Source organism: Phallusia mammillata, chromosome 3 (assembly GCF_965637545.1).
Source record: "Phallusia mammillata chromosome 3, kaPhaMamm4.hap1.1, whole genome shotgun sequence".
Classification (NCBI taxonomy): Eukaryota; Metazoa; Chordata; class Ascidiacea; order Phlebobranchia; family Ascidiidae; genus Phallusia; species Phallusia mammillata.
In genome coordinates, this window is record NC_137254.1 from 2,791,234 (window position 1) to 2,851,859 (window position 60,626).

The following is a 60,626-nucleotide window of genomic DNA, read 5'->3' on the forward strand; positions in this document are numbered from 1 at the left end:
ATGTTTTCGCATACACTGTGCCAAATTTTATACTGACTAGTTCCACCAGTGTGTTATTGTTTGTCGTTACGTAATTGGTTGATCCAGAGTTTTAAAAGAGCCCGAAAGTTTAATTGACAGTCCTGTACATTAAAGCCCCAGGAAAAGACCAAGACAAAAAACACAATGGACAATTGGTCTTGAACATACCATTCTTAGGCTGTTTGACATCGTTTTTTTTTGTGAAACCTGAGCCCAAACCCTGCCCGATTTACATCTCCGGGTTAAACTTTTGAACGTTTTAAGAAATTTACTTACGTGGTGTAAAATACAAGTCAAAGCAGTTCTTCCTGCAGAAGCAGGTCGACTGTTGACAAACAAATACCAACGTTAATAAGTAAACTAATAATGTAGTGTGTAGTTTATCGTGTTATTTGTTAAGCATGCAACTTTGCACAACTATAGAAGGTTTCCCAGCGAGATTCGTGCAGTCAAACATTGCACTTCATACTTATTTTACCAGTTAACACGCCTTTATCGAGTTACCAAACGAGCTTTTTACAGCCAACCATTTGATTCAAGCACTACTTCAACCACATAAGTTCGGTTTCCTAACAAGCTTCGTGAATCTGCAAACGCTTAGCACTTAACACGATCGTACCGGGTCTAATTCTGAGTGACTTGGCACGACAAAAGAAGCAATAAACAACATCAAACAAGCTTTTGTCATTGCAGATGATTTCTTCATACTGATGCGTTTCAATCAGTCAAAGTTTTGGGCCTACACGGGTTTTTGTTGCTAGACACTGCAAAAAACAATATTAAATATAACGGATGAAGGTCACTTTGGTTCCGTAAATTCTCGGTGCTAACTCTGACTTTCGGGGTTTAAAAATCACTAAAGTCCACGACCTACCGAAACACTACCGAAAGAAAGACCGAAAACTTCCGGTTAGTCACGAACCCATGACGGCTGGAGCATTTTATTAATCTTGCGATCAGTCGTTAAAAATGGCGATTCGTGCCCAGCGCATTGCTAAGTATTTTTTGCGCGCACCTGCCGAGTTCGGCCGTGCGAATTCAACTGGGTATCTCTATGGACGTCGAATTATGACGAAATTGGGTAACTCCTTAACAATTCTATTTTCGGTGGAAAGGATTTTCACCGAACGGTAGTGCACCGTTGCTGTACAGTTGCTAGGGTGTCAACTTCGGATAAAACGAAGTCCAGGTTAAACGGTCAAGTGCGATATCTTATGAACCCATGGTTGAGCACCGCTGCAACTCGGCATCCGAGCTCGTGGCCCGGCCCCCGTTCTGGATAAAATAAAATTGCCACCAGGGCGCGCCATTTTGTTGGATTTTGCTTGCGGAAAAGGCTCGAAAAGTCCCTGTCGCTATGGCAACGGCCTGAAACCCTTGATTTCCGCTCCCCCGAAATTCCGGCCGCTAGGTGGCGCATCAGCAAATGGTTTTCCGGTGCCGATTCGGCCTTAGAAACTTGTTTTTCGCGTTTTTCAATTTTCCGCGAGTGGTCGCACGCGCGCCAGCCCGCCTTTGCGACGCCCCCCGGTAGACGTAGAGGATTAGAAAAAAAAACATTAGGCGAAACCGAATCGGGGAGGATTCGGGCGATATGTGGGATCAGCCCTGAACCGTCTGTGCAGACCAGCGATTGATCATTCCAAAAAATACTGACACAGAGTGTGAAGTCAAGTTATTTTTTTAAATGAAACCTGAGCCCGAAAAACGCGGTCCGACTTACAACTTTGGGTTGATCTATGTAATTAATTTTGAACGTTTTTACAACTGAAGCAAGGTTAGTATTACTCTGGGCGCCCTGTGTATTGTAGCGTGTCGTGCTGTACGTGGGTTTTGCCTAGAATTGTTGCAAGCCAAGTGCAATTGTTTTTACATGTTTTATTCGTTTTGCATAAATAGGACTGTTAGTGAAACCAACTTGTGGTCTCTATTTAGCTCTTTGGTTGTAAACCGTTATTACAGGGTTGGAGCGCTTTCCAAGATGGAGAGGCAGTTTTGTTATTGTACAGAATTATATATAAATGATCGAATGGAGCTTAACATCGCCGCACCTAAACTAATTTTAAACAAATTCCAAAAGCTGTCAAAACACTTTCGTAACATAACAACAAATGTAGAGGCTTATTCTATTACATCTTAAATGTGTGTTTTGCTTGTTGCTCCTAGTTCATCACAATTCCTTCTTGATCAAGATGATTGCAGCGCCCTTGAGTTTTGCAGACTAGGCAGTTGTCACGGACTGCAATAAAAAACTACGTTATTTTCATCAAAATTACACTTTAAAATGTTGTGCTTTGTGGTTATGAAATTTACTTGGTAGGAATAGATAGTCAAAGCAGTCCTTCCTGCAGAAGCATCTCGGCTGTTGACAAAATAAATATCAACTTTAATTAGTAAACTAATAATGCAATGTGTAATTGATAGTGTCATTTGTTGAATGTACGACAGACCTAAAGAAGGTTTCCTAGCGAGCTTCGTGCAGTCAAACATAGCGCTTGTTGCATAATTTACCACTTAACATGCTTTAGGCGGGGGTTTATTAACAAGCTTCGTGCACTTAACCATAGCCGTTCTTGCATACACTACTTTGACCACATAAGGCGTAAACCCTTCGTACATCTGCAACGGATTAGCACAACAAAATCGTACCGATCGAGGACAAACCCGAGTGACTTGGCAAGATCAACGAAGCAATAAACAACATCAAACAGGCTTTGGTCAGTGCAGATGACTTCTTCACACTGATGCGTTTTCTTTGCAAGTTCTTGGTTGATCAATTATCTGTCGGTTTCTAAACGATATGAACATTTTAATATGAGAGGCTTTATCATAAGGGACATCTCTAGTCAAAACTGCAAACATGCGTAAAACAACAATTGTTGGGCAAAGCTGAAACCTAAGCATTTATGACTTCCACCAGTCGTTAATGATTTCCTGATGGCTGCGCATTGTCACGTTTAAGGTTTAGCCTGTTTGATAATATTAAATCCACTACTAGCAATGATTTGTAGCGTAAATGGTCAAGAAAAATATGGCCGACAAACAATGACTTTAGACTTGTGATCTCTTTAACTTGTCACCTTTGCCAACAAACTTGTAAATCGTTGGCACAGAACCAACACATATTGTGGTAAATACTTGTGTGAGTAAAGGCGGTAGATAGTTAAGTTCCACAATTTATCCAAATAGTAGCAATTTCAGCTTGGATAATCATAGTTGTAACTAGGTACAAGCTTTTCGGGTCTTAATTTGAACAAAACTAGCCTGGCATCACACTCGGTTTACATACGTGTCGTAATTTCTCGGACATTCGGGGTTTGAAAATAAAAACCTTGACTAGGGACCAGGTTGAGTTTGGATGATACTTTCAGGTCCTCTTACAACTGCACATATACATACCAAATCACCAAGCTTAGTTAGGCAAGACGTTTTGGAATTCGTCATTATTGACAGAAATAAAGTCAGTGCTACATAGAAATATTAAACCGAGTACTCTTTCGTGTTGATGTTTTGCACGGTTTTAATACACCCGTTTGTTTACGTCTAGAATTAATTAGAAAGTACAATTAGGTTCCACAACACGAAAGTAGATAATTAAGGAATTGGTTTTATTTATTTTATTATTTTTTCGTTAGAGGGTTGGTGACTTCAACTTAGTACAACTTATTGTGTTCCACTGCGTTTAAGTTTGAATAAAACAGACTTGGATAGAAATTATACGCAAAATTTAAAGCAAGCAGTTTTTTTGCTGGCAAGCGCTAAACAATGTAAAAGTTTACGCTCAAAACCAAATGATTTCCTTGAAACTTACGGGACATTCAGGTTTCAATCAAAGATTCAAAAACTGCAAACAGGCAAAAAATGAAACCAAAATTGAAACCTAAGCATTTTCGACTTTCAGCGGTTCTCGGAGATCTTATAGTAGTTTAAAGAGTACTGTTTTAAAAATTATCACTAGGAAAGACTTGTAACATGTACGATTGAAACATGATAAAAATAGATCCTATAAGTTTTCACGTTAACTACCACAATAGCTTTACATGTATTCACTATAATTTAATGTCATTGCTTGTAAAAATGCAAATTGTTGGCACAAAGTACGACACTGGTATTTAAAATACGAGTGCCCCTCGCACGGCAGTAAAACAGTAGCTAGCTAGGTTTGTATTGTAATCTATATAATCCATAGACGTTAGTCAGATTGACTTCAGTTTGGATTTATGATGTTTGTTTTCATTTTACTATTTTTATGTTTGATTAATTATTATCGGTTTTTCTAAATAGTCTAGTTTTCAATTGGTCTGCCAGTTTGTATTATATTGTATGAAATTCGATACTGGACAAAAACGGTAAAAATCAGTAGAAAACACTGTACAGGACTAGAAAGTTAGTTGTTTCTGTTTTTTATTTTTTAATCCAGTGTAATTATTTCTGATCATACGATTTTCTGTCGTTTTGTCTTTGTAATTTTTGTGTTGTGTTCTGCATATTTTTGATTTATTTTTGTTTGTCTATACGTCTGCGTTGGAACCTGTGGTACTCAGTAAATGATTGTTTTTGTTTCTTTCCATATCTATCCTGAGTCTGTTTATATTTGTATTTTACGAGTTGTTTTATGCATATGCGGTTTATCGGCGTACGAAAACAAGGCGCCCATTAGTGAAACCAGCTTGTGGTCTTTCTTTGGCTTATGGGTGAGCCGTTATAGCAGGGTTCGGGTCGTTTATGAATTAGGGAGGCAGTTTTGGTTTAAGAAAGAATAAGGCAACAGTGGTCTTTTGGAATTTAACGTCGCCACTTAAAAGATATTTTAGCCGAATTCCCAAAGCTGCCGAAATAATTCCGTAACTTAACCACTCTGACATTTAGCATACATTCATTTCTACCAAATGTAAACAGTCACCTGTTTTATTACACCAAAAATACATGTTGTATATGTTGGTCCTATTTGGTGTTTGTTTCCTCTTCATCTTTAGTCGGGCAACGTCCTTGATGTTTACAGCTTATGCAGTTGCTAAACACTGCAAAAAATCAACAATTTTGAATTTAACAGATGATCAAAACCAAAATATTTAAAAAATTAGAAAAATTGATTTGTGGGTAAAAAGTTTGCTTACGGAGTGAAAATCCAAAATCAGCGCAGTTCTCTGTGCAGAAGCATCTTGTCTGTAAACACAATATAAACACCAACTTAATCACTAAACTAATAATCCAGTGCGTTTTTTGTCGTGTTGTTTGTTAAATGTACGACTTTGCACACCTAAATAAAGGGTCCTAACGAGCTTCGTGCAATCATACATATCGCTTGTTACGTATTTTACAACTCAACACGCTTAAAGTGGTTTTCCTAACAAGCGTCGAGCGGTTAACCATAGACGTTATTACATACACTACTTTGACTAAATAAGGTCGGTTTTCAGACAAGCTTCGTGCATCTGTACAGGGTTTACACTTAACACAATTGTACCGGGTGTAAAGCTGAGTTCCTTGGCAAGACAAACGAAGCAATAAACAACATCAAACAAGCTTTGGACAATATGGATGACTTCTTCATACTGATGCGTTTTTCTTTGTAGGTTCTTAATTGATCAATTCGCTGTCGGTTTCTAAACGATATGAACATTTTTCACAGAAGAGGCTTTATCATAAGGGACATCTCTAGTCAAAACTGCAAACATGCGCAAAACAACAATTGTTAGCAAAACTAAAACCTAGGCATTTTTGACTTCCACCAGTCGTTGCTGATCTCCTGATGGCTTCGCATTCTTCTTGCTCATAAACAACTGATTTCCTTGAAACTTACGGGACATTCAGGTTTTAGTCAAATATTTAAAAACTGCAAACACGCGAAAAAAATCATATCAAAAATGAAACCCAAGCATTTTTGACTTTCAGCAATCCTTGGTGATCACTTCCTGCTTCAGGTACAGTTTGTTAAAAAGCACTGCTTTAAAAATTATCACTATCAAATACTTGTAACGTATACGATTGAAACATGGTAAAATAGATCACGCAAGTTTTTCACCTAATAGCGATTTACATGTATTCAGTTTAATTTAATGTCATTGCTTGCAAACAAAAACTGCAAACACGCGAAAAACAATAACAATTGGTTTCAAAAATGAAACCTAAGCATTTCTTACTTCTTCCAGTCGTTAGTGATAGCTTTTCAGCTGCATGTTCTCACATGTACGTTTTAGTCTATTTGATAATAAATTCACTACTATAGCAACGAATTATAACTTTTACGGTTAAAAAATGGCAAAAAAGGTCTGCAAATTATCATCCTAACCACCTTAATGACTTTTACAATGTGGTAACTTAAATTGTTATCCTTGCTTACAAAGTTGAAAAATGTTGTCACAGAGTACAGCAGTGAAATTTACCACATAGTAAGTACTCCCTTGTGGATATAGGAATAAGCATTAACGTCAACAGCACGAAGTTCATTAGGAAATCTGCTTAGGGCTTAAAAAGTCGTGCACGCTAAACTTTACAACCCTTAGCTGTTTAGTGAAAACCAATAATGTTCCACAACCATATTGTATGTATAGCTATGTATACTATACAAAGGCCCTATTGTTCTGTAATTTCAAATTGTATAGTAATATTACGGGTTGTACTAAATACCGCATGTTACTGCACCGTTCTCTTCATTGTAGCACTCTACCATACAGAAACAATTGCATTGCATCCAGCGTAAAAGCTGTCTGCATTGACTTGACAGTAATAACACCAAGTAAGGTTTGATCGTTAAATGTAATTTCGTCATGTTAATGCGTTTTTATTAATAGTTGTTTAAACCGGATTGCATTTAGTCCGGTACAACTGTCAGTTTGAACATTTTCCCGCATGTGCAAGACAAGCCATTTCCCAAGAAGATGCGATAGCATGTCCACTGTAAACAGAATATAAACACCAACTTTAATCAGTAAACTAAAAATCTAGTATTTTGTCGTGTATTTTGTTAAATGTACGATTTTGCACCCCTAAAACGGGTTTCCTAACGAATTTCGTGCAGTCAACTGCAGCTACAGACACATATTTTCTAGCCCCTTTTTTCCTGACAAGCTTAATGCAGCCAACTATTGCTACAAGCACAAATGTGTTAGCCAAAAAGCCGGTAAACACTTTAGAATACCAAATAAACAAACAAGTAGTATGTTGCGCAAAACCTACGTGGCTTGTAGCGATCCTTGTCAATGTACAATTACGTACGCTACTTGTGCTGGATTTTTTAACTCAGCATTCTCATTTTTAAACAATACTGTTTGCTTATTTATGTTACTAATTTAACAAATTTGTCGTTCAACTGATGTAATGCTAATAAATATGCAACCTTGTGGACGAAACGCTTGTTCAGTATTTTCTATGTTTACTCTGTTATGTTTCAAGGTCTTAAATGTAGAAAAATATTTGGATGACGAAGCTAAAACCTTTTTTTTATCTTGTAAGTTGAATGGGTTGCAGGTCAAGTTTATTTACTGCATTCTAATCATTTTTTGTCTTGTTCTTTGACCTTGCATTCAGTATGTAAATTATAATCAGTTTCTAAATTTAATGTGTAGCCAAAAATTTAACACAAAATTTTTCAATTTATTTTTATTTTTCTGAAATTATGAGCATCCAAAAGTGTCTTTTGTAGTCTCTGATGCTATTGCAACTCTTCTTGCAGCTGAAATAAAAAATAGCACGCAATATTCTACAACAAAAGCCAAAGTAACAAATCGTTTTTTGTCAAAATGCAACGAATTTTTTAAAGTAAAAGTGTGTGATCACAAATAAAATTATTGAGGTTCGATTTTTGACAATTTTCTCCATTAATTTTTCGAGATTGAAATTTTGCACGTGGTTTTAATGTTTTATTGCCTGTGTAAATCCGAGTTGTTATTTAGATCGGGTTTAAGTTTGAACAAAAGAGTTAGTAAGGGCCTGAATTCACACTAGACTTTATTCGTGCCAGAATTTTGCCTTTACGGCTCAATTTGTTGTTTGAGTAAATTCTTTCATGAAAATGTGTACAGCAAATATAACGTGGTAACTCACCAAGGCATTTACTCCACAGGCATTTCATCATCGATATTTTCAATCATTGCCTGTTCCAAAGCTGATTTTTCTTTCACTGGCACAAAAACAAACATTTCAATTCAAACAAGACTAGAGATTTACTTTTTGTAACAAAAGTTAAAATATTTTCAATTTTGCAAAAAAAATGCATTACTTCTGAACAGTAAAAACGTTTTAAAGGTTGTTTCAGCGAAACACGTAAACATTTAAGACTTAAACATAACTTAAAAATACGAAACAAAATTACCTTGGTCTAGTTGACCACCCCTGAAAAAAGAATACAAATGTCGGCATAGGGTATTTTATTCAGCCACAAACAAAACAGTTTCCTAATTATTTTGTACCAACCGAATTATACTAGCTATATACCAACACACAGTTGTGAAGATCTGTTTAACTGAACATATCAACTTGTCAACCAATCGTGGTGCACAGAGTTGCAAGTCGGGCCGGACTTTTCGGGCCGGGTTTGGGTTCGGGCCGGGTTCGGGCCTAAGCTTTCCATTGCATCAAATATTTACTGGGCTACTTCAAAAAAGCAAACAAACAACTTACATGAAGTAGTTGCCAAATGCAAGCGTGTGGCGTAAAAATCTTGCTTCTGTGCTGGCCAAACACAAAGTAGCAACCAGAAGAATAGACAGACACAGATTGTTCATGATGACAGTTAGCTTGTTGAAGTTGAAAACTCACTGTGCACACTGTTTCGACCTATAAGGTTTTATCTGTGCAACTGGTGACAAAAGATAGGTCATGTTAGCTAGTATGATCATCCAACGGTACTCCAGTTTGCCACAACTGGGCATAAACCACAAAGGAAACTGGATCACAATGGCCAAGCAACTGCTTGGGAACTGAAGTGAAGTTGGCTCTGTGCCATTGGATGGCTATACTATCTCTCGTCACCAGTTGCACAGATAAGACCTTATAGTTCGAAACAGTTCATACTGTGTGCAGCTTGTTGTACCTTTATTTAATTGGGACCTTTCGACACGGACCTAAAAGTAAACCTGATAAAAACTCGTCGATATTTGCTTTGTGGGTATCGCACTAATGACACCCCAAAGTCAGCGCAGTTTTCGATGCAGAAGCATGGCGTCTGTTAGCACCAACTTTTATTAGTAAACTAATAATCCAAAGTGTATTTTGTTGTGTACTTCGTTAAATGTACGACCTTGCAAATCTAAAAATGGTTACCAATCAGGCTTTATGCAGTCAACCATAAATACAGGCACAAAATAATTATCTCAACAGCGAGTTTTTGTCTACCAAGCTTGCACAATTAACTATAGCTATAGACACAAATAACAAGACTAATAAGCTTTGCGCATTCATTCATAGATACAAGCGTAAAACACTTCTTTGACCCATAAGGCCGCTCTGAATGACCTGACAAGACAAAAGCAATAATAAACAGCCACTAACATGCTTTGGTCATTGCAGATAATTTCTTCAAACTGTTTTTATGCGAATTCCCGGTTGATCAAATTCGCTGTCGCATTCTAAGCGATATGAACATTTATCATATCAGGGGCTTCAGCTTCGTAAGGGATATTTCAAGTCAAAAACTGCAAACACGCGAAAAACAACAACAATTGTTAGCAAAACTGAAACCTAAGCATTTTTGATTTCCACCAGTCGTTACTGATTTCCTGATTGCTTCGCACTGCTACATGTAAGGTTTAGTCTGTTTGATAATAAATCCACTACTAGCTACGGTTTGTAACGTAATTGGTTAAAACATGGTAAAATAGGTCTGACAACGTTTCACCTTAACTACTATCATCTACAACTTCGCAATCATCACAGTTGTAAGAGATACATATTTTTTAGGTTAGTTTTGTGATTTAATTTCAACAAACACTCATATATAAATTATTGTGCGCCAAGCCCGTTGAGCGCGTAATAGCTAATCAAGCCGGTGTCCCAAACATTCGCAATTGGCAGGGCACAAAGAAAAATCTATCCTGCGGTCGAACTGGCGATCCCCAACTACGAAGCTGACATGTACGGTGTACAAGGCAGACAACGGTGCTTGTGATTCGACTTGCGGCGGTTTCTCCGCGGTGCCTGTGCAGCTCGGTTGGTAGAGCGCGAGTCCCGGCCAGACTCTTGTTGTAGGTTCGAATTCCAGTACAGGCCAGATGTTTCTAGTCCGTGCCTTGCCATATGGGAATGCTTGACGTGCCTTGCCATATGGGAATAATTCGGTATGGTACCCTCAATGGGTCTGACGTACTATGATTTACAAACGAGCATGCTATGATCGCTTGTCAGCATGACCGCTTCAGGGTCGACCCCAGTATGAATGTATTTATTTTGCAGCATACAAGGCAGGCAACGGTGCTTTTAAATCGACTTTTGGCGGGTTCACCACTGGCTCAGTTGGTCCATGAAAGACTCCTGGCGTGGGTTCGAATCCCACCCACGTGTCTTGTCATATGGGAAAGCCTGGCGTACCGTAAAGAGTAAAGTACCGTCAACTAAAATCATGGTGTGGAGCTGTTTTGTCATTTTTTTCCAAAGCCTAATAAATAATCAACAAATGTTCGTCACTGTTCACAAGATGACAAAACAATGACAAAACGGTTCTGACACTATGGGAAGCAAAATGCTTGATAGGCTGAAATCACAAAATTTTATAGAAAGGCAAGCACAGCGATTGTTATGAACTTTATAATTACTATTTTCCGAAATAAAAAAACTCAACATCTCAGAAGAAATTGTTGAATGTGAATATTTAGTATTTAAGTAGCTTCAATTTTCCTGGAATTTTGGGTCAATCGCAATCGATATGTACGACCTTGTTAGTTTGAAGCTGACAAGCTTTGTACAGTCAAGCATATACGTTGTTACTAGTACTACTTCGACCGCAAAAGAATGGTGTCCCAGCAAGATTTTTTTTATCTGCAAAGTATTAGCAGTTAACACAATTTAACCTGTGCTGTAGCTGAATGACTTGACAAGACAAAGACAACAATAAACAACATCAAACATGCTTTGGACATTACTGATGATTTCTTCATACTGCTTTCTTTGCAGATTCTTGGTTGATCAACTCTCTGTCGGCTTCTAAACGATATGAACATTTCCCATATGGGCGCTGCAGCAAAACAGATATATTATTGCAAAAACTGCAAACACGCGTAAAACAACAACATTTGATATCAAAAATGAAACCTAAGCATTTCTGACTTCCTCCAGTTGCAGATAATTTCTTTATACGGATGCGATTTTTTGCAGGTTTTTAGTTGATCAGTTGGCATTCGCCTTCTGAACGATACGAACATTTCCCATATGCGCAAAACGGGTTGGCTTTTTAATGAATGGGATATCCGGTCATTTGTAGCAGGTTGCAAAACTGCAAACAGACCAATCAAATAAATTGATGTCAAAACAGAAACCTGCTTGATTTGTAACAATAGCCGCATCACACTGAAAATATCACCGTTTTTGCCATATAATAACAGATAAACTGTGTTTTGCCTTTTCATCATTTATCAAACGCAATGTCGTTAATTTAGTGGCCCAAAAGCAATTGCACATTTAAAGCGTTCATTAAGTGCAAATGTCGCTGTTACAGATTTCTATGGTTTGTTTCTTGTACTGTAAGTGTATCAGCAAGACAAAAAAGTTCGTCACTGGTCACAGATAGACTGCCGAGGTTATAAAGAATGTGCCAAACGGTTTGGCCACTATGCAAAGCTAAAGACTTCTTAAGCTGAAATCAATTTGAAGAAAAGCAAGTGATTGTTACAAAATATCTAAATTGCTATTTTCCGAAATAAAAGCAACTAACAACCCATGCAACTAATGCAATTGTGTCGCTATGTTTTCTTTCACCAAGCGAAATAAACTTAACCTAGCTCAGCTCAACTCAGTTACTCTGATACCTAAAAAATAATCATTTCCACCAACAAATTTCCTTTATTGCTGCTTTAGTGCATATTTTATTTGTTGGTTCTATTTGGTGTTTGTTTGCTCTTGATCTTTGGAACCGCAGAGCCCTCGGGCTTTACAGGTCAGGCAGTTTTGGGCCACTAGAAAAACATTTTTGTTAGAAAAACTAATGATCCAATGTTTTTTTAAATGTACGACTTTACACACCTAAAGCATATTTCCTAACAAACTTCATGTTGACAACCATGACTACGGGCACGAATTTACCAGCCAAAAAGCAGGTTTCCTAACGAGCTTTGTGGAGTCAAACACGGTGCTTGTTATATGCACAACCTTGTAAGCTCCTTACAAGATTCGTACGGTCCGGCATATACGCTGCTATAAGCACTACTTGCCTGCAAAAGAGTAATGTATCTGCAAAGTAGCAGTTATCACAATTGTACCTGCGCTGTAGCTGAATGACTTGACAAGACAAAGACAACAATTAACAACATCAAACATGCTTTGTACATTACTGATGATTTCTTCATACTATTTTCTGAGCAGATGCCTGGTTAATCAAATCGTTACCGCCTTCTAAACGATATGAACATTTCCCATTTGAGCACAAGGGATATCTTTAGTCAAAAACTGCAAACACGCGAAAAACAACAACAGTTGATATCAAAAATTAAACCTAAGCATTTCTGACTTCCTCCAGTTGTAAGTGATAGCTTCATAGCTACATGTTTCCACATGTAAGGTCCTGTCTATTTGATAGTAATTTAACTACTAGCAGCGAATTGTAAATTCTACGGCTAAAACATGTAAATATGCCGGACAAATTATCACCTTAACTACCTCAATGACTTTTACGATGTGATAACTTAAATTGTTATCCTTGCTTACAAAGTTGAAAAATGTTGGTACAGCGTACAGCTACAGTGAAACTTACCACATATTATAGTTACTACTCGCATGTGGGTATAGTCGTGCAAAGAATAAGCAGTAACGTCAACAGCACGAAATTCATTAGAATATCCGTTTTAGGCTTGCAAAGTCGTGCACGCAAAAACTGTACAATCCTTAGCTGTATAGTAAAAACCTACCGTGTTCCACACCCATATTACATGGCTATGAATACTAAATACAGCCCTATTTACTTCTGTAGTCTTAAAGTGTATGGTAGCATTAAGGGTTGCACTAAATATCGCATGGTACCACACCGTTCTTCTTAATGTACCACCCTTACCCTATAAAAACCTACAATCTAACCAGGGCAAAAGCTGTCCGATTTGAAATGACAATAACAGTATCAAGTAAGTTTTGATCGTTGAAGGTGATTACCAATTGTTTAAACCAGATTGCATTTAGTCTAGGTAGAATAGTCAGTACATTACTATCTTTACATGGTGTAAACATTTCCCGTGTGTGCAAAACAAGAATAGACTAAACCTTTCATGTGGGAACGTGCAGCTATGAATCCATCACTTACGACTGGAGGAAGTCAAAATGCTTAGATTTCATTTTTGATGATAATCGTTGTTTTTCGCGTGTTTGCAGTTTTTTGTTCAAAGACATATGGGAAATGTTTGTATCGATAGAAGCCGACAGAGCTGATCAACCAAGAATCTGCACAGAAACATTATGAGAAATCATCAGTAATGTCCAAAACATGTTTGATGTTGTTTATTGTTGCCTTTGTCTTGCCATTCAGCTACAGCACAGGTTAAATTGTGCTAACTGCTAATACTTTGCAGATACATAAATTTTTCTGTCTTTTGCGGTCAAAGTAGTGCTTAACAACGTATATGCTTGACTGTACGAAGCTTGTAAGGAAATTAGCCTTAAGCTTACAAGTTTGTGCAAGTAACAAACGCAACGGTTGACAACACAAAGCTCGTTAGGAAACCTGTTTTTTGACTTGTAAATTCGTGCCCGTGGTCATGGTTGACTGCATGAGTTTGTTAGGGAACCCGCTTTAGGCGTGCACATCGTACATTTGACAAAACACTGGATTATTAGTTCACTAATTAAAGTTGATGTTTGTATTGTGTTTACAGTACTGGCCATGCTACTGCGCCAAGAATTGCGCTGAATTTGGATTCACAATAAGTAAGCCAATTTCTTACCCACAAAACACTATTTTACGTTTTTAAAGTTGTTGGTTTTGATCATCCGTTAAATTCAAAATTGTTCATTTTTTTGCAGTGTTTAGCAACTGCCTAAGCTGTAAAGCTCAGTACGTTGTGGGACTAAAGATGAAAAACAAACAATCACCAAATAGAACCAACAAATAAAACTTGTGTTTTGGTGTAACAAAATTCACAGTTCACTGTTTTCGGTTCGTAGAAATCAGAGTGGTTAAGTTACGGAATTATTTCAGCAGATTTGGGAATTCGAACAGATCTTTCAGGGGGCGACAAAACAATATACTTCATTCTTGCTGTAGTGCTGTAAGGGGTCGGCAACCTTTTTTGCACTGCTTGAAAGTAAAATTTTATTGCGGATCGGTCTTCAAAAAACTACAAATATTTAGCAAAAACGCCTAAATTAGTTTATCATCCCCGGCATAAATAGGCAAAATGTTTTATAGCATTTAACTTGAAAAAATATACGGACCGGTAACGAACTCCTCGCGGACCGGCGGTTGCCAACTACTGCTGTAAGTAATTTCTTAGTGACTCTATATACTACGCTGTATGTTTGAAATGAATGACGACGCAGGATTAAAGATCTTGAGAAAGTCGTTTACGGAAGTAATAAACGTGATTCTACTGAAAAAGCAGTCTGCTGTATGATTTCTATACTTGAGGCTGTTAACACATAGATGGCATCAGGTTGTATGTATTGAAATATTGAAAAAAAGTTTCAAATGTTTGCGAAACAATTTAAAACGCAACAAGCTAAAGGACCATTAAATAAAATTAAATCAAATTCATAATGCATTAAAAGTGTTTTTGTTTGTTTTGTTCAAACAACAAAACAATACGCCCCTAGGATTTCAGGTTGTACACAAAAGATAAGTTTCCGTTTATTGTTTTGATTTACAGCAAATCACAATAGTATTTCAATAGAATTAGGAATTCATTTTCTTGTGGATCGATTTGGTCGCCCCCAGAGTTTGTAGACAGGGCCAGACCAGGTGTAGCAGAATCCACGCCTTCTGCAGAATATGCACAACCATTTTCCTGTACAATACAATAATGTGCAAGATAGTCGGAAAAAAGACTGACACAAAAATCGATCATCTGTTCAAAATATGAAAAAAGGGAAATAAGTAAAATCACGAAAAACTGAAGAAATTTTTGTCCATCAGACAAAAAATCAAACCAACATAAGACTAAGAAAACAAGTGCAGTTACACACATATTAACTTACTACAAAAAGAGAAACATAGAATACAAAAACAACACAAACAAAAAAGGGGCAGAAAGCACACTGACAGGCCAACGCCATAGCAACAGAAATAAAACATGCAAATTTAAGAAAAATGTATGAGAACACAAAACCTGACAAGCAATACGGTTCTCTTTACCAAATATTGATAAGTTGGTGGAGCAATTACGGCGACAATACCTTTTGCAATACCAAGGTCTTCTTGCCTAAAAAACACATTTTCAGTGCTGTATACTACTGTATACAATCGCATTAATAACTTATTAAAAAAACTGTACAACTACATTTTTAACATAAAGACAAAAACAACAACTTACCATTGTAACACTTACACACAGAAATAACAGAAACAGGACAACCAGTTTCATTGCTTCTTTCCTATTACGTCTTTGTACTTACTATAGTGTATAGATCTTGCTGGATCTTTATAATATATACAAACATCTTAATAGCATCGTATACGGAAGTCTTGAACGTGAACCTACTCATTTCATTCACTAAAAATCGTGCACGATAAAACATGTGACAAAATCAAGTGTGGGCTACGATTTCTATACGTGTCGCTTTTTTCGATTTCTATGGAATGATTTGTGCATGTACATTACTTTCGCAATTCAGGTTATTAAAAGTCTAGTACTTGGTGTATGAAATGTCGGATGGAATAACTCAAAAATATTAAATTGTTGAAAACGTTCAAAGCTAATGGAGTAATTGGAACACTTACCAACAGATTTTAATTTCAGTTTTCAAATGGTAAAAGTCATTAAGTTAAGATGAAAAATTGTCAGGCCTGTTTACAATGTTTTAACCGTAATAGTTACAATTCGTTGCTAGTAGTGAATTTACTATCAAATAGACTAAACCTTACATGTGGAAAAATGTTGCTATAAAGCTATCACTGACGACTGGAGGAAGTTAGAAATGCTTAGGTTTCATTTTTGATATCAATTGTTGTTGTATTTCGCGTGTTTGCAGTTTTTCCCTCACATAAGAAATGTTCTTATCGTAAGGCGGATATTTGAACTGGTGGTCAATTTTCTGCGGCGGATATTTGAACTGGTGGTCAATTGGTTGCTGCAAAATAAGTGCTTTGAGTTTCATTTTTCTTTTCATTAACATTGGGCTCATGAGAAGACTAAACTTTTGAAACAACCAGAACTGGAACACAAGGTGTTGAACCGCATTTTTCAAAGACTAGTTGAAATGTTAGTTGAAACGTGTAACATTAGTGAGAAAAAAAAAAACATCTCATTAAAAAGCATGTGCATTGCTTTTAAATACAATTTTTTAGGGGCATTGTATATCCCGCATTCTTTGGCGATTTATAACAAGCAATACAGTATCCGCACTTCTGGCCTGAAGCTTGTTTTATATTGTTGTGTTAAATATAACATCAGCGAGTTACAAACACGAAAAATCATTTCCATTATATGTCAGATTCACTATTTCACTACAGTGTGCCTTCTAAATTTTGTGCTATTAAATACGCAGAAAAGGTATAATAGCCATACGTCACTAAGCTTGCAGTAATTCATGACAAAACGGAAATGTAAACATATGAACGCTATCTATGACCTTAGGTGACACACAAGAAATATACAGCGATGAACGAATGGTAATTTTACATTTGTTTTAGGTCGACCACATCAGACTTTGCCAAAAAGCTGTATCTTGCAAAAGATAACTTGAGTGTAGTTTTGGTTTTAAGTAACAGGCGTTTAGTAGAGCGTATGCGACTGTTGAAAATATGGAACTGACTCACAAGAAAGCTCGTCTAGTTGAACTGCTGTTGTTCGTCGTCATGTTGCTTCATGAAACTCATCAACAGTATCCAACGGAATTTTGCGGTCAGTTAAATGTTGCGTACAAAGATTTAATATAAGTTAAGTAGTCAAATGACAGTATAATTATTTTTATTTTTTGACTTCGTTAATAATAAAATTTGATGCTTAATAAAATTAGAGCAAAAATAATGTATTAGCAGAAAACAATTTGTCCAGGCGAAATGCAATTTACAACTAAAACCTCTAAGTCTAAAACATTGCGCGTGTAATAGACTTTATGCAGTATAAAGTCAATTATATTCAACTTGCAGCGATAAATTCCCGAATTCAGAGCCATTACGACTTAAATTTTCTGTAGTTCTTATTTTCAGATCTTGGTCCGCGAAACTGCACAGTGTTTCGTTGTCAGTATTATTCCAACGCAAACATCACATGCGGTGAGTTTTACATGAAAAAAATATCATTAATGTAACGTATCTAAACCAACCCAACGAATTTGGTTGTTTTATTTCTGCATTATTTTGTATGTTTTTTTTTACGGTTGCCGTTTACTGTTTTGAAAGTTTTGAACGTTAATCTAATGATCAATTGTAAACCAGCAGGTTATGCATTGTAACTTTGCGTTTTTTTTTCTTCTCAAATTCGTCGTGTCAAACATTATATCGAACAAACTGATAAAGTAGTGTGACAAACCAAAGTCTCGAGTATTAAGTCATTAAGACTTGTAGTTGTCAGTTAAAACAAAACATAGAAAAAAGTTGCGAAACTACATTTAAAGTTCTTGCACTAACGCCTTAATTGATCAAGTTAGGAATTACTAAAAACTTTTGTAACATAAATAACGGAATTGTTTCCAGTGTTTGCACCTTACCAAGAAACACTACTGGTCTTCGATGGGATTAAGGGAGCGTGTAAGTAGAAAACTTTGGTTAAAGGAAGCCTAAAGCATATATTATTAAATGATATATGGAATACGTCCACCATGCATTTAAAAAGTGTGTTAACGATGCATTTAAAATTTGATGGGTGTGGTACATGGGTCCACAATCTTTTCGCTATGACGGCCGCATTTTAGATACCATTTTAACCACATGCATGCTAGTGTCTTCTTTTTCTGGTAAACAAAATGCTGATGTTAAGAATAAGGTTTATCTTATTATATACCATCTAATGGCGCCTAAAAAACTAAACATAATTTCTAACTCGATGCACAAATTGGACAGAACAGCCTAGCGATTAGTCTTTATTCTGTCTAACGTCACCATTTATATTGTGACGCGCGTGGTACTTTTTTCGCATTGTTTTCACACAATCGGCGTACCAAAAATAGGTACACATATGGCTACTAAACAAACTTTTTTCCCGCCCATCATTTTGATTAGAGCAGTTTTGAAACCCAAATATATGACACATAAAGTTTCGGCCGACAGTTGATATATTTTGGCATACATGTTCACGGTCGCATATCCTCGTTTCTCAGACCGCAGCCTGTGCACCCTGGTCTAGTAGATACTAGAAATAATTAGTTGAACTGACCTCTTCGCAAATACATATTCAGACATTATAAATAAGTATCCGATATGTGTGGGATTGCGTTTAGTGCAACGTAAGAAAAAATAGTTTACATATTGCGACTACACATTGCATTACATTGCAGGGAATGGTGCCCGTATCCACCGTCTTAACACATCAGGTATGAAGTTTTTTCTCTAATAGCAATATAAATTTAGTTAATGTGGTTTTAAGGCACTTTATGATGCAACAGCAAACCTTTTTTGCCGTAGAATCCGAATGTGTCGGAGCGAGGTGTTGTATGACAGAAATACTTGAAAGTGGAGGCAAAGTGGAAGTGAAAATGCAATTCATCAATCAGACTCCAACAAGTTTGTTTAACATTAAAGAAGTTTTGATAATGTGGAAAAAACTCCAAATCACTGGGTTATTGCTATTAAAAATTGAGGGTATTTTGTCGGTTAGTTTTTAAGTTAGCACAAATCTATTCAAATGCACATTATATTTGACCATACTGAATGTGTTTTCACTACAAGGTGTTAGCTGTATTAACTGTAGTGTAACAGATTTTGCAGCAATTTTGTGGTAGAATATAAAATGTTGTATAAATTCTTAAGTACGCATCAATAGTGTATTCATTTGTGAATAATATTTATTGAAAACATAAAGTACACATAATCTGTATATTATAATACATGTTTCGCAGTTCAACAAGATGTCAGCATTATCATCAGACACTATGGAGCATGTAAGTTGATGTGACAAATTACCAGTAGAATTAACTACCTATCGTTTGCATTCTTCTAAAAGAAAACAACATACGAGTAAGTTTATTTACTGACAAATATCCAGCTCAACCTTATAATGTACTTAGGTTTTCTTAGAATTACTTTAAACATAATGATGAAAATAACGGACAGAAAAGACGTAAAAGGCGGTATTCTTTATATTCCAAACGTTTCGGCAAATGCACATGCCATTATAAGGGATATCAACGATATCTACGTCTATTTCGGCCGTTTTTTTACTTACAAACAGATTCGTATGTAGTGCTCCAAAGTACTTGAAACCTCATATCAGTTTACCTAAACTCACAATGTACTAAGGTGTCCCTGCTGATTTCATATTTCATGCAGCAGTATACTTAAACTCATTCCCAACACAATGTCTCAACCTTTCCCACTATTGCAGTAAGTGTTTTTTTTTGCATTTTTCATTACTGATGCGTTGTCATTAATTTAAGATGTTTCATACATTATTTCCATACTTACAACTTTTGCAGATACAACCGAAAACCGACATAAAACAACAACAGTGGAAATACAGACTTCAACAACAATTCCAGTGACAACAATTGTGGTATCAGGTAAAATTACAATCACAACACTAAACGGAAACATTTTACAGGAGGAGTCAAAAAATGCTTCACAAACATAACACATCTTACAATTATGTTAAGCAAACGTTATTTAATGTACGATTGCGCTGTCTAGAAGTACAACACACTTTGGTGTAAAAAATACCTACGTACCCACGCGCCAATTTCGCATTTATTACTTGTACTATTTTCCCCGTTCGAAATGCAGTAAACGTCAGAGTTTATGGAACACACCACATACGTATAAATGGCAGATTTCGTTAAATTTGCTTTTTGATGAGTTTTTCTACTCCACAAAAAGCATGATACATTTTCATTCATCAGCTTTTTCAAACCATATAGGCTATTATTTGACATTTGAAGTTACTTACATTAAAATGTCAAGAGGGCAAATGCGCCCTCCTTGTCGACACGTCCCGACGCAAAAAAACAAAACAGGAAAATTCAACGCAAAGTGCAATTTTGAGTTTCTTGCCATACTCAGTTTTGCAATGTGTTTCGTTGCAGCGTTAAGTTTTCACTATGCTAATGCTGGTGTGTTTTCGTTTATCCATGATTTTCAAACAACACTTTACCATTTGCCACTTTAGCAGTTACAACAAAAACTCGATAGAAAACGACCACAATGGATATGCAGACAACAATTCTAGAGACAACAACTGTTTCAACAGGTAATTCTAAAAGCAAATCATTATCACTAACATATTTAATGATTTGTTTCTTCAAATACAATTTAAATAAGTAACTGACAAACAAAACAGTTCTAAATAATACATATTAAACGAATAACGTCTAAAAAACTATTTAAAACAATCGCATAAGATACACAACTAACAGTTCTACATACTTCCAGCAAGAATATACAAACCGATATCTGAATCTAAAGCAAATCGTCTATCTACAATTACCTAACGTTTTATCACCGAATAATTGCTTTATAACGTCGCTTGCCACTTACTTTTTGTTGTGTGTCATCAAGTTACGTCCCTCATGGGGCATTCATTTTTTTATTTAATTGACGCTAACAATATAAACCTTGAATACGTTGCAATGTTTTACATTCAGATGTTGCCTTGTGTCTTTTTGTTGAAAATTCGTATACTTAATACCGGAAGTGGTAAAACTCAAAACATTGTTTTCCATTTTGCTTTCTAACCAACATTCAAACGTTCATTTTTTGAGATGTACCTGAGTTGAACGATCAAGCAGCTATCTTGAACCCTGCAAGTGCAGAAGACTTGGAATCGATTGAAAGTTTACTGCTGAACAGAGCAAGAAAAATAAAACCTGGAGATAAAATCGAAGAAAATCATGACAACTCCCAATTATGCATAGAACTAGTCAACCAAAATAAAAGTGAATACAATTCAAACCTACAACTTGGATCAACTCACATCGACTTCACCTTACAAACATACGAGACAAGACGTCTCGTGGTTGCAGTGTCTGTCTTCAAGATAAACACAACAGTAACCGCACAGACTGAAACCGCCGAATCCGGTTCTCTCGCCACAACGCAGTACATAGCTACCTTGAACACAACCTACATCGCTATAGTTGGTTGGAACGCGGATACGTTCCTGAACTCACGTCGCAAACGATCATCTACCGATCAAGTAACCGATCAACTTCCTGGAAATGTAACTTTCATTGGACCCCCAACGCCTCCAAAGATTTTCTGCACGGAAATCATAGCCCAAAAGAAACACGAGCCAAACCTGATGATCAACAAACTGGAACCAATCTGTCTCTTCTTCGATAGAGTTAAAAAGAAGTACTCAAATCGTGGTTGCGAAACAATTACTGATGACGTAACAGGCAACGTCACTTGCAAGTGCAACCATCTCACTCTTTTCACCGTTCTACTTGCGGTCCAATCCACCAAAATACCAAACAGCGTCAAGGTAAACATTCAGCCGAATAGTTTAACTAACAGACAATAACAAGCCATAAATATTTGTTTTTAGATTACATCTTACACCACTGAATCAGCATCCATCATGTTTCTGGTCGCCACCATAATAATCCTCTACAAGTCGAAACACAGCGGAGATCGGGTTCCCGTTCAAATCAGCTTGTCTTTGGCTCTGCTGCTTTTCCACGTCATCAACATATCACATGATCTTGCCGTCTTAAATGAGGTTACTTGTGTGATGGTGACAGCTGTCAATCAGTATCTGTTGCTGTCGTTAGGTGATTAGAAAACTAAGTCATTTTAGGCATTAAAAATTTGTCAATGGCGCTACGCGTAAATATCGACTGAACAAAACTCGACAAAGCAGCTAATTTGAGATAACCCTGTGGTATTCAACGCAATGTTTGTTTCAGGCATGTGGTTACTGGTGGAAGGAATTCGACTCTTCATGGCGACTTCGTTTCCAGTTAAGTTCCGAACTCAGGAATCATCGAAACGTCTAAAAATCTTTTTGGTGATGGGTTGGATCGTTCCCGCTTTTATAGTGGGAATATCTATGGCTGCGGGATTATCCCTTGGTATCTACATGAAGAACCAACCAATGTATGAGCAATGTAACGAGTTTATTCCGATTCTCAAGTACGACAGATGCTGGTTGACACCTGGTACTCCGATCTTTTACACAACGGTGGTCGCTCCTCTTGCTCTCGTCCTTCTCATCAACTTCGGGATTGTCCTGAAAACAACACATGTGATGTTGAATTCGAAAAAGATGCGGAACAGAGGAGAAGATCCAGGCACAGGAGATGCGTTGAGAGCAGCAAAGTCTTTTTTCCTACTGTTTCTGATGCTCGGTGGAACTTGGGCTTTGGCTTTCTTTACAGGTGAGTTTGTCCACACACATATACATTTTAGGAGTTAGATTAATTACTTTAGCTGGTGATTTGAATTTAATAAACCTATATCGTATTTTTCAGGAATCGGGGACGAGATTTCGAACGAGGTGTTCATGTACATGCACAGCTTGGTGAACGGTTTGCAGGGAGTCGTCGTCTTTCTGCTGTACTGCGTCATGGATGACGACACCAGACAGGAAATCCTGTTGCGCATGTGCAATGCTGGTATCGGGCCGGAGCAGCAGGTTACAGCAAATCCACAAAGAGTCGAATCTTAAAATTATAGCTGAGGTCAAAGTTTAAACCGAGAAGGGGGTGAAAGTTCAAACAACTAGTTTTCTTTGATGTTTTGATTGTTCTGGTTATTTTCATTCTCCCTGTATTTGTAGTTATCTGAATTTAGTATTTTTAAACAATGATGTTACTTGTAAACCAATTTTGACATTAGTGTTGTTTCTAGAATAATTCGTTGCAGTTAGTTCGAGGTAAGCTCTTAAAAAGTCATTCAACGAAGCCTCGTGCATGAGCTGTGGGTCAAACTATAGTCGCCATTTTGTGCATTTCCCTGCGACCGTTAAATGCTTGTGGTGTATATAAGAAATGCTTGACGTGTAAGAGTGTTGTAACACCGTTGTTGGCTTATCGCGATTTGAGTTGATCGCAAACCAAAATCTTTGTTTGATACTTGCAAGAGCAAATATTAACAATTAAAGCAAAGCATTGTTTTCTGTTCATAAAGAACTTAAAACATCCACAGAACCACTGCCATTTCATGCATAACTTTTCGTTAACCAAGCAAATTATGTCGCTATATGATAAAACAGTCGCAATTTGATAACATTAAACTGCTTGAAACTCTTATACACGGGTCAGACACGCAATACTCGCGATATTTTGCTTCAATGAAAAAAATGGCAGTGGTTCTGTGAACTCTTTCAGTTCTTTATGCAGTACTCATTTCTTTTTACTAAAGCATTGTGTATTTAACTACTGGTGTTGCTATAAACAACCAAATGAGTAAATTATTGCCATCTTTGAAAGCATAAATATACAATTTTCCAAACAATGCCACAATTACCACTGTTGTAGTATATTTTCTTCCTTTGCAATTATCTCTGACGCGTACAGTTGCATGTATTTTGAGCTGCTATTTCATGGTAATTATTAACGAGTTGGTTCGCAGGCAATGACAAAACATGTTTAGTTCCTCTTGTCCGCCTGTTGAACGGCTTCAGTATACGTAAAATTTTGGGAATTCGTTTGCAATAGCACATGAATGATCCTTGCATGCGCTGTTTGTGTCGTGTCGATACAAATGTCATTCAACTCTACTGACAATTGTACTAGCTGCTAGTAACTAGCACATTGCATTCTTTTACTTTACATAATGCAATAATAAACGTGTGTGGCTACAGGTGTATCTTCCTTGCAAGGTTGGAGTGGAAATATTGTCAGAACTTATCATTGTTTCGTGCCAACCACAGTTCTTCATATGGCAAAACCCAACTAGTTAAGATTAGGAGAAAGACTGCAATGTGTATAGTGGCATTCGAGGTAACACCCGGAAAGGTTGAATACGCAAACACTAACTTTGGATATGGCACCTTTGTGCCAATAAACTGACCAATTCGTTGCGTGGAAACTAAACAACAAACCAGTACACGATAAAACATACCCATCCCTAAAAAGGCAAGTGTAAGTCAAAATCCAACGATATGAGACACATGGTTAACAATTTACGGAACGATTAGAGCGTGCATTTAACACTATACCGAGTTTAAGTCTTAAAAATGTAAAAACACCATCACACGACAGTTACGCCCCAATACCAACCAATCCCAAATGATGTTGCACTCAAAACGACACGGAACAGAGGAGAAGGTTGAGAGCGGCGAAGTTATTTATCTTACTCTTCCCATTGCTCGGCGTCCCTCGGGTGTTGGCTTCCTACAGAGGTGGTATTTAACATTTACAGTATTTTTTTGCAATTTGACAACCAATGATGCAATTTGACAACCGATGTTTTTGCAGAAATTAGGAACGAGATATCAAACGCATTATGGGTGACGACACGAAGCAGGAAAATGTCTCCACTGTTTTGTACTCCATAACGTTTTAACGCAGCTATTTTCAGATTGGTGATTGTTTAAGTGCAATCGTGTCGGTATGTTGTCTTTCACCAAGCAAAAAAGTCAACTAAACATACAACTTGTGGTAAATATTATAACAGACAAACTGACACAAGATGACGCACGCGGTCAACGAAGTACAAATATAAAGTGGTCTGTGTTTTGATGTTTTTTAACAGTCTTCTTGTCAATAAATAGTGCTTTAGGATTTATTTTATCTTCCACGTTTATATATTTTGAAAACGTTTATTTACTAGAAATCAAAGAGCGCATATGGCATTTATATACATTTTTCTCTAAACAAAAATGATTAACTTAAATTAAAATAATCTCGAGAACTAAATTTAATCACAATACTAGCTAAAATCGGATAACAAGAAATGACTTGCAAGGTTAAAAAAAATCATATTCGATAATCGTTTGAGTGCAAGTGTCGAAATTGACAATTTCCAGTGCCGAGTAGAAGAGCTAAGCGTTTTAAAATAACAAACTAAGACCTTAAACTTGACACTCCAAATTCCTTCTGCTATACACATACCAGTAGAACGATTTGTTACAAAAATATTGAGTATTTAAATATATAGCAAAATAATTCGACAAGACACGACTAATGATGTGGTTTCCAACCCAAGAGCAGTTACGGAACATTACAAGGACATAAACTAATCTGTACAGCGCCGAACGTGGTAAACATTATCACCTACAACGGACATCAGGTAACGTACGCGATTAAGGAAGACAACATTCAGGAGGCATGTGAGCGGTCTGTGGCGGATGTTTCAACTGGTCAATTGGTGGCTGCAAAATAAGTGCTCTGGGTTACATTTTTCCTTCATGATTTTCGGCTAATAAAAAACCCAAATTTTAAAGCAACCAAATATTGAATGAAGCAAGTTATTACCACACCGCATTTTTTGAAAGTGTAGTTGAAATGTTGATTGTTACCAGAAACGTGTAACATCGGTGAGAAAAAAATCGTTATCGTACAAAATAACAAAAAGATAAAACACAACGGCATTGCTTTGAAAAACAAAAAATTTTATGTTGGGACTTCTATACCACACATTCTTTGGCGATTTATTATTGGCAATGTAGTACCTGCATTTCTGACGTAAAGGTATTTTATTATTGTTGAGTTAAATATAACATCAGCAAGTTACAAACACGATAAATCATTTCCATTATATGTCAGATTCAATATTTCACTACAGTGTGCCTTCTCAATTTTGTGCTATTAAATACGCAGAAATGGTTTAATAGCCACACGTCACTAAGCTTGTAGGTATTCATGACAAAACGGAACTGTAAACATATGAACGCTATCTATAACCTAAGGTGACATGCAAGAAATATGCAGCGATGAACGAATGGTAATTTTACATTTGTTTTAGGTCGACCACATCAGACTTTGCCAAAACGCTTTATCTTGCAAAAGATAACTTGAGTGTAGTTTTGGTTTTAAGTAACAGGCGTTTAGCAGAGCGTATGTGACTGTTGAGAATATGGAACTGACTCACAAGAAAGCTCGTCTAGTTGAACTGCTGTTGTTCGTCGTCATGTTGCTTCATGAAACTTATCAACAGTATCCAACGGAATTTTGCGGTCAGTTAAATGTTGCGTACAAAGATATAATATAAGTTAAGTAATCAAATGACAGTCTAAAAATTTTACTTTTTAAACTTTGTTATAAAAATGGATATTTAAATAAAATTTGACGCTGATTAGAATTCGAGCAAAAATGTTGTATTAGCAGAAAACAATTTGTCAAGGCGCAAGGCAATTTACAACTAAAACCTCTAAGTCTAAAACATTGCGCGTGTAATAAACTTTATGCAGTAAAAGGCAAATTGAAAGATTATATTCAGCTTGCAGCGATCAATTTCCGGATTCAAAGCCATTACGACTTAAATTTTCTGTTGTTCTTATTTTCAGATCTTGGTCCGCGAAACTGCACAGTGTTTCGTTGTCAGTATTATTCCAAAGAAAACATCACATGTGGTGAGTTTTACATGAAAAAAATATCATTAATCTAACGTATGTAACAAAACTCAACGAAGTTGGTTGTTTTATTTCTGCATCATTTTGTATACTGTTTTTATACGGTGGCCGTTACTGTTTTGAAAGTTTTGAACGTTAATCTTATGATCAATTGTAAACCAGCAAGTTATGCATTGTAACTTTGCGCCTTTTTCTTCCTTGTCAAACTCGTCGTGTCAAACATTATATCGAACAAACTGATAAAGTAGTGTGACAACCTAAAGTCTCGAGTATTGAGTCATTAAGGCTTGTAGTTGTCAGTTATAACAAAACATAGAAAAAATTTACGAAACTAAATTTAAAGTTCTTGCCATAACGCCTAAATTGATCAAGTTAGGAATTACTAAAAACTTTCGTAACATAAATAACGGATTTGTTTCCAGTGTTTGCACCTTACCAAGAAACACTACTAGTCTTCGATGGGAGTAAGGGATGGTGTAAGTAGAAAACGTTGGTTAAAGGAAGCCTAAAGCATATATTATTAAATGATATGTGGAATCCGCTCGCCATGCATTGAAATAGTATATAAACGATGCATTTAAAATTTGATGGGTGTGGTACATGGCTCCACAATCTTTTCGCTATGACGACCGCATCTCAGATACCATTTTAACCACATGTATGCGAGTGTCTTCTTTTCTGGTTAACAAAATGCTGATGTTAAGAATAAGGTTTATCTTGTTATATACCATCTAATGGCGCCTAAAAAGCTAAACATAATTTCTAACTCGATGCACAAATTGAACAGAACAGCCTAGCGATTAGTCTTTATTCTTTCTAACGTCACCATTTATATTGTGACGCGCGTGGTACCTTTTTTCGCATTGTTTTCACACAATCGGCGTACCAAAAATACGTACACATTTCGCTACTAAACAAAGCTAAACAAAAAAATAAAAACGGTTTACGTCCCACCATTTTTATTTAGAGCAGTTTTGAAACCCAAATATATGACACATAAAGTCACAGCCGATAGTTGATATGTTTTGGCATACATGTTCACGGTCGCATATCCCCGTTTCTCATACCGCAGCCTGTGCACTCTGGTCTAGTAGATACTAGAAATAATTAGTTGGACTGACCGCTTCGCAAATACATATTCGGACATTATAAATAAGTATCCGATATGTGTGGGATTGCGTTTATTGCAACTTGTAAGAAAAAATAGTTTACATATTGCGACTACATATTGCATTACATTGCAGGGAATGTTGCCAGTATCAACCGTCTTAACACATCAGGTATGAAGTTAGTTTTTTCTCCAATAGCAATATAAATTTAGTTAATGTGGTTTTAAGGCACTTTATGATGCAACAGCAAACCTTTTTTGCCGTAGAATCCAAATGTGTCGGAGTGAGGTGTTGTATGACAGAAATACTTCCTGCAAATGTACCAGTGAAAGTGAAAATGCAATTCATTGATCAGACTCCAACAGGTTTGTGAATGGTCAAAGTTTATAATGCGGAAAAAGCTCTCAAAGTTGTTTGGTTACTACATTCGAACGTTGAACTATATGTGACCAATCAGGGGGTGTTTCACTACACAGGTAATTGTATTACCTGTAGTGTAACAGGTGACAGCAATTTTGGGATAAAATATGAAATCTAGTATAAATATATAGGTACGCTTAGAAATTGTGTGTGCATTTGTGAATAATATTTATAGAAAACATAAAGCACACATAATCTGTATATTATAATACAGGTTTCGCAGTTCAACAAGATTTCCAGATTTTCATCAAACACTATGAAGCATGTAAGTGGGTGTGACAAATTACCAGTAGAATTAACTACCTGTCGTTTGCATTCTTCTAAAACTGTGGCGGCCAACCTATGGCGCATGCGCCATACGTGGCGCATTACCTTCTTTTTTGATAATCATGAAAATCAAATTAATATACTAATAAATAAATAAAGTAAGTCAGTCCTGTTATATATATATATATACATATATATGTTCATGCACAACATTATTCAAACATATCTTTATTTCCACTATTCTTATTTTGTATTACTATCCTTTTCATGCAAAAGTTGTTTCTTTCTCTTTCTCTCTATATGCAAGAAGTAGTCATAAAATGGTGGGGTTACGAGGCATTTATTGGGCATCCAACACAGTATGTTAAAAAGTTGGCGAATGGTATGTAGAAGGTTGGCCACCCCTGTTCTAAACGATAACAACATATGAGTAAGTTTATTTACTGACAAATGTCCTGCTCAACCTTATAATGTACTTAGGTTTTCTTAGAATTACTTTAAACATAATGATGAAAATAACGGACAGAAAAGACGTAAAAGGCGGTATTCTTTATATTCCAAACGTTTCTGCAAATGCACATGCCATTATAAGGGATATCAACGATATCTACGTCTATTTCGGCCGTTATTTTTACCATTTAATTTACGAACAGATCCGTATGTAGTGTTACAAAGTACTTAAAACCTCATATCAGTTTACCTAAACACATACTGTACTAAGGTGTTCCTGCTGATATCCTATATCCAGCAGCAATATACCTAAACTCACTCCCAACACAATGTCTCAACCTTTCCCACTATTGCAGTAAGTGTTTTTTTTTTTGCATTTTTCATTACTGATGCGTTTTCATTAATTTACGATGTTTCAAACATTATTTCCATACTTACAACTTTTGCAGATACAACCGAAAACCGACATAGAACAACAACAGTGGAAATACAGACTCCAACAACAATTCCAGTGACAACAATTGTGGTATCAGGTAAAATTACAATCACAACACTAAAAGTAAACATTTTACAGGAGGTTTCAAAAAATTGCTACACAAACATAACACATCTTACAATTATGTTAGGCAAACATTATTTAATGTACGATTGCGCTGTCTAGAAGAGCAACACACTTTGGTGTAAAAAATTGCTACGTATCCACGCGCCAATCACGCTTTTATTACTTGTACTATTTTCCCTGTTCGAAATGCAGTAAACGTCAGAGTTTATGGAAAAACACCACATACGTAAAAATGGCAGATTTCGTTAAATTTGCATTTTGATGACTTTCTCTACTCCACAAAAAGCATGATACATTTTCATTCATCAGCTTTTTCGACCAAATAGGCTATTATTCTACATTTGAAGTAACTTACATTAAAACTTCAAGAGGGCAAATGCGCCCTCCTTGTCGACACGTCCCGACGCAAAAAAAAACACAACAGGAAAATCCAACGCAAAGAGCAATTTTGAGTTTCCTACCCTACTCAGTTTTGCAATGTGTTTCGTTGCAGCGTTAAGTTTTCACTATACTAATGCTGGTGTGTTTTCGTTTATCAATGATTTTTCAAACAACACTTTACGATTTGCCACTTTGGCAGTTACAACAAAAACTCGACAGAAAACGACCACAATGGAAATGCAGACAACAATTCTAGAGACAACTATCACTAACATTATCACTAACATATTCAATGATTTGTTTCTTCACATACAACTTAAAGAAGTAACTTACAAACAAAACAGTTTTAAATAATGTCTAATAAACTATTTAAAACGTTACACATTAACAGTCGCATTAGATACACAACTTACAGTTCTACATACTTCCAGCAAGAATATACAAACCGATATCTGAATCTAAAGCAAATTGTCTATCTCCAATTCCCTAGCGTTTTATCACCGAATAATTGCTTTATAACGTCGCTTGCCACTTACTTTTTGTTGTGTGTCATCAAGTTGCGTCCCTTCTGGGGCATTCATTCTTTTATTTAATTGACGCTAACAATATAAACCTTCAAGACGTTGCAATGTTTTACATTCAGATGTTGCCTTGTGTCTTTTTGCTGAAAATTCGTATACTTAATACTGGAAATGGTAAAACTTGAAACATTGTTTTGCATTTTGCTTTCTAACCAACATTCAAACATTAATATTTTAAAGATATTCCTAAGTTGAACGAACAAGCATCGAACTTGAACCCTGCAAGTGTAGAAGACTTGGAATCGATTGAAAGTTTACTGCTGAACAGAGCAAGAAAAATAAAACCTGGAGATAAAATCGAAGAAAATCATGACAACTCCCAATTATGCATAGAACTAGTCAACCAAAATAAAAGTGAATACAATTCAAACCTACAACTTGGATCAACTCACATCGACTTCACCTTACAAACATACGAGACAAGACGACTCGTGGTTGCAGTGTTTGTCTTCAAGATAAACACAACAGTATCCGCACAGACTGAAACCACCGAATCCGGTTCTCTCGCCACGACGCACTACATAGCTACCTTGAACACTACCTATATCGCTATAGTTGGTTGGAACGCGGATAGCTTCCTCAACTCACGTCGCAAACGATCATCTACCGATCAAGTCACCGATCAACTTCCTGGAAATGTTACTTTCATTGGACCCCCAACGTCACCAAAGATTTTCTGCACGGAAATCATAGCCCAAAAGAAACACGAGACCAACCTGATGATCAACAAACTGGAACCAATCTGTCTCTTCTTCGATGGAGTTGAAAAGAAGTACTCGAATCGTGGTTGCGAAACAATTACTGATGACGTAACAGGCAACGTTACTTGCAAGTGCAACCATCTCACTCTTTTCACCGTTCTACTTGCGGTCCAATCCACCAAAATACCAAACAGCGTCAAGGTAAACATTCAGCCGAATAGTTTAACTAAGAGACAATAACAAGCCATCAATATTTGTTTTTAGATTACATCTTACGCCACTGAATCAGCATCCATCATTTTTCTGGTCGCCACTATAATAATCCTCTACAAGTCGAAACACAGCGGAGATCGGGTTCCCGTTCAAATCAGCTTGTCTTTGGCTCTGCTGCTCTTCCACGTCATCAACATATCACATGATCTTGCCGTCTTAAATGAGGTTACTTGTGTGATGGTGACAGCTGTCAATCAATATCTGTTGCTGTCGTTAGGTGATTAGAAAACTAGGTCATTTTAGGCATTAAAAATTTGTCAATGGCGCTACGCGTAAATGTCGACTGAACAAAACTCGACAAAGCAGCTAATTTGAGATAACCCTGTGGTATTCAACGCATTGTTTGTTTTAGGAATGTGGTTACTGGTGGAAGGAATTCGACTCTTCATGGCGACTTCGTTTCCAGTTGAGTTTCGAACTCAGGAATCATCAAAACGTCTAAAAGTCTTTTTGGTGCTTGGTTGGATTGTTCCCGCTTTTATAGTGGGAATATCTATGGCTGCGGGATTATCCCTTGGTATCTACATGAAGAACCAACCAATGTATGAGCAATGTAACGAGTTTATTCCGATTCTCAAGTACGACAGATGCTGGTTGACACCTGGTACTCCGATCTTCTACACAACGGTGGTCGCTCCTCTTGCTCTCGTCCTTCTCATCAACTTCGGGATTGTCCTGAAAACAACACATGTGATGCTGAACTCGAAAAAGATGCGGAACAGAGGAGAAGATCCAGGCACAGGAGATGCGTTGAGAGCAGCAAAGTCTTTTTTCCTACTGTTTCTGATGCTCGGTGGAACTTGGGCATTGGCTTTCTTTACAGGTGAGTTTGTCCACACACATATACATTTTAGGAGTTAGATTGATTACTTTTTACCTGGTGATTTAAATTTAATAAACCTATATCGTATGTTTCAGGAATCGGGAACGAGATTTCGAACGAGGTGTTCATGTACATGCACAGCTTGGTGAACGGTTTGCAGGGAATCGTCGTCTTTCTGCTGTACTGCGTCATGGATGACGACACCAGACAGGAAATCCTGTTGCGCATGTGCAATGCTGGTATCGGGCCGGAGCAGCAGGTTACAGCAAATCCACAAAGAGTCGAAACTTAAAATTATAGCGGAGGTCAAAGTTTAAACCGAGAAGGGGGTGGAAGTTCAAACAACTAGTTTTCTTTGATGTTTTAATTGTTCTGGTTATTTTCATTCTCTCTGTATTTGTAGTTATCTGAATTGAGTATTTTTAAACAATAATGTTGCTTGTAAACCGATTTTAACATTAGTGTTGTTTCTAGAATAATTCGTTGCATTTAATTCGAGGTAAGCTCTTAAAAAGTCATTCAACGAAGCCTCGTGTATGAACCAAACCAAAATCTTTGTTTGATACTTGCAAGAGCAAATAGTAACTATAAAAGCACTGTATTCTCTTCTGTTCAAAAAGAACTTAGAAAGTTCACAGAACCACTTCCATTTCTTGCGTAACTTTTCCTCCAATTAAGCAAAATATGTCGCTATATGATAGAAACAGTCCCAATTTGATCATATTAACTCTTTCGAAACTTTGAAACACGGATGTGACACGCCATACTCGCGATATTTTGCTTTGTTGGAAAAAGTATTTCGTGGACTTTTGCACTTCTTTATGCAGTACTCAGTTATTTTTATCAAGGCATTTGCTCATTTAACCACTGGTGATGCTATAAGCCACTGGTGATGCTACCATTTTAACACTGTTGTTGTATAATTTCTTATTTTTTCTATTATCTCTGACGTGTACAGTTACATGCATTTTGAGCTGCTATTTCATGGTAATTGTTAACGAGTTGATTCGCAGATAATGACAAAACATTTCTAGTTCCTCTTGTCCGCCTGTTCAGCGGCCTCAGTATACGTAACATTTTTTGGAATTCGTTGGCAATAGTACAGGAATGAGCCTTGCATGCGCTGTTTGTATCGTGTTGATAAGCTAAGTGTGAACATTGCATTAACATCATGCAAAGTGTCATTCAACTCTTATGATCTACTAACAGTTGTAACACAATTCATTTTTTTTACTTTACATAATACAATAATAAATGTGTGGCTAAAGCTGTCCCTTCCTTGCCAATTTGGAGTGGAAGTTGTGATACAACCTATCATTGTTTCGTGCCAGCCAAAGTTCTTCCTATGGCGAAAACCAACTAGTTTTGATTAGGAGAAACACTGCAATGTGTACAGTAGAATTTAAGGTAGCACCCGGAACGGTTGAATACGCAAACACTACCTTTAGATATGGCATCTTTTTTTCAATAAAGTGACTAATTCATCACGTGTGGGAACAAAAAAACAAACCAGCACACGATCAAACACACCAATCCAATGCCCAAAAGCTATTGTAAGTCAAAATCCAACGATATGAGACACATGGCTAACAATTTACTGAACGATTGAGGCGTGCATTTACCACTATACCGAGTTTAAGTCTCAAAATTGTAAAATTACTACCGCACGACAGCCTCGTCCCAATACCACCGTACGGTGAACTATACTACGTTAGATATTACAAACGTGACGGTTGGCGACAAACGCGAATAATTAATCGAAAAATAGCTTGAATCTCGTCAACTTCATCTTCAGTTTAAATCGTATGTCAACGAATGGATTTTGCTGAAAACGTAGTGAGTATTCTGAAATACGAAGCACCGAATGTGTTAAAGAACGAAAAAAGACGTGGTTTCCAACACAACGACAGCAGATAGTGGCAAGGAAAAATGTTAACGAACTTTACCTTACAGCCCAAAATGTGGTAAACATTATAATATATAAACTGACACCAGGTGACGCACGCGGTCAAAGAAGTATTCAGGTATCATGTGAAGAGGTCTGTGGGTAGATGTTTAAACAGTCTTGTTTTTAATAAATACTTTAGGATTTATTTTGTCTTCCGCAGTCATTAATTGTGAAAACCCATAACTTTCAAGAAATCGAAGAGCGCATATTGCAGTTATATCAAAATTTTTTATGAGCAAATTAATTTTGATCAAAATAATCGTGTTTTTGTTAAATGGCAAGTTATGGTCTCACATGTGACAAATCTTCGTAGTTGTTGGGTTGTTGCATAGGCCAACACGTCGATCGTCTGCTTTTGACTGGTCGATCGCTACTAAATTCTCCATAATCAAAAACTTATCATTTGACAACGAATTAAATAACATCAAACAGACATTCTGGCATTTTAACGTGACTCAAAAATTCGGAATGACAAAGTGATAAATTTGTGCGTAACAATTGTGATTTTGGCATTAAATTATGTCGTAATAACTACTATGTTTGCCGTAACAATTAGGGTGTTTGCGTTAACAAAGCAGCTGCAATTAATTAGGGAAATTTGAAAGTTAAAGCATTTACAGTTGAAGCTTTCTTTGACATTATACATGCCTTATTATGAAAGGTTGGTATACGATATGATGACCTAAACATCCCACTACTTTGATGAAAAATAGGAGCCTATGCGACGTTTTATTGTTGGAAGAACTACGTGATGCTTGACAATCAAACCGATGACTCTAAATATGCGGTAATTGTCGATCAAATCTCATGCAAAAATTTGTGTTATCGCTTTGTGTTAGTGACAGCCTAAATTACTACTGATCAGTCGATCGTGAACGATTAGAAGATTTTTCGTCGAACTTAACGACCAACAAGTTGGTCAACCCTGCTATAGAACATAGCTTAACACATCAGTTATATAGCGGTAAGCCTGCGTCAGGTCGTTCATCTTGGTTTGTGGAACAACTGTATTCTGCTTGAAAGCCCGGTATAGTGGCACTTTTTTAAACATACATAGGGTTTGGAACTTGAAAAACGTGCATTAACTGAGCACCAAAACGATATTCGTGACAATTTCCCGTGCCGAGTATAAGATCTAAGTAAAATAACAAACCAAGCCATCAGACTTGACACATTCCTTTTGCAATGCGCATACCAGTTGATCGATTTTGTCACAAAAATATTGAGCATTGTAATACACAACACAAGAATTTTGTCTACGAAACACGACTAATGATGTGGTTTCCAACCTAACAGAAGTTACGGAATGTGGCAGGGACATACTAAATCATTTCCATTATATGTCAGATTCAATATTTCACTACAGTGTGCCTTCTCAATTTTGTGCTATTAAATACGCAGAAAATGTTTAATAGCCACACGTCATTAAGCTTGCAGGTGTTCATGACAAAACGGAACTGTAAACATACGAACGCTATCTATAACCTAAGGTGACACACAAGAAATATGCAGCGATGAACGAATGGTAATTTGACATTTGTTTTAAGTCAACCACATCAGACTTTGCCAAAAAGCTTTATCTTGCAAAAGATAACTTGAGTGTAGTTTTGGTTTTAAGTAACAGGCGTTTAGTACAGCGTGTGTGACCTTTGAGAAATATGGAGCTAGCTCACAAGAAAGCTCGTCTAGTTGAACTGCTGTTGTTTGTCGTCATGTTGCTTCATGAAACTCATCAACAGTATCCAACGGAATTTTGCGGTCAGTTAAATGTTGCGTACAAAGATTTAATATAAGTTAAGTAGTCAAATGACAGTCTAATTATTTTTATTTTTTGACTTCGTTAATAATAAAATTTGATGCTTAATAAAATTCGAGCAAAAATGTTGTATTAGCAGAAAACAATTTGTCCAGGCGCAAGGCAATTTACAACTAACATCTCCAAGTCGATGACATTGCGCGTGTAATAGACTTTATGCAGTAAAAAGCCAATTGAAAGATTATATTCAGCTTGCAGCCATGAATTTCCGGATTCAGAACCAATACGACTTAAATTTCTGTTGTTTTTATTTTCAGATCTTGGACCGCGAAACTGCACAGTGTTTCGTTGTCAGTATTATTCCAACAAAAACTGCACATGTGGTGAGTTTTACATGAAAAAAAATATCATTAATGTAACGTATCTAACAAAATCCAACGACTTTGGTTGTTATATTTCTGCATTATTTTGTATGTTGTTTTTTACGGTTGCCCTTTACTGTTTTGAAAGTTTTGAATGTTAATCTTATGATCAATTGTAAACCAGCAGGTTATGCATTGTAACTTTGCGCTTTTTTCTTCCTTGTCAAACTCGTCGTGTCAAACATTATATCGAACAAACTGATAAAGTAGTGTGACATCCCAAAGTCTCGAGCATTAAGTCATTAAGGCTTGTAGTTGTCAGTTATAACAAAACATAGAAAAAAGTTACGACACTTAATTTAAAGTTCTTGCACTAACGCCTGAATTGATCAAGTTAGGAATTACTAAAAACTTTTGTAACATAAATAATGGAATTGTTTCCAGTGTTTGCACCTTACCAAGAAACACTACTGGTCTTCGATGGGAGTAAGGGATGGTGTAAGTAAAAAACATTGGGTAAAGGAAGCCTAAAGCATATATTATTAAATGATATGTGAAATACGTCCGTCATGCATTGAAATAGTATATAAATGATGCATTTAAAATTTGATCTGTGTGGTACATGGGTCCACAATCTTTTCGCTCTGGCGGTCGCATTTCAGATACCATTTTAACCACATGCATGCGAGTGTCTTCTTTATAAAATAATAAAATACTGATTTTAAGAATAAGGTTTATCTTATTATATACCATCTAATGGCGCCTAAAAAGCTAAACATAATTTCTAACTCGATGCACAAATTGAACAGAACAGCCTAGCGATTAGTCTTTATTCTTTCTAACGTCACCGTTTATATTGTGACGCGCGTGGTACCTTTTTTCGCATTGTTTTCACACAATCGGCGTACCAAAAATAGGTACACATATGGCTACTAAACAAATTCTTTTCCGTCCCATGAATTTTATTTAGAGCAGTTTTGCAACCCAAATATATGACACATAAAGTCACGGCCGACAGTTGATATATTTTGGCATACATGTTCACGGTCGCATATCCTCGTTTCTCAGACCGCAGCCTGTGCACTCTGGTCTAGTAGATACTAGAAATAATTAGTTGGACTGACCGCTTCGCAAATACATATTCAGACATTATAAATAAGTATCCGATATGTGTGGGATTGCGTTTATTGCAACTTGTGAGAAAAAATAGTTTACATTGTGCAACTACATATTGCATTATATTGCAGGGAATGTTGCCAGTATCAACCGTCTTAACACATCAGGTATGAAGTTAGTTTTTTCTCCAATAGCAATATAAATTTAGTTAATGTGGTTTTAAGACACTTTATGATGCAACAGTAAACCTTTTTTGCCGTAGAATCCGAATGTGTCGGAGTGAGGTGTTGTATGACAGAAATACTTTCTATAAACGACCATCCGGTCAAAGTGGAAGTGAAAATGCAGTTCATCGATCAGACCCCAACAAGTTTGTTTAACATTAAACATGTTTTCATATTGCGGAAAAAACTCCAAATCAATGGGTTTTTATTATTAAAATTTGAGGGTATTTCGTCGGTTAGTTTTTAAGGTAGCACAAATCTATTCAAATGCACATTATATTTGACTATACTGAGTGTGTTTCACTACAAGGGGTTAACTGTATTAACTGCAGTGTAACAGACGCCAGCATTTTTGTGGTAGAATATAAAATTTTGTATAAATTCTTAAGTACGCATCAATAGTGTGTTCATTTGTGAATAATATTTATTTGAAAACCTAAAGTACACATAATCTGTATATTATAATACATGTTTTGCAGTTCAAGAAGATGTCCAGATTTTCATCAAACACTATGAAGCATGTAAGTGGGTGTGAAAAATAACCAGCAAAGTTAAATACGTTTCGTTTGCATTTTTTTAAAGTAAAAACAATAATATTCCCAGTTTAAAAATATCCCATTAATGTACCAAGGTGTCCCTGCTAAGTTTTCGTATGTAGCAGCAGCATACCTAAACTCAGTACCAACACAATGTCTCAACCTTTCCCACTATTGCAGTAAGTTTTGTTTGGATTTTTTTACCAATGTGTTTACATTGTTTAATGATTTTCAAACTATGTTTCACAATTTTGTAACTTTTGCAGATACAACAGATAACATACAGAAAACAACAACAATGGAAATACAGACATCGACAGAAGATCTAATGACAACAACAGTTCAATCAGGTAAAATTACGATCACAACATCAAAAGGAACCAATGACGCCGTCAAACTTTTTGCAGGACAAGGCGAATTTTGCACAAATTTATCACTCTATATAATGGTGTATATATAGGTATAAGTTTTTTTATTGTTCATTTCCGTTGCCTAAAATCTGCAACACAGTACGATGCAAAAAATCAACCCGTATATCCATGCGCTCATCACGTATATTCTACGTGCACAATTTTGTCTGTTCGAAATGCTGTAATCGGTAACAGAAAAAAACACGAGATACAAGCATAAACAAGGCGACTTGTTTGTACACACGATGACTTTCTACAATATACGAACAGCATGTTACATTTTTATTCCTCAGGTTTTTGGACAAAATATGTTAAATTTTCTTACATTGCTTATAATTGTCACGTGGTTCGTTTCAGCGTTACGTTTCTATTATGCTAATGCTAATTCTGATGCAAATGCATTTCGTCAGAATAATCGCTGTTGAACATTGTGATGCAACGATACGAATTTCACTAAAAAGGTACAAGCCTATATTTGAGTGTAAATCAACTCGTCTCCCTCCAATCAGCTAGCGTTTAATCACCGACTAATTGATTGTCTCTGTTTGTTATGAGATTGAGTTGCATTCCCTCTGGGGATTTCACATTTTACCTGACGATAGCAATAGAAACCGCTAAAATTTTGTAACGTTTCACAGTCACATATTGGCTTGCATCTTCTTGCTGAAAATTCGTATAACTGATAATGGAAGTGGTGAAACTGAAAACAACATTTCGCATTTTGCTTTCTAACCAACATTCAAAAATCGATATTTTGAAGATATTCCTAAGTTGAACGAACAAGCATTAAACTTGAACCCTGCAAGTGCAGAAGACTTGGAATCGATTGAAAGTTTACTGCTGAACAGAGCAAGAAACATAAAACCTGGAGATAAAATCGAAGAAAATCATGACAACTCCCAATTATGCATAGAACTAGTCAATCAAAATAAAACGGAATACAACTCAAACCTTCAACTTGGATCAACTCACATCGACTTCACCTTACAAACATACGAGACAAGACGTCTCGTGGTTGCAGTGTTTGTCTTCAAGACAAACACAACAGTAACCGCACAGACTGAAACTACCGAATCCGGTTCTCTCGCCACAACGCAGTACATAGCTACCTTGAACACAACCTACATCGCTATAGTTGGTTGGAACGCAGATAGCATCCTGAACTCACGTCGCAAACGATCGTCTACCGATCAAGTCACCGATCAACTTCCTGGAAATGTAACTTTCATTGGACCCCCAACGTCACCAAAGATTTTCTGTACGGAAATCATAGCCCAAAAGAAACACGAGACAAACCTGATGATCAACAAACTGGAACCAATCTGTCTCTTCTTCGATAGAGTTGAAAAGAAGTACTCAAATCGTGGTTGCGAAACAATTACTGATGACGTAACAGGCAACGTCACTTGCAAGTGCAACCATCTCACTCTTTTCACCGTTCTACTTGCGGTCCAATCCACCAAAATACCAAAAGGCGTTAAGGTAAACATTCAGCCGAATAGTTTAACTAACAGACAATAACAAGCCATAAATATTTGTTTTTAGATTACATCTTACACCACTGAATCAGCATCCATCATTTTTCTGGTCGCCACCATAATAATCCTCTACAAGTCGAAACACAGCGGAGATCGGGTTCCGGTTCAAATCAACTTGTCTTTGGCTCTGCTGATCTTCCACGTCATCAACATATCACATGATCTTGCCGTCTTAAATGAGGTTACTTGTGTGATGGTGACAGCTGTCAATCAATATCTGTTGCTGTCTTTAGGTGAGTAGAAAACTAAGTCATTTTAAGCATTAAAAATCTGTCAATGGCGCTACGCGTGATTGTCGACTAAACAAAACTCGTCAAAGCAGCTAATTTGAGATAACCCTGTGGTATTCAACGCATTGTTTGTTTTAGGAATGTGGTTACTGGTGGAAGGAATTCGACTCTTCATGGCGACTTCGTTTCCAGTTGAGTTCCGAACTCAGGAATCATCGAAACGTCTAAAAATCTTTTTGGTGATTGGTTGGATTGTTCCCGCTTTTATAGTGGGAATATCTATGGCTGCGGGATTATCCCTTGGTATCTACATGAAGAACCAACCAATGTATGAGCAATGTAACGAGTTTATTCCGATTCTCAAGTACGACAGATGCTGGTTGACACCTGGTACTCCGATCTTCTACACAACGGTGGTCGCTCCTCTTGCTCTCGTCCTTCTCATCAACTTCGGGATTGTCCTGAAAACAACACATGTGATGCTGAACTCGAAAAAGATGCGGAACAGAGGAGAAGATCCAGGCACAGGAGATGCGTTGAGAGCAGCAAAGTCTTTTTTCCTACTGTTTCTGATGCTCGGTGGAACTTGGGCATTGGCTTTCTTTACAGGTGAGTTTGTCCACACACATATACATTTTAGGAGTTAGATTGATTACTTTAGCTGGTGATTTGAATTTAATAAACCTATATCGTATGTTTCAGGAATCGGGAACGAGATTTCGAACGAGGTGTTCATGTACATGCACAGCTTGGTGAACGGTTTGCAGGGAATCGTCGTCTTTCTGCTGTACTGCGTCATGGATGACGACACCAGACAGGAAATCATGTTGCGCATGTGCAGTGCTGGTATCGGGCCGGAGCAGCAGGTTACAGCTAATCCACAAAGAGTCGAAACTTAAAATTATAGCTGAGGTCAAAGTTTAAACCAAGAAGGGGGTGAAAGTTCAAACAAGTAGTTTTCTTTGATGTCTTCATTGTTTTGGTTATTTTTATTCTCTCTGTATTTGTAGTTATCTGAATTTAGTATTTTTAAACAACGATGTTGCTTGTAAACCAATTTTGACATTAGTGTTGTTTCTAGAATAATTCGTTGCATTTAGTTCGAGGTAAGCTCTTAAAAAGTCATTCAACGAAGCCTCGTGCATGAGCTATGAACCAAACCAAAATCTTTGTTTGATACTTGCAAGAGCAAATAGTAACTACGTAAGCACTGTTTTCTCTTCTGTTCAAAAAGAACTTAGAAAGTCCACAGAACCACTTCCATTTCTTGCGTAACTTTTCCTCTAACCAAGCAAAACATGTCGCTATTGATAGAACCAGTCTCAATTCGATCATATTAACTCTTTCGAAACTTTCAAACACGGGTGTGACACGCTATACACGCGATATTTTGCTTTGTTGGAAAAAGTAGGGATAAAATGGCAGTGGTTTTGTGGACTTTTATACTTCTTTATGCAGTACTCAGTTCTTTTTACCAAGGCTTTTGTGTAATGAACCACTGGTGATGTTATAAGCCACCATTTTAACACTGTAGTGGTATAATTTCTTATTTTTCTATTTTCTCTGGCGTGTACAGTTGCATGCATTTTGAGCTGCTATTTCATGGTAATTGTTGACGAGTTGATTCGCAGTTAATGACAAAACATTTCTAGTTCCTCTTGTCCGCCTGTTCAGCGGCTTCAGTATACGTAACATTTTTTGGAATTCGTTGACAATAGTACAGGAATGATTCTTGTATGCGTTGTTTGTATCGTGTTGATAAGCTAAGTGTGAACATTGCATTAACATCATGCAAAATGTTATTCAACTCTACTAACAGTTGTAACACAATCCCTTTTTTTTTGCTTTACATAGCTGTCCCTTCCTTGCCAGTTTGGAGTGGAAGTTTTGATACAATATCATTGTTTCGTGCCAGCCAGAGTTCTTCCTGTGTCGAAAACCAACTAGTTTTGATTAGGAGAAACACTACAATGTGTACAGTGGCATTTGAGGTTACCCCCGAAAAGGTTGAAAACGCAAACACTAACTTTAGATATGGCATCTTTTTTTCCCAACAAACTGACTAATTCATCACGTGTGGGAACAAAACAACAAACCAGCACACGATTAAACAGACCAATCCAATCCCCAAAACGCTATTGTAAGTCAAAATCCAACGATATGAGACACATGGCTAACAATTTACTGAACCATTAAGGCGTACATTTACCACTATACCCAGTTTAAGTCTCAAAATTGTAAAAATACCACCGCACGACAGCCACGTCCCAATACCACCGCACGGTGAACTATACTACGTTAAATATTACAAACGCGACGGTTGGCGACAAACGCGAATAATCGAAAAATAGTTTGAATCTCGTCAAAACATCTTCAGCTTCAGTTTTCGACGAATGGATTTTGCTAAAAAACGGAGTGAGTATTATGAAATACGAAGCACCGAATGTGTTAAAAAACGAAAAAAGACGTGGTTTCCAACACAACGACAGCAGACAGTGGCAAGGACAAATGTTAACGAACTTTACCTTACAGCCCAAAATGTGGTAAAAAATATAATATATAAACTGACACCAGGTGACGCACGCGGTCAACGAAGTATTCAGGTATCATGTGAAGAGGTCTGTGGGTAGATGTTTAAACAGTCTTGTTGTCAATAAATAGTGCTTTTGGATTTATTTCGTCTCCCACAATCATTAATTATGAAAACCCATAACTTTCAAGAAATCGAAGAGCAGTTATATCCAAATTTTCTATGAGCAAATCAATTTTAATCAAAATAATCGTGTTTTTGTTAAGTGGCAAGTTATGGTGTCACATGTGACAAATCTTCGTAGTTGTTGGGTTGTTGCATATTACACCACAGTATCAACTTTCGGTTGCCAACACAATAATCCTATAGAGGTTCAATTCTAAGGGTACACTTAATTGTAGGAAAAAGTGGTACAAAGGAAAAACATTAAATTCTATACTTATTTTGTAAAAGTTGTTCGTACTGTTCTGTTGCAGAAAATAGCATTTTATCTATTCCTACTGAAACAAAGCTATAACAACAGCTGATTTCCTCTCAAACATGTTCGCACGATTTCCGTTAAAGCTTCGTGAAAAATAGCTTGTTTTGCCCTTACAGGAAATGTTCGAACCATGTAAAAGCTGGCAGTGCATTGACCATCATACCTAGACCAAATTCTATCTCGTTTAAACAACTATGTAATGAAAACACATTAACATGACGAAATCACCATCAACATTCAAACTTACAAATTGGGATTACAGAACTAAATGGTCCTTTTTTATAGTATTCATAGCTTTGCAATATGGGTGTCGAATAGGGTTGGTTTTCACTAAACAACCAAGGATTGTGCAGTTTTTGCGTGCACGACTTTGCACTCCTAAAACGGATTTCCTATCGAATTTCGTGCTGCAGCCTTTCGTGCTTATTCCATGCACGACCATATCCGCATGCGAGTAGTAACTATAATAAGTGATAAGTTTCACTGTAGCTGTGCCAACATTTTTCAACTTTGTAAGCAAGGATAACAATTTAGGTTACCAGATGGCATAAGTCATTGAGGTAGTTAAAATAATAATTTTCCAGACTTATTTTACGATTGTTTGACCATAGAAGTTACAATTCGTTGCCAGTAGTGAATAAACCAAACCTTACATGTAAAAACAGCTATGAAGCTATCACTAACGACTGGAGGCAGTCAGAAATGCATTGGTTTCGTTTTTTCACGGGAATTGTTGATGTTTTTCGCGTGTGTGCAGATATGAATAAAGATATCATTTTCGCTAAAGCCCCCATATGGGAAATGTTCATATCGTTTAGAAGCCGACAGAGAGTTGATCAACCAAGAATCTGCAAAGAAAATAGTATGAAGAAATCATCAGTAATGTCCAAAGCATGCTTGATGTTGTTTATTGTTGCCTTTGTCTTGCCAAGTTATTCAGCTACAGCACAGGTATAGTTGTGTTAACTGCTAATACTTTGGAGATACATAACTTTTGCTGGGACACCAGTCTTTTGTGGTCTTAGTGCTAGTAACCCTGTGCTTGACTGTACGATGTATGTAATGAAACCCGCTTCAAGCTTTCAATGTCGTGCATGTAACAAAACACACGACAAAACTGGATACGGGACTATTGATACACTGGATTGGACACTGGATTATTAATTTCTTGATTAAAGTTGGTGTTTATAATGTGTTTACAGACAAACTGCTATTGCGCAGAGAATTGCGCTGACTTTGGATTGACACCAAGTAAGCAAATTTCTTAACCACGAAACACTATTTTACTTTTTAAAATTTTGGGTTTTGATCATCCATTAAATTCAAAATTGTTCATTTTTTGCAGTGTTTAGCAACTGTCTAATGTGTAAAGCTCAAGGGCGTTGCGGTCCTCAAGATGAAAAGCAAACAAACACAAAATAAAACCAATAAATAAAATGTGTTTTGGGTGTAATAAAACACAGATGACTGTTTACAGTTTGTAGAAATAAAAGTATGCTAAATGTCAGGGTGGATGAGTTACAGAATTATTGCAGCAGATTTGGGAATTCTGCTAAAAGATCTTTCAAGTGGCGACAAAACAATAGGCTTCATTCGTGCTGTAAGTAATATCTTAGTGACTGTATATACTCCGCTGTATGTATGAAATGAATGACAACGCAGGGGCAAAGATCTTGAGAAAGTCGTTTACGGAAGTGTTAAACGTGATTATACTAATTTTGTCCATAAAAGACAAAAAAAACTTGTTGAAAAACAATTTGCTGTATGATTTCTATACTTGAGGCTGTTAACGCATAGATGGCACCAGGTTATATGTAATGAAATATTGAAAAAAGTTTGAAATGTTTGCGAAACAATTGAAAACGCATTAAGCTAAATTAAATGAAATTAAATAAAATTCATAATGCAATAAAAGTGTTTTTTTTTGCTCGTCTGTTTAGTTAAAACAACACAACAGTGCACCCCTAGCATTTCAGGTTGTACACAAAAGATAAGTTTCCGTTTATTGTTTTGGTTTACAGCTAATCACAATAGTATTTCAATGTAATTAGGAATTCATTTTCCTTTCAATCGATTTGGTCGTCCCCAGGGTTTGTAGACAGGGCCAGACCAGGTGTAGCAGAATCCACGCCTTCTGCAGAATATGCACAACCATTTTCCTGTACAATACAATAATGTGCAAGATAGTCGGAAAAAAGACTGACACAAAATCGATCATCTGTTCAAAATATGAAAAAAGAGAAATAAGTAAAATCACGAAAAACTGAAGAAATTTTTGCCCATCAGACAAAAAATCAAACCAACATAAGACTAAGAAAACAAGTGCAGTTACACACATATTAACTTACTACAAAAAGAGAAACATAGAATACAAAAACAACACAAACAAAAAAGGGGCAGAAAGTACACTGATAGGACAACGCCATAGCAACAGAAATAAAACATGCAAATTTAAGTAAAATGTATGGGAACACAAAACCTGACAAGCAATACGGTTCTATTTACCAAATATTGACAAGTTGGTGGAGCAATTACGGCGACAATACCTTTTGCAATACCAAGGTCTTCTTGCCTAAAAATCACATTTTCAATGCTGTATACTACTGTATACAATCGCATTAATAACTTATTAAAAAAAAACTGTACAACTACATTTTTAACATAAAGACAAAAACAACAACTTACCATTGTAACACTTACACACAGAAATAACAGAAACAGGACAACCAGTTTCATTGCTTCTTTCCTATTACGTCTTTGTACTTACTATAGTGTGTAGATCTTGCAGGATCTTTATAATATATACAAACATCTTAATAGCATCGTATACGGAAGTCTTAAACGTGAACCTACTCATTTCATTCACTAAAAATCGTGCACGATAAAACATGTGACAATCAAGTGTGAGCTATGATTTCTATACATGTCGCTTTTTTCGATTTCTATAGAATGATTTGTGCATGTACATTACTTTCGCAATTCAGGTTATTAAAAGTCTAGTACTTGGTGTATGAAATGTCGGATGGAATAACTCAAAAAATGTTAAATTGTTCAAAACGTTCAAAGCTGCTGGAGTAATTGGAACACTTACCAACAGTTTTCAACTTTGTAGGCAAGGATAGCAATTTCAGTTATCAAATGGTAAAAGTCATTAAGTTAAAATGAAAATTTGTCAGGCATGTTTACAATGTTTTACGAGTTACAATTCGTTGCTAGTAGTGAATTCACTATCAAATAGACTAAACCTTACATGTGGAAACATGTTGCTATGAAGCAATCACTGACGACTGGAGGAAGGCAGAAATGCTTAGGTTTCGTTTTTGATATCAATTGTTGTTGTATTTCGCGTGTTTGGAATTTTTTCTATCAAGATATCCCTTATGCTAGAGCCCTCACATAAGAAATGTTCTTGTCGTATAAAGGCCAACAGCGAATTTGATTAACAAGGAATTTGCAAAGAAAACATTATGCAGAAATCCAAAATATGTTTGATGTTGTTTATTGTTGCCTTTGTCTTGACAAGTCAGTCAGCTACAGCAAAAGTAATATTGTGTTAACTGCTAATACTTTGCAGATGCGTGGACAAAAAAAGGTTAAGAACCGCTGCTTTAAAGCTTCGTGAAAAAATAGCTTGTTTTGCCCTTACAGGAACTGTTCGAACCATGTAAAAGCTGGCAGTGCACTGACCATTATACCTAGACTTAAATGCAATCTGGCTTAAACAACAAGTAATGAAAACGCATTAACATGACGAAATCACCATCAACGGTCGAAACCTACTGAATGTTCTCATATCTAGTCAAACAGCTTTTGCACTGATAAGAATGTATTTTTTTTCTGTAGGGCATTTATTACCAACCGTAATATTACCACACACATTGGGATTACAGAACTAAATAGTCCTTTTTTACAGTATTCATAGCTATACAATATGGGTGTGGAACACGGTTGGTTTTTACTAACAACTAAGGATTGTAAAGTTTTGCGTGCACGACTTTGCAAGCCGAAAACGGATTTCCTAGCGAATTTCGTGCTGCAGACTGCTTACATTCCGTACACGACTATATCCACACGCGAGTAGTGACCATAATATGTTGTAAACTGCACTGCGTTGTACTCTGTGTCAACATTTTTCAACTTTGTAAGCAAGGATAGCAATTTAAGTTACACATGGTAAAAGTCATTAGTTAAGGTGAAAATTTCTCGGGCATATTTGCAATGTTTTTCCGCAAAGTTACAATTCGTTGCTATGCAGTGAAATTATGTATCAAATAGACTAAACCTCACATGTGGAAACATGTTGCTATGAAGCTATCACTAACGACTGGAGGAAGTCAGAAATGCTTTGGTTTCATTTTTGATATCAATTGTTGTTGTTTTTCGCGTTTTTGCAGTTTTGTTTAAAGACATCCGTTTTGCGAAAGCCCCCATATGGGAAATGTTCATATCGTTTAGAAGCCGACAGAGAGTTGATTAACCAATAATCTGCAAAGAAAATAGTATGAAGAAATCATCTGCAATGACCAAAGCTTGTTTGATGTTGTTTATTGCTGCTTTTGTCTTGTCAAGTCATTCAGCTACAGCACAGGTAAAGTTGTGTGAACTGCTAACACTTTGGAGATACATACACCAGTCTTTTGTGGTCTTAGTGCTAGTAACCCTATGCTTGACTGTACAAAGCATGTAAGGAAACCCGCTTTAAGCTTTCAATGTCGTGCATGTAATAAGCGCTATGGTTGACTGCACGAAGTATGTATAAGGAAAACCGCATTAAGCTTTTAAGTCGTGTATGTAACAAGCGCTATATGGTTGACTGCACGAAGCTTATTAGGAAACCCGCTTGCAAAGTCATGCATGTAACAAGCGCTATGGTTGACAGCACAAAGCTCGTTAGGAAACCTGCTTTTTGGCTGGTAAATTCCTACGCGTAGTCATGGTTAACTGCATGACGTTTGTTAGGAAATCTGCTTTAGGTGTGCAAAGTCGTACATTTAACGAAACACACGACAAAACTGGACACGGGAGTATTGATACACTGGATTGGACACTGGATTATTAATGTTTTGATTAAATTTGGTGTTTATATTCTGTTTACAGACAAACTGCTATTGCGCTGACTTTGGATTGACACCAAGTAAGCAAATTTCTTAACCACGAAACACTATTTTACTTTTTAAAATTTTGGGTTTTGATCATCCGTTAAATTCAAAATTGTTCATTTTTTGCAGTGTTTAGCAACTGTCTAATGTGTAAAGCTCAAGGGCGTTGCGGTCCTCAAGATGAAAAGCAAACAAACACAAAATAAAACCAATAAATAAAATGTGTTTTGGGTGTAATAAAACACAGATGACTGTTTACAGTTTGTAGAAATAAAAGTATGCTAAATGTCAGGGTGGATGAGTTACAGAATTATTGCAGCAGATTTGGGAATTCTGCTAAAAGATCTTTCAAGTGGCGACAAAACAATAGGCTTCATTCGTGCTGTAAGTAATATCTTAGTGACTCTATATACTACGCTGCATGCATAAATGAATGACAACGCAGGGGTAAAGATCTTGAGAAAGTCGTTTACGAAAGTAATAAACGTTATTCTACTATTTTTTTCATAAAAAACAAAAAAACTTGTTGAAAAACGATAGATTTACTAAGACCATAACTTACGGTAGACCCAGATCAAGCTATTTTTGATAAGTGGCGCAAAAAAGCTGAATTATTATTTTGTGGCAAAAGAGGCGGTCGGGTTGGGAAGTCAGTTTTTGAAAATTTGTCAGCAGTAACTAAGTTTTATTGCCAGTTTCATTGAATTTTAAATGCTAATACCTTACCCCGACCCTAATTGCCCTAACCGTGAGCATTTTAGTAGATATAACGTTTTGAATGGGTTAAAAGTGCTCTTTGCGCCACCTATTAAAAATGAGCAAAATGTGGGTCCACCGTGATGTATGGTGTTAGTAGATTTTCTTCGAAAAAACAGTCTGTAGCAATTTTATGCTTAAGGCTCTTAACATATCGATGACATCAGGTTATATGTATTAAAATATTAAAAATATTTTCAAATGTTTGTGAAATAATTTAAAGCGCAGCAAGCTAAATGACCATTGGGCAAAATTTAAACAAATTAATAATGTTTTAAAAGCGTTTTTGTCCTTTTAAACACACCTAACTAAACGTGATATTAATGCCAGCCCCATTAATGGCGTAAAACCGAGTCAAGCCGGTCTTCCAAGCATTCCTATATGGCGAGGCACAGACTAGAAAAAATCTACTCGAACATACGACAGGAGACTTTCCGGGACTCGCGCTCTACCAACTGAGCTACACCGGCTCAGTGGAGAATCACAAGCACCGTTGCCTGCTTTTCATGCTGCACATGTCAGCTTCGTAGTAGGGGATCGCTAGTTCGACCATTTTTCATTATCAAAGGACTGTTCTCAGAAATGAGAATGTAATTTAAAAATGTTACAACAATCCGTTCTCCAGTGATTTGCATGGCAGTGCAACTAAGTATAAAAAAGGTTTCTAGTTGGTTCTTTCTTTAGCACATATTCTTCTGTGATAGCTGTTGAGGATTTAAAACGAAACGTTCTTGTGGCAAAAACTCTATTAAAGAAAAAAAAAAAAAAACACCAACAGCAATAAAAAAAACTTGAAATATGCAAAACAACAATAAAGAAATCTCTCTTTTTGAACAATGGTGTTGTAACAGCATGGTTTATTTTCTATCGTTTGGGATGGGGTTGAAATTAATTAAATTTTAATTAATTAAAGAGCCTAAATGCTACATATAACTTAGTGCTATCGAAATTATGGTAATCCCATGCGTAAAAATCATGTTTCAAGTCATGTTTTCGATACGTTTAGCGTTTTTTTTTTTTTTTTTTGTTGTGATAAATTAGTACATTCACGTTTATTGTTTCGGCGAATGACTCTAAAAGCTGTTTACGATCAAGACATTATTCATTGCAAACGTACTGTTGAAAGGGACGCTTGTACATTACTTCAGGAATATAGAAATAATGAAGCCTATTGTTTTACTTCTGTTACTTTTGTGTGTGAGTATGACAATGGTAAGTTGTTGTTTTTTTGTTGTAGCCAAATCACCAATTATGATTGTACTTTAAAATAAAAAATAACACTTTTTGCAGGCAAATAGACCATGGTATTGCAAACGCTATTGTCGACGCTATTGCTCCAGCAACACTTACTCATTTGGTAAATATAACTGTTTTTACTATCCGTTTGTTTTTGTGTTTGTCCTTGTATTTTATCTTTCGATTGTCAACCTGCAAAATGGTGTATTTTGAAGATTTTTTGTTTGTTTCTGAAACATCAATATATCCTGTTTTGTGGGCTGTTTATTTTATTAAAAGTTTTGTGATAATTGTTTTAATTATATTTTTGTTAATTAAGATTGTTTGTTTTTGCTTATCTGCAATTTGTCTGTTTGTCATTACTATTGTCTTTCTAACTGTCCATTTACATGCCATTAATAATAATAATGTTTTAAAAGCGATTGTTTGCTTGTGCTTCCTTTCGAATTTTTGCGTTGTCATTAAATTGTTATTTCGACCATACATGTGTGTATATTCACCAGTCTTATTGTTTTGTTTGTTGTTTGTTTTTCGCACAATTTTGCGTGTCATTTTTTCTATTCATATACCAGCTTATACCATATTATTTTTGTTGTACAGGTAAAATACTGTGCACATTTTGTAAGAGGCACAGATTCTGCTACACATATTCCGGTTCTGTCTTCACGGCGAGAAGAAGACGCATCAAGCCCACGAAAAGAGGATAAACAGCATTCGGATAACGTCACCTTACTTGTGTAATCTGCCATAATATACAGAGTTTTGCATTTGTGTTATACACAAAAAAACAACAACAATAAAACTTGTGCTGTTGTTTGAGTAAAACAGAATGAAATAAAATAGAAATAAATAAAAACTGAAAACAAGCAGTGTAACAGCTTAAATTGCTTCATCAATATAAACACGCAAATCCGTTGGCATGCCGTGAAAAACCACCCCGAAACTTGGCACGTGTGCCAGGGGTTGCCCGCGATTTAGACCAGCGATCACGACAGACCTATATATACACATCAAAGTACGCCAGGCCTATAGAAGGCGTTGTGCCGAATCGAGTCGGTTACCATGCATTTACATATGACAAGGCAGAGTCTTTTAAAATATATCGTGGAGTGAGACTTAAAAGCACGACAGAAGCCTGTCCGAGACTCGCGCTCTACCAACTGCACAGGCTCATACGGTGCTTTTAATCGACATTCGAAAACCTGATCACCATTGTGCCTGTGTAGCTCAGTTTGTAGAGTGAGAGTCCCGGAAAGACTAGTGTCGTTGGTTCGAATCCCACCGCAGGCTAGATTTTTTTAGTCTGTCTATTACCATTTGGAAATGCTTAGGTGACCGCCTGATCGGTCATTACGCTTGCAATAGGCCTGGCGTACGTACGGACAACTGAGTGAATGCTTTAATGCATGGATTTGCAACAGTCGGCCGCGGGCCACAATCCGGCCCGCCAAGCTATTCAGTGTGGCCCTCGCCAACACACTGATTCAGAGAAAAAATGCAATTATTCTAAGAATTCAGCAAAATTTTTCACTAGTTTTTGGTAAATCTCCAAAGTTGTTGTACTATACGTAACAAGTACACGCTAAACCAGAGTTTTCCAACCACTGGGTCATACAACTGTTTGCAAGCACTTCACCGCAGGTGACATAATAATTCCCTTTGTCTAGTAAGCAATTATTTTGTTAGTGTTGCGGCGAAACTCTGTATGTTTCAGAAAATAAATGTATTTAAGAATTTTAAATTTATTGTGTACATGAAAAAAATCTATGGCCTACGCTTGATGTTCGAAATTGGTTTCATGGCCCACCGACGAAAAAGGTTGCACACCCCTGCTTTAATGTTTTTCAAATAATTATAGACGCTGTGTAGTATAATTTCATTGAAAACGAAATTGTCAGAGTGCTTGTGATTCAACTTTCGGCGGCGTCTCCACTGAGCTTTTGTAGCTCAGCTGGTAGAGCGCGAATCCCGGAAAGTCTCTTGTCGTGGGTTCGAACCTACCGCAGGCTAATTTTTTGTAGCCTATGCCATTTCCATGTGGAAATGCTTATATGGCCGGCTCATTCGGTAATAACGCTTCCAAAAGGCTTGGCGCACTATAATAACTAAGCGAAGACTTTCATGTTTTTCAAAAAAATCTTTTAAAGCTATGTAGTAGCTTCAATAAAAACAAAACTGCCATAGAGTGCCTGTATATACTGAATACATTACCACGGTTATGACAACAGCGATTGTTGAAAAATGCGAAATAAATTGTATTCACTACGATCACTGTAAATTTATATTTTTTGTCAATCCGATTTCGATTAAAAATGCGGATAAGATAAAGAATTTAGACAATTCGAGACATGTTTACCACATGTATTATATCAAGTTGAAACGACCCAATAGCATAAAAACAGTATTGTGTATAACTCAAGTAAATAATGGTAGAAAACACATCAGTGACAGAAACAGTACAAGCTAGTTGCTTTCAGACAATAGGAAAACTAACTTTGTTCGCTATGGTATCGTGCATATTTTTATTGTCCTTATATCATCAATGTATTTTTATAGTAATATGTAAAACAACCATTAAATCATATTTTGTTTAAAGTCATATTGATACAAACAAAACTAATTTGACTTTTTTTGAAAGAAAACTTAGAGTGTAAATGTATGTCAAGTTATTAATGTACCAGCTGCACTGATGCGACCTTATGGCAGTAACTCTCAAACTGTGTGCCGCGAGAGATTTCCAAGTATGCCGCGAAATATTCTCTATTTTAATGTGCAAACATTTCCTGGTGTTTTAGGACTTTACGACGAAATACTGGTGTGCATGACAACGTTTCAAAGCTCTTATTTTTGTTACTGGTAATTAAAATCATCCGCACCCACCACAATAAAGTTGTTTAAACAACTTTTGTTACGTTTACCTGCGAAGTGTGCCGCGGAAGGAAATTTCAGTTCATTAATGCGCCGCGTGCTTAAAAGTTTGAGAACCACTGCCTTATAGGTCGAAACAATGTGCCCTGTCTCCATGTTCATTCACTTAAAATACAAAATCAACGATAAAACGACAAGGATTTAAAAGACATTGCCAGTGGCCTTAACGTTACATAAAAACTGCCAGGTGTCCAGTATAGCATAGCAAACCAACACTTTAAACATGACATTAAAATTGACAACCCCTGAAGGGCTGCACATAGTTTTTGAAAAGTCCACTTTATTCAGCATCCGCTAGACGACGCAGCAGAGCAAACACGTCAGTTGAATAAAATCGTCATAAGTCGGGAAACAATCGATGAGGTCAGAGCCACGGCTAGAGTTGCAATTCCCAACCAATAACTCCAACCGACGTCTATTGATGTAAGACTTCCGTGAAGATAAATAGCAAGCCCGATAACGTAGAGAATGACTGAAATAAAATAAATGTGGTTTATACATGAGTTAAGTTTATTTTGCTTGATAAAAAAACGCTTAAACAGCGCAACACAGTGGAGGGAACACTTGATGGATCATGACCAGACGCGCAAGCTACACCTTATTATGAAGCGTTAGGTGGCGGGAGCTCTAAACGTACAACGTTTTTCAAGGTAAGGGTATTTAACATTTCCTTACTGTCTTTTTCATAAACAACAAAATCATTTCTGTTTCGCAACTAAAAATACGACTAAAAGAGTAATTTTGCATATAAATTAATTTTCAGAAGTGCTTGGGTCGCACAACAAAAAGTTTGGAAACCGTTGGACTATGCCTAAATATATTAGTTTTTTGCAAAGTTTTCTACCTGCTGCGTCTGTGACGTGGATACTGGCTTTGAAAAATTTCTGAGTGTCCCTCCGTATTGCCATGACAACCAACAGAATGCTTCCAACCAATAGGAAAAGAGCAACTAGAAGAAACGTCAAAGTTGTGCCACGTTCTGCAATGGTAGGGCCTGGAATATAAAAGTAAATAAAAATCAGTTCAGATTTACAAAATTACAAGTAAAATAAACCCGGTTTAAACCGCTTAATATAGGATCATTGACAGGTAATGTTGCTTTCTACTTCCAATTGACCTTACATACTTTCGAGATAACAATATCGTTTGTTATCTTGTATACTTTCGGTTGTTTGTTTTTATTGTAAGTTTGCCAAGGATGTGCATTGTGATTGAATGTTAGCCATAATGGGCATTGTACATGTATTACAAGTGATGTACCGAAGTTCCGGACATGCCAATTTGCGGATGTTTCGATTTCGGTCATTACCGAATTGTTTGATTGTCTAAATTTGAAGGCAAAACTTCTACTTTCGACTGTTTAAAAAGTTTCTTAATAAACTTTAAATAACACAAGAAACGTTGTCTGTATTCATTTAAGCAGCCAACACACAATTTTGTATCAAAGTGTATTAACAGGTTCACTTGCATTACCAAAGTAAGGTTGACTTCAAAACATATATCATAAAGGTTAGAGCCAATTATCCAATAGCTTGTAGCATATAGGTAACTGTGTACTACCCATATGTTATGAAGCCATAATACCATCCTTCCTTAATTGTCAGTGCCTTATTTAACCGACATTCGCCTTATCAACGGTTTTTATCAGATTGCCCTGTAAGTCGGACCGGGTTCGGGTTTCTTAAAAAAAAAAAACGGGCATGATTCGGGTTTGATTTTTTGCATCTATAGTATGCAGTCTATTGGGGAGGAATGAAAGTGTTTTGAATTGTTTAGTGAGAAATTCGTCGAAAAGGTTGGGAACCTCTGGTTGAAGTCGGTTTTATTTATTCTCAAATAAAATGGGATGTTTATGCTACATGCCACTTATATGTATATTTCCATTTGTCATATGTTATATACAGTCAGCCACTATATGTGCCAATAACCCTCCCAAAGGTCCCAAGTGGTTTGTGGTTTTGTGCTTTAAATGGATTTGCCAGATAACTTTCACCATCAGAAGTTTGTTGTGGGGCTAAAACAAAGTACCACTTAAAGATAAGCTCTGTTTTGAAGCTTTACAATACGGTGTAGCTGCAGCGCGTTTAGCCATTATCCACTAATTGTGCCTTTCACTGATTAGGGCTTCATAACGTTTCAACATTGCGCAGCTGTTTCCGGCTCGGTGATTATGTTTTAGTGCAATTGTGTTGCTATGTGTTCTTTTACCAAGCAAAATATACTCAACTGAACACACATACATACTATAGTCCTGTAGATCACGTGATACAGTCATGCTACACTACGTTTGAACCAATATTTGACCCCGTTCGTTCGGCTGTTTTACGAGTTTGATTATGGTTGTTTGTTTTTCAATTTTGAGAAGCGAAACGTATTTACACAACGGCAGCATGTGAACTAATCGTATCTAAACTATCAACCAATATGAATCACTACAGCTATGATTGCCATCAAAACTTTACACATAACGTCATATTTTAAATCTAAAATTCCTGACATTTTTGGACTGCTGCATTCAAAATTACATAAAATGCCAATTATTCCAAAGGTTTGTGACATCAAAAGGCACACTGTGTCGTACCTTCGCATACTGTTCCATTTGAGAAGCATAAAATCCCAGAAGTGGCATTTCTTCCTGCATAAACACTCCAGTCGTTACTTGCACAAGATATAATACCAAGAAGTATTGCAACACCGGTAATATAGGCCGGTACCACTTCTTTTGACAACAGTACTTCCAATACAGACATTGCTGAGTTTGCAGGCTTAGTTTGAAGTTATCAACGCCTTAATACAAAACGTTAAATGCCTGCTTCTACCATACATGTAATGGCAGACGGCTTGTATTTCAAAACACGTGATGAAATACGTTATACTGTATTTGAAAGCGTAGCCTATAAAACGACAAGAGTACAATAAACATATATTACTGAAAAAAGCTGCTAAAAAGTAGCACAAAACCTGTAAGTAAAACTGAAAGCTTAAACAAGGTTTAATATACTGTAAACACTTCGTCTAATGTGCTGTTAAGAAAAGGCGTGGCTTATATATGGTGCCTAATATAAGCCTGGCCTTTTTTCCTTATCGAAAGTTGTCCTATAGTTCACAGACGCTATGTCAATATGCTTCAAGTTAGCGTACCCAAGGCAGTTGAAACCAAACTCTGTTTTACGACTTTAAAACCTTAGATTTGAGAATAATGCAGCCTATGGCCAATAAATATCACCTTTGCTTGCTAAAATAATTCACTATTAGGCACCAGTACCAAGCAAACTGAAATTATACAAAAACGAGCAGTTGCATAATGAGTAAGCTGCAGACAGTGCACACAGTTTAGGCCTATAGGGTTACTAAGCACTACATTAACATGATTTTTTGTCTAAAAAGTATGCACAGATATGCCAAGTTACACACATTTTTAAGACCAAGGTACAGTAACTGCATAATAAAACCCAAAACTGTTTTAGAATGTATAACAAACATTCTACGAGATTGAAATCTCATTCCAACGTCCACGACTAGAAAAATAAGGAACCCCAGACCTTTTGTAAACAAGCCACTCAATTCCAGAACGCCCAACAATGAAAGTAGTGTTCTGTTACAGGTGCTGTATTGTGACGTCATACATGCGTTCTTTGGGATTTGGAAAGACAGTTGGTTGGTTAAGAAGAAAAATAAACTTCTGTGTTTGGTGTTTTCCAAAAGCCCTTTTGTAATACCGAATGAAAATACGACAGAATACGAACGTTTCCGAAAAGTGCCGAGCGCATAAAGATCATACTGGGCAGCTATAATTTTTCTTATTTAATAACTTTAAAATGTTAAGAAGAAGAGATTATGAGTTAAAACATTTTCTTAGGGCAATTTTCATTGCCCATTTGGGTCGATAACCGTAAAGTTAAATAACTAAAAGGCCACATCTTACGAAAAGCTTGATTTTGAACAACACGCCGAGAAATTTAACAATTCCGCCACATTTTAAACGTAACTTTAAGTCATTTTGCATAAAATTACATTTCTCCGATAATAATTAATCAATATAGACACCAGTAAAATGTACCATATATTCAAAAACAATTTGAAACTTCAAAAGCTTGCACGAAGAGCATTTTGATTAGCCAAATCTTCAAACCCAGTTTCTCCAACATTCTTACTAACATGTTTATATTTGTTTGCACGAAAGTCACATTTTTAAATCAGCTAAAAGTGCAAATAGACTATAAGCAGTGGTGGGATTCAGTCGGTTCGCACCGGTTCTATAGAACCGTCTCCCGAAATTTTATGAAATCAGCAAACCGGTTAGCATTACTGGTTACTGTCAATAGGCTTTTTATAACAGAACCGGATGAAAAATATGACTTTTGTGATAGAACCGGCCGACAAAAAAAAAATGGATCCCACCACTGATTATAAGCATCAATGTTCAACGAAAGTTTCAGTCTTCTGTAAAACGCCTTTTACAATGGTGAAATTCAAATTTTTGTCAGTCGGTTCTATCACAAAATTCATATTTTTCATTTGTTTGCACAAAAGTCACATTTTTACATCAGCTAAAAGTGCAAATGGACTATTTATAAGCATCAATGTTCAACGAAAGTTTCAGTCTTCTGTGGAGTCGTCTTTAAGCAGGGGTCGCCGAGAGGAACTAACATCAGAAACCCTGTGTTTGTCACGAACAGATAGCTGTACGTCCCAACTTTTAAATGTAGTGGGACTTTCAAGGACGAACAGGCTCTGGTAAAATAAAATACAGGTTAATGACGCATTGACAGACCTTTATGACGTCACTGCACAAATTGTCACTTTTGAGTGAATTGTGAATAGATTAAAGGTCTTGTTTTACGTAACAATTATATTTTTAATTTTAATTATGACGTAATCAGCAAATCTGTGACGTAACTGGACGTACGCGTTTCTGCTTTGCAGTCAGTCTTTTTTTTTAAAAAGTCGGCCTAAATTCGCCTAAATACAGTTTGAATTGTGACGTATGACTGGACTAAGTGACGTCACCTAGCAATTCGTAATTTTTTCGTGCCAAGCCTAATCAAAAACAAAAAATGCAACAAATTTACTTCTTTACTTACAATAAATCCAAATACAGCAGCCACCATAGTAATCACACAGCATACCCAAGCCAATACAAATCCATAACCATGTTGAGCTCCACCTAGTTTGTTCATTACAGTCATTATAATTGCTGTAGACGAGTTTGTCACTGCTGTGAAGGTGGAAACTGCACCAAGGATCAAAAATCCTGAAAAAATGGGAAATTTTACTCTTAAACAGTTATAAATTGTAAAGATTTCAAATACTACTCTTTTGCAGACAATTTTTTCCTAAAATTTCTTTAAAACAGTTGGTTTCTTAAAACACGCGATACATTTATCAGTTCACAAAAAGTTAATAAGTTAAGCTACAAATTTTAAAACACAAAATTGTATGTTGGTATGGTATGTTTTACAAGAAAATAGTTTTTAAACGTAAAAATATTTGCTTTTGTTGCAAAATTTTACAATATTTGAAAGAACCGGCTAGGGTTTTGTATTGACAAAAACGTTTTCATACATTTACGTACCACACAGAAGCACAAAAGCACAAGCAACAGTAGCCAGTGATCTGTCATATTTGAAGCTTCCACAAACCATAAGAATGATTGAAATTATAAAGATTGGAATCGGAATCAACATTAAACCGGCTGCGGCTTTAATTCCCAATGCCAAGTCGTTGTCAACAACTGAAAAAAATACAATAAATTTTTCAGATTTTTTAACAAAACTGGTCTCTCTAATAATATGTTATAATGTATATTCTCGATTACTAACTTGAAAGATTGGTACAAACAAAAAGCAATAGTAAAATTGCGCTTTTCAACTAAAAAAGGAATGATTTAATATCAAGGAAATAGCGGAGACGAAAGACAGAAATTACGGAATAATGGAAACAAAAGGATCCATTGCGGAACCTATCTACTTACCAGTGTTACTGAAACATTCATTCTTTAGACAAGTTTGAAACAAACCAATACTTGTCTTTCCGTAATTTCCCATCCACGATGACGTAGCTACCGCTATGACGTCACAGACGAGAGCCACAAACGTTAGAACGATAGCGGCGAAAAAAAGAAAGTTCATTTTTTCTTCTTGTTAAGATGAGCACCTCAGTATAAAACTAGTATAAGTAAGATAGTAATTTAATCATCAACATTACTGCCAAGGTAGTGGTGTATATAGAATACATCGTGTAGACGTTTCGACAATCTCTGTTGTCATCATCAGTACATGTTTTCAATCAAGCTGTGGAACACGGTATATAAAGCACTAAGGTGGAACACGGTATATAAAGCACCGTGTTCCACAGCTTGATTGAAAACATGTACTGATGATGACAACAGAGATTGTCGAAACGTCTACACGATGTATACACCACTACCTTGGCAGTAATGTTTATGATTAAACTACTTTTCAAGTCCGTGCATAGTGTTCCTAAGATAGTAATAATGCCTACAAAAAATGTTGACATAGTCATAGGGTCAGTGTGAGGGTTTGTAATTACAATAAGATTATAATTCAATCTCACATACCCCCTATTGGGTTTATATTCTAACATGCTTCAGATGTGGTACTAAACATCGTATGTTACCAAACATTAATCTATGTTACAATATTAGCCCCAAAAGGCAATCTAAGATTCATAATATTGTTACTACAAAGTAACCCTCACCCTGACCCTAACAGCTCTAACCGACAACACTTTATGAGTTTCAAACAATCTGCTGTCATGAAAACAGCGTAGATTGCCTATTTTAGAGACCCTACAACCTATTACTATTAAGAACTAGATTATACTCTTGTCAAACGGGTTTAAGGCATTAAAGCAAGATTTAAACCCGTAACCTAGTGAACACGAGACGTTACCAATGCAAAAAACGACT

At 36.5% G+C, this 60,626-nt stretch overlaps 6 protein-coding genes and 2 long non-coding RNA genes across 8 annotated transcripts; 6 read left to right on the plus strand and 2 right to left on the minus strand.

Annotated features, from left to right (window-relative positions):
- The first annotated feature begins 17,113 nt into the window (after nucleotides 1–17,113).
- LOC145218186 (uncharacterized) lies at nucleotides 17,114–23,308 on the plus strand. Its single transcript, XM_080085584.1, has 11 exons — nucleotides 17,114–17,213; nucleotides 17,522–17,587; nucleotides 18,008–18,061; nucleotides 18,808–18,843; nucleotides 18,935–19,111; nucleotides 19,369–19,410; nucleotides 19,945–20,028; nucleotides 21,223–21,944; nucleotides 22,008–22,233; nucleotides 22,369–22,839; nucleotides 22,933–23,308. Exons 1-11 carry the CDS (start codon nucleotides 17,114–17,116, stop codon nucleotides 23,127–23,129), a joined length of 2,175 nt encoding a protein of 724 aa, XP_079941710.1. The 3' UTR covers nucleotides 23,130–23,308.
- Nucleotides 23,309–26,482: 3,174 nt separating this feature from the next.
- On the plus strand, nucleotides 26,483–33,755 carry LOC145218187 (uncharacterized). Its single transcript, XM_080085585.1, has 10 exons — nucleotides 26,483–26,582; nucleotides 26,913–26,978; nucleotides 28,223–28,258; nucleotides 28,354–28,452; nucleotides 28,722–28,772; nucleotides 29,674–29,757; nucleotides 30,929–31,650; nucleotides 31,714–31,939; nucleotides 32,075–32,545; nucleotides 32,641–33,755. Exons 1-10 carry the CDS (start codon nucleotides 26,483–26,485, stop codon nucleotides 32,835–32,837), a joined length of 2,052 nt encoding a protein of 683 aa, XP_079941711.1. The 3' UTR covers nucleotides 32,838–33,755.
- A 2,396-nt stretch (nucleotides 33,756–36,151) lies between these two features.
- LOC145218188 (uncharacterized) lies at nucleotides 36,152–41,586 on the plus strand. The gene is made up of 10 exons (XM_080085586.1): nucleotides 36,152–36,251; nucleotides 36,567–36,632; nucleotides 37,859–37,894; nucleotides 37,990–38,097; nucleotides 38,431–38,472; nucleotides 38,754–38,837; nucleotides 39,658–40,379; nucleotides 40,443–40,668; nucleotides 40,804–41,274; nucleotides 41,368–41,586. The coding sequence occupies exons 1-10, from the start codon at nucleotides 36,152–36,154 to the stop codon at nucleotides 41,562–41,564; spliced, it is 2,052 nt and encodes a 683-aa protein (XP_079941712.1). The 3' UTR covers nucleotides 41,565–41,586.
- Nucleotides 41,587–44,180: 2,594 nt separating this feature from the next.
- On the plus strand, nucleotides 44,181–45,333 carry LOC145219229 (uncharacterized). The gene is made up of 3 exons (XM_080086620.1): nucleotides 44,181–44,627; nucleotides 44,879–44,927; nucleotides 45,022–45,333. The coding sequence occupies exons 1-3, from the start codon at nucleotides 44,379–44,381 to the stop codon at nucleotides 45,096–45,098; spliced, it is 375 nt and encodes a 124-aa protein (XP_079942746.1). The 5' UTR covers nucleotides 44,181–44,378; the 3' UTR covers nucleotides 45,099–45,333.
- A 2,678-nt stretch (nucleotides 45,334–48,011) lies between these two features.
- On the plus strand, nucleotides 48,012–49,260 carry LOC145220003 (uncharacterized). The gene is made up of 3 exons (XR_013857939.1): nucleotides 48,012–48,264; nucleotides 48,774–48,810; nucleotides 48,905–49,260. It is a non-coding gene; the product is annotated as an uncharacterized LOC145220003 (long non-coding RNA).
- Nucleotides 49,261–50,552: 1,292 nt separating this feature from the next.
- Nucleotides 50,553–51,521, plus strand: LOC145220049 (uncharacterized). The gene is made up of 3 exons (XR_013857968.1): nucleotides 50,553–50,743; nucleotides 50,822–50,888; nucleotides 51,368–51,521. It is a non-coding gene; the product is annotated as an uncharacterized LOC145220049 (long non-coding RNA).
- Nucleotides 51,522–53,142: 1,621 nt separating this feature from the next.
- LOC145218737 (uncharacterized) lies at nucleotides 53,143–56,597 on the minus strand. Its single transcript, XM_080086138.1, has 3 exons — nucleotides 56,277–56,597; nucleotides 54,540–54,689; nucleotides 53,143–54,167 (listed from the first exon to the last, which is right to left on the minus strand). Exons 1-3 carry the CDS (start codon nucleotides 56,443–56,445, stop codon nucleotides 54,016–54,018), a joined length of 471 nt encoding a protein of 156 aa, XP_079942264.1. The 5' UTR covers nucleotides 56,446–56,597; the 3' UTR covers nucleotides 53,143–54,015.
- A 169-nt stretch (nucleotides 56,598–56,766) lies between these two features.
- LOC145218555 (uncharacterized) lies at nucleotides 56,767–59,900 on the minus strand. Its single transcript, XM_080085972.1, has 4 exons — nucleotides 59,670–59,900; nucleotides 59,271–59,429; nucleotides 58,780–58,949; nucleotides 56,767–58,429 (listed from the first exon to the last, which is right to left on the minus strand). The coding sequence occupies exons 1-4, from the start codon at nucleotides 59,824–59,826 to the stop codon at nucleotides 58,295–58,297; spliced, it is 621 nt and encodes a 206-aa protein (XP_079942098.1). The 5' UTR covers nucleotides 59,827–59,900; the 3' UTR covers nucleotides 56,767–58,294.
- Nucleotides 59,901–60,626: the final 726 nt, after the last annotated feature.

What these genes read in the sequence shown, in the direction of transcription:
- LOC145218186 (XM_080085584.1), top strand. Translation starts at nt 17,114, where the DNA reads ATGGAACTGACTCACAAGAAAGCTCGTCTAGTTGAACTGCTGTTGTTC. An exon ending in CATCAGACACTATGGAGCAT is followed by an intron (nt 19,411 to 19,944) that starts GTAAGTTGATGT and finishes CAACTTTTGCAG; the next exon opens with ATACAACCGAAAACCGACAT. An exon ending in GGCTTTGGCTTTCTTTACAG is followed by an intron (nt 22,840 to 22,932) that starts GTGAGTTTGTCC and finishes CGTATTTTTCAG; the next exon opens with GAATCGGGGACGAGATTTCG.
- LOC145218187 (XM_080085585.1), top strand. Translation starts at nt 26,483, where the DNA reads ATGGAACTGACTCACAAGAAAGCTCGTCTAGTTGAACTGCTGTTGTTC. An exon ending in CATTGATCAGACTCCAACAG is followed by an intron (nt 28,453 to 28,721) that starts GTTTGTGAATGG and finishes ATTATAATACAG; the next exon opens with GTTTCGCAGTTCAACAAGAT. An exon ending in GACAACAATTGTGGTATCAG is followed by an intron (nt 29,758 to 30,928) that starts GTAAAATTACAA and finishes AATATTTTAAAG; the next exon opens with ATATTCCTAAGTTGAACGAA.
- LOC145218188 (XM_080085586.1), top strand. Translation starts at nt 36,152, where the DNA reads ATGGAGCTAGCTCACAAGAAAGCTCGTCTAGTTGAACTGCTGTTGTTT. An exon ending in CAACCGTCTTAACACATCAG is followed by an intron (nt 37,895 to 37,989) that starts GTATGAAGTTAG and finishes TTTTTGCCGTAG; the next exon opens with AATCCGAATGTGTCGGAGTG. An exon ending in GGCATTGGCTTTCTTTACAG is followed by an intron (nt 41,275 to 41,367) that starts GTGAGTTTGTCC and finishes CGTATGTTTCAG; the next exon opens with GAATCGGGAACGAGATTTCG.
- LOC145218737 (XM_080086138.1), bottom strand. Translation starts at nt 56,445, where the DNA reads ATGTCTGTATTGGAAGTACTGTTGTCAAAAGAAGTGGTACCGGCCTAT. An exon ending in AAATGGAACAGTATGCGAAG is followed by an intron (nt 54,690 to 56,276) that starts GTACGACACAGT and finishes TTTATATTCCAG; the next exon opens with GCCCTACCATTGCAGAACGT. An exon ending in CCACGTCACAGACGCAGCAG is followed by an intron (nt 54,168 to 54,539) that starts GTAGAAAACTTT and finishes ATTTTATTTCAG; the next exon opens with TCATTCTCTACGTTATCGGG.
- LOC145218555 (XM_080085972.1), bottom strand. Translation starts at nt 59,826, where the DNA reads ATGAACTTTCTTTTTTTCGCCGCTATCGTTCTAACGTTTGTGGCTCTC. An exon ending in TGCTTTTGTGCTTCTGTGTG is followed by an intron (nt 58,950 to 59,270) that starts GTACGTAAATGT and finishes CCATTTTTTCAG; the next exon opens with GATTTTTGATCCTTGGTGCA. An exon ending in CTGCTGTATTTGGATTTATT is followed by an intron (nt 58,430 to 58,779) that starts GTAAGTAAAGAA and finishes TTATTTTACCAG; the next exon opens with AGCCTGTTCGTCCTTGAAAG.
- LOC145219229 (XM_080086620.1), top strand. Translation starts at nt 44,379, where the DNA reads ATGCATTGGTTTCGTTTTTTCACGGGAATTGTTGATGTTTTTCGCGTG. An exon ending in GTTATTCAGCTACAGCACAG is followed by an intron (nt 44,628 to 44,878) that starts GTATAGTTGTGT and finishes ATGTGTTTACAG; the next exon opens with ACAAACTGCTATTGCGCAGA. An exon ending in TGACTTTGGATTGACACCAA is followed by an intron (nt 44,928 to 45,021) that starts GTAAGCAAATTT and finishes CATTTTTTGCAG; the next exon opens with TGTTTAGCAACTGTCTAATG.